This window comes from Leuciscus leuciscus (genome assembly GCF_965113295.1).
Source record: "Leuciscus leuciscus genome assembly, chromosome: 1".
Taxonomy (NCBI): domain Eukaryota; kingdom Metazoa; phylum Chordata; class Actinopteri; order Cypriniformes; family Leuciscidae; genus Leuciscus; species Leuciscus leuciscus.
Window position 1 is genome coordinate 68,144,956 of NC_138725.1, and position 54,444 is coordinate 68,199,399.

Sequence of the window (54,444 nt, forward strand, 5' to 3'; positions counted from 1 at the left end):
CACACAATCTTCATCATTAAAAGTAAAGAAACGAAATTATCTTACCAGGCTTACTGCTCTCTCTTATTGCGGTGACGTGCACTCCATTAAATCTGCCTATAGCGCGAGAATTGAAGATCGAATTTAAATCCGTTTCGCAAAAATACATTTATGTGACCAGGTGTAAATGGAATCGTTTTGATAAATCAGTTCAGTTCAAGTTTATTGTCATATGCATATTCGTACAGAGTACCACAGCAATGAAATACAATGTGCCTTAGCACTCTCTCAGCACCAATAAATAAATAAGGTAATATAACATTTAAATTAAATTTAAAACATCAGCTCAAACCTCAACCCTCCTTCCTCTTGCACTATCGTTCAGTAGCCTTACAACCTGTGGGTAAAAACTGTCCCTAAAACGTGATGTACGCGTTGGGATGCTCTGCAACCGTCTCCCTGATGGGAGTTGGGAGAAGAGACTATGTGCCGGATGACTAACATCCTGTATAATACCCAACGCCTTCCCAGTGCTCCGTTTCCAATAAATGTCCTGGAGCGATTCCAGTGGAACCCCAATAATTTTTGATGCAGTTTTAACCACCTTTGTCAGAAGATTCAATTCACTTGAAGTAGCTCTGCCAAACCACACTGTAATATTACCTGTTAATATACTCTCAATTGTACAGCGGTAAATTTTTTTTAAAATGTTAAGTGACATACCATATTTCTTGAGACACCTCAAGAAGTAAAGCCTCTGATGTGCCTTTTTAATGGCACAGGTGATATGGAAAGACCATAAAAGGGAGTCTGAAATATGGATGCCTAAAAACTTAAAAGTAATTTCAACTGCAGAGTTATTTATGTAGACAGGTGTATGTGTGGATTTATTTCTTCTAAAATCTATGATGACCTCCTTAGTTTTCCCCACATTCAGGGACAGATTATTTCTTCGGCACCACATGATCAAATTACTCACCTCATCCCTATAGGCAGTTTCATTGTTGCTGTCAATAAGTCCTACCACAGTAGTATCGTCTGCAAATTTCACAATACTATTTGTGGGATATTTTGCAATACAGTCATAGGTATACAGACTATATAATAGAGGACTAAGACAGCAACCTTGAGGTGATCCGGTATTTAACACTATAGGTGCTGAGTATGTAGTGCCTACTCTAACTGTCTGGGGACGACCTGTTAGAAAATCCTGTATCCACCTGCAGATGGAAGTACAGAGGCCCAGGTCTAACAGCTTAGATATTAAAATGGAAGGTCTGATGGTATTGAAGGCACTGCTATAATCAACAAACAGCATCCTGACATACGTATCCCTACCCTCTAGATGTTGAAGCGCAGTATGTAAAACCAAAGATACAGCATCGTCCACAGCTCTATTTGATCTATATGCAAATTGTAGTGGATCAGTGAAGACAGGAATGCAGTTGTTAATATATGATTTCACGAGCAGTTCAAAGCACTTCATAATCACAGAAGTCAAGGCTACAGGTCTAAAATCATTCATACAGGTGACAGTTGTTTTCTTAGGCACAGGAATTATGATTGACTTTTTAAAACAATTCGGAACCAAAATATAGATAGCTATGCCTCACGAATTAGTTTGCCAGCTGAACTCAGGTGTTGTGACTGAGGTGTATTTATCACGTAGTCCTGAGGGATATCAGACGACGCTGTTGACGTTGATTCCTGCGATTATCATGAGAACAGCTTTCAATATCTCACATAATTATCAGGACATAAATAAGCCTAACGTAGAGGTTGTATAGTGTAAACGAGCACAATTTGCAAACTATTATGATAAATTGCAATAATCATGTCTAATGACATCATAACGGCCAATGTTATGAAATAATGCGACGTACATTTAACTTAATTGATGTTATCTGGCATTTTGTAATGTTTACATTCCAATAAAAACAACACAAATTAAATTATACAGTAGGCCTAGACTATAGACTATTTACTTGTGATTTAGCTGCAATCATGTAAAAACGTTATAATATAGGCTAATATATTTACGACAGTGCAAGTATTCCACAGCGACTCTAGGGGGTCGCTGTTTGACAAAAATACAATTTCTACTTAGTGTGGCTTTAACAGCACACTTTTCCCTCTGATAATATCTAGAATTCCTGAGCCTTGTTCATAACTTCATGACCCCTATGTACCCAAACATTAAATGGGTACTATCAGCAGGAAAACATGGCATGCTACAAAGCTTGAGCCATCTCAAACTGACAAAAGAACCTGAGATGTGGTGGACATTAAGGAGGTGCAGCTGGCACACCTGCAGCTCCTGTGTGTTGTGGTAATAATAATATAGACTAAAGTGAAAAGTGAAGACAAAAGTGAGCCAAACATGATATGATAATAGTTTGGCTGGTGAATGTGTACATTTCATTCAGTCTTACCACTCTCATGCCTGATTGCAGCTTCTCAACGAAAGAGGCCACATCATTGTCAGGAGCAAAGAAGAGACCTTCATAGAAGGACTTATCACCAGTTCTAAAATGAAAAACAATTGTAGAAAAAAATTATAATGTTGAATACAATGAATAGAAGAACATTTAGTTTGGGTATATCTCTAACTTTATATTCCCTTTCATAGTCATACTTTTATGTATTGATTTGCAGTATGGGACTATACACACCTTTTTGATTTGTTAAGCGATAAGCCTTCCTATTTCCACCTGCTGACACAGCCACCATGTTTGGAGTGCAAGCTGGGCACTGCATTATGTCATCCTTTCTCAAATATTTGTCTAGCTCCGATATTGAATATTTATACTGACGAAAACTTAGGTGAAATGTATCTCGGCAGATTTGACCAATCTGTAAGAGATGCAAAGGGAGTAAAAAAGTTGCATTTTTGACATTACACATATCAAACCATCTGTCTAAAGACAGGCAAAATGTCATCATATATTGGCCTCAAATGCATGGTGACTGACGCCAGTGTGTATTCAAAATGAAGAAAAATGTGCATTTGTGAAGAGACACTGAACTGAGCATGATTACTCCTATAACTAATTTAGCTCCACAGTGAGTGCTCCATTAAGGCTTTATAACCTCCTCCTTCAACAGGTCGTTACTGTACAAGTAGAAAAGAAGCCCTCACTGAGAGTAGCCATTCCTAAGGAGGTCCCTGCAGTCAGCAGGTCTAACACCCTCCCTCTCCCATTAGCAAAAGTTAGTAGTTTGCAAGACTGAATGTAGTGTTGGTACTTTACCCTTCCATGACGTTTTGAGTTTGTCTCTAGCATCTTCACAAATGCATGACGAGACATACTCGGTGCATCCAACTTCATCTGTTCATACGTTTTGAAAACATTTACATGATAGACTGTCTGGAACTTAATAGTGGATGCGGGCCACAAGCCACTCCACACAAGGTCCTTGACATCAGGTGTCCAGTCACTGCCACAGCTCTGACAATTTACTTCTGGGAGCATGAGATCAAATCGTCCTATAATAAAATGGGTGATTGATATGTAGATTTCCATAAAACATCTTTGTTTGAGAAAGCAAGCTTTGAAATGGCTAGACCTTGTTACACAGACACATACCATTCATTGTGACAAGAGTGACAGGTCGTCCTGGCCTGACCTTCACAGAGGCTCTGCTGCAAGAGCACACGGCTGTCGGCAATGCAAGTGGGAGAAGCCGGGCTGTAGCGAATGGAAAGAGAACACCATGTATATCAACACAAATTGTATTGTTACAAATATATATGCTCATATAAACTATAATATATATGCTCATACCCTCTGAAATAAGACAATACGTCCCATTGCTTCTTTTCTGCACTATTACAGTTGGAGAAATGGGTTGGTGAAAACCCTCCACTAAATAGTCTCTGTTGTGCAGAACATGCTGCCGGTGCTGAGAAACATCACATTTCTCACAAAAGAGATGCCGTGGAAAACAGTCGAGGCAGCGTATCACAGCCTCCTCACTGCAGTGACCACAGGTCTTCTGGACATTGGCAGCAGACAATACAGCCTCAATCAGATTTGGCCGGGCCGTGTCCCACCTCTCATGTGTTACAGTCTGGCGGAGAGCCCACTTTCCTTCTGGATCCTCCTGGGGAGACATGGCACGCTCTGGCAGCCCAGAGAGGATATCTTGTAATGCTGCCAGGGAATCTAAAACAGTAAACAATTGTGACAAAATATTTAAATCAATGCATCAGTAAATGAAATACTGGATAGTGGAATACTGAATGGCATTTTACCTGCAACTATATTCCCAGAGTCCATTGGAACTACACCAGCTGCAACACAGAGAAATATGGAATCACTGGAAAGGATAGCAATGTCACCAAAATCACAGGATACAATCACATTACTTCAATACAATACACAATACCATTCTCAATTGAAAATGTGAATTGAAATGCCGTCTGGTGTTAGCGAGACAAGCAATCACTGGCAGTACATACATTTTACATCCACGGAGGCTCCTTAACATTAAATATAACCAACTTCATGCCAAAATAGCTAACAAACCTTCTTGATCTATGAATAGAGGTTTCCCCTTAGCATTTCGCTTGTGGCCACGCAAGCAAGGCCGTACTGCAGGTGGCTCAGTAGGGGTCTGGGTAGAGTACGAAGTAGCTGCACCTGCTGCACTTTCAATATAGATGTCCCCAAGGACCATTGCAGCTTCCAAAAGCTCTTTATTACAGTGGCCTGCCATTTATATAGACAGACCAACAGACAGAGTGACAGACAGATACAGACTGTGTGTGTGTGTGTGTGTGTGTGTGTGTGTGTGGGTGTGTCAGAGAGAGAAAGAGAGAGAAAACACGAGGGAGAGAGAGGTGACGGAGGGTAAGAGAGTGAGGACAAAATTTGGGAAAAGAGAAACTGAAGACGTTGGGAGAGGTTGAGAATGGAACAGAGTAAAAAAAAAAGAAGAGAGAAGAATGGCTCTTAAAAGAGCCGTTGGTCACGCTTTTAAAGAGGACGACTGTAGGGTTGGATGAGGTAGGTGTGATTGGGAGTTGAAGGAGATTGGAATGCTGCAAAGTAAAGGAAGGTTGAATTAGACAAAAAAATGGTCATTTTTACATTTTACATTTATTCATTTAGCTGACGCTTTTATACAAAGCGACTTACAATTGCTATATATGTCAGAGGTCGCACGCCTCTGGAGCAACTAGGGGTTAAGTGTCTTGCTCAGGGACACATTGGTGTCTCACAGTGGATTCGAACCCGGGTCTCTCACACCAAAGGCATGTGTCTTATCCATTGCGCCACCACCACCCCTGGTCACAGATACTAAATACACCTTAGCCCTTGTGTAGTAGGCTACACCTGTTCAGATGATGATATACTGGAGTGAACACTAAACATGGAAGAAAGGCAATTTCATTTAAATGATAATGGTCATAATTTGACATACTATACATGACAAGTTGATGAAGATGTTAAAAAGTGTAAAGGGGGGCATTAACAATTCACCAACTTCATCATGGCACGTTTGTATATGTAACTTATTCATTTAATATTCATTTTTAAAAACTTTAAAACATGTTGATGGCACATCAATGTAAATTACACAAACCACTTGAACACAGACCGCAAATTCACAGGATATATTGGGTTATTTTAGGCTGGGTTCAAAGTCTACATTCGACCAAAAAAAAAAAAAAAAAAAAACCTTTAAACATAAGGTGATTAACAAATATAAAACAGCAAGTGTGAATACCAGAAGGTACATAAAAATATATGTGTTTTTTATGTTGTACTGGGTTATATAGCGCAAACTTTTATCTTCGTATGAAATAACTAATGTAAAATAAAATGTAAAATTTGTAAATGCGATTTGTAAGTCCGATGATGGCAGACAGAATTGCAAAATAAGCAATCCAACAGCACATTATACAATGTAAACAAAGACACGTTTTCTTGCGGCGGCCTTTATGAAATGAGCAGTGATGAAAGTTATTATAGTCTATCATGTTATGATCGGATGAGCAGCGTAGCTAGCTAGCGTTTAATGATTAGCTAAAACAACGCAGTGGGTGCTGTATATGGGTCAAATGTGCCTAAGACTTGCAGTTTGTATATATATATCTTTGTTTTTTCTCTTTTCGGAGGTAATCTTAACACTTGTGGGTTGTAAAAGATGAAAACTCACATGCTTTGCCCTCCAGTCTCTGTGATAGTCACGTGACTGCGCTCTGAAAGCACTTCGTAGGTTTCCGCAGAGGGTCGGAAAAAAACCGAACATAAGTTTTTTTTCCAGGAGAACTTGGCGTAAATTAACACGCAATCGCGAGGTTATGCAAGTCAATGGAGGCCGATTATGCGTCTTGATAGCACGTCAAAATGGCATACGAATTGGCGTGTCATACATACGCCATGACCACCTTCTCCAGTGTTTTGCCAAGGCAATCCCAAGCTGTTGTTCATGGTACCGGTTCTCCAGGTCTCGACACAGTGCGAATGTGTGTGAGAGTTAAAGAAGCCTTACCCATAAAATAAAAGTATTTTTGATTTGCTTTGTTGGATAAAGGATATATCCCTGGCACATATTGAATGAACCCTTCAAACATGTCTGAGATGTCCCTCTTTATGTCTTTGAAGATGTCCTTTAAAAACAAAACAAAAAAAGCATATTTGTGAAACTTCCATTCGTTTAGGTGATTTGCTCCATAATTAATATTACATTAACAATATAGGTATTTTTATTCTGACCTCCAGTTGGTCCACCAGTGGCAGTTCAATACTCATGAGAGTTTCAGTGAACTGCTCAGCCTGTTCATGGCAGGAAGTGATGTGAGCTTCAAGAAGATCGGCGTCTGCGATCTGTTGCATTCCATGCTACACATTTCCAAAATGTGTTGCATTTTCCACAGAATTTAATTTGTGAGCATTTTGATGTGTTCAACTGGTTGTCTCGTTTTTGATTTGTATATTTTGCTATTCATAACAAGGATATGTCTCCATGGGGGAGGAAACTGGGGAGGAGAGCCAGTTTCTCTGCATCAGGATCCTCAGCAAACATGCTGTCGAAAAGTTGAGGTCCATTTAAGAACTCCACGAATGCGTCCTGTGAAAGAAGGAAGCAATATTTAGAAGATTTTAATACAGTGCAGCGTTTCAAACACTGTAGAGTAAATCTGACTTATTAAACCTCGAGCATTTAAGATCAGTGTTCTTGTACTTGAATGAGATGGATGGCATGGTGATGTTGGTCACCTTGTTTAGTTGAAGCTCCTCGTTCCTGATCTTATGAGCCTCAATTGCCTCCTGCTCCTGGAGTGTATATATATATATATATTAGAGGTGGGCATAGATTAATTTTTTTAATCTAGATTAATCTAGATTAATTTTGAAATTAATCTAGATTAAATGGCTCATTTGAATTCTGCCGAAGGCATTCAGAATATGTGTGCTACCCAAATAATGACTATAAAAGTAAGTCTTTGAGAACGGGTTTCTCAAGCCAGGTGGCGCATTAGACCAGGGGCTCATCTCCTGTTTCCAAAATGCATCACAAACTGCTTGAGAAAGCTGTTCTACTCATAGACTGTAAAAGGTTACTACTGTACTGTTACCATCCATAGGCAACATTAGGTAGGCCTATGTTATTATCAACTACTATAGGCTATCAATTAGGGATGGGCGATATGGCCTAAAATCTATATTGTGATATACATTGCAGCCTCTTGCGATAACGATATACAGTATATTATAATAAAACCATTTCAGAACAGATTACACAGACCCATGCTAAACAACTGCTAAATGTATTTTTTTTTAAAGGGTGTATGTAGTTTTGAGAACATATATTGTGCAAAACTGTAAGTATACAACATAATTTTGCAGATAAATAAAATTTAAGTACACTAGCTGCAGAGACTTAAGTAGGTCTAATGTTTATTATGGCTTGGAGCTTATGAAACCCCAAATTTAAAATTAGAATATTGTCTAACTGATGTCTTTTCAGTTAAAAAGAAACACAACAACGATTCTTAAAATCGAGATTATGTGCTACACCACTAAGATATATTGGAATGGGAATAATACGCGCGCGCTGGTATTCAGTGATATCATGTTTCGTTTTGAATTTGAGGTGGTAGAACGGATTATTCGTGTGTTAACTTACCGAACTGTTACCCCACACACTCTGTATATAGTTTTCTGCTGCTCGTCGGACGGCTTAAATCCGAACCAAGTCCAAATAATGTAACATGTTGCACCGATCTTTTTCACCAGCTTTCACTTTCAGCCGTGTTTACTTAAGATGACGACGAATATGCGTTGCAGCCGGGTTTACCTCGCGGCCGCGGGTAGATTGCGTCATCATAGCTTGTGTAGTATAGAGCCATCTCCCAACCCAACTTGGAGAATAGATTAACGGCGATATTTTTTTTATCGCGCGATAAGAGTCTCGCGTTAACGCAGCACGTTAACGCCGATAACGGCCCACCACTAATATATATATATATATAGCATTATTTAAGATAATTTATACAACAAACGTATCCATGAAATAAAAACATCCCCGAATATATATATATATCCTCCTAAGACCTGAGCTTTGGTTTGGCGTGCATTTTAGATTTCTTCTAGCTTTTTGGGGTTAGGAGGGACCAATACATATAATAACCAGATATTATCTTTGAATATGAAGCACTTTTTGAAAAAAATGATGTCCACATATGTGGACACTGGGTCTGTATTCACAGAAAACAATCAAGACACCATTGTGTAACAAAGTGCAAATCTCTTATTTACAGCCTGTAGCATTGGAGCAGTATACAATCAGTTTAATTAAATCTTGATCAATATACTGGTTTAAATAGTCCAGTGGGGTCAATGGTTAAATAGTCCAGGTTTGGGGTCAATGGAGCAGCCCATCAGAATACTCCTCGTCCTTGCTTGGGCTGTCCTTCAAACCTTTGACAGAGGAAAACGCTCTGGAAATGATATCATGAGGAAAATAAAACAAAAATCAATGTAAAATTATTTATCACACATGCAATGTCAATTTATACAGTTGTAAACTATTGTAATTGATGTTTTCTAACAAATTCTTCCCAGATTAAGTTTGTGCCAAATTTTTCATTTTTTCAAATCTTATTGCGGACTGCAGAACACGAAATCCAGTGATTCCCTCCCACCTTACATATACCCTAAACCAGGGATAGGCAACTCCGGTCCTGGAGGGCCACTGTCCTGCAGAGTTTAGCTCCAACCCTAATTAAACACACCTGAACAAGGCAATCAATGTTTTCAGGATTACTAGATAGATAAAGGCAGGTGAGTTTTTATCAGGGCTGAAGCTAAACTCTGCAGGACAGTGGCCCTCCAGGACTGAAGTTGCCTATCCCTGCCCTAAACCATAGGTCACTAACAGGCGGACCGCGGTCCGGGTCCGGACCCAGAAGACATCCAATACGGACCCGGACCTACAGCCAAAACCATCGAATCTGCTGTCTGCAAGTTGTCTAGTCCCACTCCAACCATCATTGCTACTGTCTACCGCCCCACCCCAAACCGAATAGTGAATTTTTAAATGATTTTGCTGCTTCTCTTACTCATTTATCCTCTCACCAAACACAATACTGCTGGGTGATTTTAATATTCACATGGACAATATCAATCTGCCTCTTACTAAAGACTTCTCCTCCTGCTTAGAGAGTTTTGAATGCCAGCAATATATCACTTTTCCCACACACTCAAAAGGACATACCCTGGACTTAATCTGCTGCTCTGGTGTCACTCCTGATTTTACAGCTGTTGAACTTCCCATAACTGACCATTTTCTCATCTCATTTACTGTGAAACTCTCTCTCCATCTCTAAAGTACCACGCCTTATTTCATTTCGGATAAAGAATATCAATCCTGCAACTCTCACTTCAAGTATCCACTCCTTCTGCCCCCCAACACTCACAATCTATCACCCCCTGATGATCTGGTTTCTCACTACAACACTGGACTCTATAATATTCTTAATTCCCTTCCCTTGCTCCGTTAAAAACCAGATCCGTTTCATTTTCCATCTCCGCCCCTTGGTTCACCCCCGATCTTCGTCTCATGAAAGCCAAAGGTCGGCAACTTGAACGTCTTTATAGGAAAACTGGTCTCACTATTCACAAAGAAATGTACAATAATCACATCTTACGTTATAAGGACTCCATTGCTAGCACCAAAACCCACTACTACTCCAGTATAATCATTGCTAATAAAGAAAACTCCAAGTCACTGTTTTCCCTACTTAACAATATCACTCAACCCCAGGACTTTCTCCCCCCCTCACTTGTATACAACCGACTTTTGCAACTCCATTATGTCATTTTTCAATGAAAAAAATCAAAATATTCACCAGAACCTTGGATTCATCCCTCACCTCAGCAACTCAGCTGACTTTCACCCATCCACACATTCATTCTCTTCCTTCCACCTCCCAACTATCTCTGAAATCACAGAACTCATAAGGAAATGCTTCCACTTGTCAACTTGACCCATTTCCCACACAACTTGTTAAAGCCTGTCCCACATTTCTGCTCATCCACTTCTCTCTCACCAATGGAACTGTCCCTACATCATTTAAAACTGCTGCCATTACTCCAATTTTTTAAAAAAAATCTGATAATCATGACATGGAGGCGCCGGCGCCTGAACTGGAGCACGTCTCATAAATGAACCGAAACTCAACATAAGGTAGCCTACTTGCCTCACAGACCTGAGAAATACATCTATAGAAAGCTTGAAATTTTAAACAGAACAATTCAAAACGAAAGAAAACAGACTGCTCTCTGCTTATGTAATCCGAAATGTGCATTTCTCTCTGGCGCGTTCACTACTGCGAAGATAGCGAGTCAGCATCGTCAACTTCATCTTTGCAGCCGACACTGACAGAAAACACTTGTTTATTTATAAACAATTAAAATGTCTGCTATATTTGACATATTCATAATCATTACTTTTGCTGGTTCTTGGTGACAGCTTTTAGTTGCTTTATTGGCAGCGCCATCCATGTTACATGAATGCGTCACCACCGCACCACATCCCACATTTATTTAGATTTGCATCTGAAAATACGCTCAAGTCCCATTACGCCCGTTTCACACATACTCCATGTGCAGTGCGTATGCGGTGCAGGAGCAGCACGCGCTATAGTGCTTTCACATATGATGCGTTTGCAGTGCGTAGGCTAACTGATCTGCGGCTGTGCCACAAACACATATTCACTATTTGTATTTCAAGTTATCAGCAAATTTTATTTAAAAAAAAAGGTTTGTCAGCATTGCGATTCTCTTTGTAGACATACACTCTTTAATAGACGCATTCACATTTAAACACAATTTAAATAAAGTATTATTCAATTAAAACTTAAAATGGAACTATACGGTTATCCGGACCACACGTGTGTCTTTTAGTCCCGTAAAGTCCTGTTAGGGGTTAACAGTTTAGGACCCATGGACCAGATGTTTGAAAGAAGACCCGGAGTCAGAATTATTAAAAAATAGAAGAAAAGTTTTACTGAAAATAGTTTGCAGTTTCATCAGCAGAAGTTCAGCTTCAAGACTCACACAGGAGTTCATAGGCCGCCCCGCTTACAGTTACAAAGATCACAGCAGTTATACCATTTCCAAGGTCTAAGCTACGTCATTGCTTACAGGTTGAATAATTCTCATTGGCTAAGAAATAGATAAACATAGTAATTTTCCACACATATACAGATAGACTGAAGCATATCTCCATAGATTATGCAGCTGACACTCAGACCCTGAAGTCAGGCACGTCGTGACCTTCCAGGTCGCAGATTTGGGTTGCTGGGTGCCATCATGTCTCGAACAACAACTCAGTCAATCTCCAACAATGCCAGTGGTTCCTTAACCTGTAAGCAAGAAGACTAACACACACACCGACACACAGCTTTTCCAAGGTTGGATTTGGCCAGGCTCTAACTATAAACAGGAGTCTCGTCTCAAAACATCAAGATAACAATGACCCCTTTATGTTTTAACACGTTGAAGACCTTTCTCAAACACAAAACATGTCCCTATTTCATTTCTGGAAGCCGGGCTAAATAAGCAAGCTACATTCAGATATCAAATACTGACATTAAAGAATACATGAAAAGAACATTTCAGTAATAACACTGGTAACTTCTATAACAAAGTAAAATCTCCAGAGAAGTCATTCAATTCATTTGATATTTAGAAGGGAAAAGATTGACTAATACCTTGATTATAATCACTCATTACATATACATTGAAGCAGCAGTGGATTCCAATCCACCCCCTTCAGTCCGTATAGTCATCCCTGATTGGTCTTAACCCCAGTGACGGGTAGGTTTAGGGGCGGGGTTAGGGGTAGGCCATCGTGTGGTCCGGATAACCGTATAGTACCCTTCAAATTGACAAAAACAGCTGACTCATACCCTTTCTTTTGCAGAATTTAAATCTTTATACAATAAATCTTGCATGTCACAAAGAACTTGTTTTTCCAGCTCCACCAGTGAAACAAGTGTTGTTCATTATGTCGCCTTGTTAAGTAAATTGTAGTTTTCCTTGATTTACCCCGGTCTTAAAGTGAAAAGATGACTAGTAGTATTTAATTAAATGCATTTATGGTGAGATTACTACATTTTATTTAATTAAATGCATTTATGATGAAATTACAAAATTTTCATGTCAATCTGGTCAATATGTGTTCATTTTGACCACAAACTTTAATTCACTTTAATTCAGCGCGTGCAGCACAGCAGAAATAGACTCGGTGCGGAAACGATCGCTGCACTGCTGTATACGCACCGCACCTGGAACGGATCGCCGGACCGCAACCACATGCAGTGTGAAAGCTCTAACCAGTTAACATGGGTACGGAGAAAAAATACGCACTGCAAACAGAGTATGTGTGAAACGGGCATTAGGACTTGTATATTAAGCCCATGAGAACCGTGGGGAGTCAACCCACAGCCGGAGCGGAGCGCTGCCCTGCTGAAAATGTGAAGCAGAAACGCTTAATGTCAGATAACGTCCATAATAATTGGACTTTGGGTTCAAGTTTAACCGTTTTCAGTGGTTACGAGGAGCAATATGAGAGAGACATTTGGTAATCATTGTTTAGGTAGGCTACATTAAACCACGTCATGTCATATTGTCAACATGAAGCAGAATAGTGGGTCACATCTGACTCCATTCAAGCCCAGGTTTAAAATCCTGGCAAGACAAGCTAGAGCTCAATTCTCACACTGAGCAAAAAAGTGGGGGAGTGGGATATAAGATGGGAAGAAAGTGATGCTCTACTGTTCAATTGTTAAGATGTGTTGAGATTTATTATCTGTAAAATTGTTTGAGACGGTTGAGTCAAGATGTGTAACAGAAAAGGGGACATTTTTCCTCCCTTTATTTAATTTTTCTGAAGTTAAGCAGTTTTTTTGAACATGCACAATTTTCACATTTAATTTATTTTCTTATTTTGAAATGCAGCCCTACTTTTGTATAGTTAATGAGAGAACATTATAGTTATCTACAGTCATTCATATATATTCAGTTCTATGTTATGTGACAATAAATATTGTCAAAAAGTTTTAGAATTTTACTAAATTCATTTGATTTGTCAGTCAGGTATTGATTACATGCAGATGTTGATACAACTACTAGGCTACTTGAATATATATCACACTAAATAGTTAGACATTATTATCTTCCGGACCTTTGCTTCAAGACATTTTCTCTAACTGGACCTCTTTAAATTTTAGTTGAATACCCCTGCCCTAAACCTTCCCATCTCCACCCCCTGATCCCTTAACCCACCCCTAAACCTACCAATCTCCACCCCTTATATCTGGATCCAACTCCGCCCCCTGGATCTCGTGTACTGCAGTGAGGTGCTACTGGATGCGCGACTGTGTGACATAGTTGCCAAGTCCGCTTATAATATGCGACTTTGGGCTTTTTTTTTTAGTAAGTCGCGTTAAAACAGCACAGGTTGCGGGTTGCGTTTTTTTAGGCTTATTAAAAAATATATGGTTGCTTGTTAGGAAAATCTGACAAGCAACTTCGTTTTCTTTACATCTATGGTGGTTGCCGTTTTCTCAATCTCCAATACATTGATTGACACTGTCTGCTCATAGATATAGCCAATCAGTGCAATCATATAAGTGCTGTGGCGTAACATTCGTCAAAACATTCCGCCGAATCCGCCCCCTTATCCCCCTCATTGGAGAAAAATCACGTTCAACGTGCAGGCGGCGCGCGCGGCGCTAAAATCCAGCTATGATCGACAGAAATACACGTATTTCAATTTCTACAAACAATGCCTCCAACGAAGTGGTCCAAGTATGGCAAAAAGTACAACAAAGACTGGGAAAAGGATAAACAACTTAAAGACTGGATAGGCCAAGTGGTTGGTGATCAGAGTAAAGCGATGTGCAGGTACTGTAAAACGGAGATTCGTGCTCACCATGGAGACCTGCTACAACATGTAAGCACAGACAAACACAAGCGGAATGCCAAACCATTTTCCTCAACGCGTCTAACAGACATCGGTTTTACAGTGTCAAAACCTTCGACTACAAATCAAATGGCTGAGCTTCAGCTAGCAAGCTATATAGCTTGCCACACAGCAGTTAGTTCAGTTGATCACTTGGGTGAATTGGTAAATTTGGCCTTTGAAAAGGACGTGAGCATCCATCGTACAAAATGTACAGCACTTATCAGCAATGTCATTATACACAACCCTGCATGTTTAAAGACTTGCTAAAAGATATTGGAGAGGCTCCGTATTCACTGGTAATCGACGAGAGCACAGATGTCGCTTCGGTAAAGCAGCTGTGTGTGGTAGTGCGTTACTTCAGTGTCTCATTAAACAAAATTGTTTCAAAATTTTGGGGTTTAGTGGATCTGCAGGGAGAGGCGGCAGAAGCAATCGCGACAACACTGACGCAGTTTCTTGACAGTATCGGTCTGGATTTCAAGAAGTGTGTAGGCATCGGAACTGATGGTTGTAGTGTCATGGTTGGACGGAAAAACTCAGTTTATACTCACCTTCTCAAAAAGAATGAGAAACTACAACTGCTTAAGTGCGTGTGTCATTCAATTCAACTTTGTGCCAGCAAAGCCGTTGAAACACTGCCTCGCAATCTCGAGTTTTTAATTTCACATTCGCACAACTGGTTTTCTCACAGTGCACTGAGGCGCAGAGAATATGCCAAAATTGACCAATTAATCAACCCCGGTGAAACGCCATTGATGCTAGTGCAGCTTTCAGGCACTAGATGGCTCTCCATATATGACTGCTGTGTCCGTGTGTTAAAGCAATGGGATGAGCTGAAGTTACATTTCCAGCTGTGTAAAGATGCAAAACGATGCTATGATGCAGAAGTACTCTACCAGATGTACTGTGATCCTGTAAATAAACTGTACCTGGAGTTTCTTATGCCCATCTTACATGAGTTTTCTAGAGTCAACAAATTGTTCCAACTCGAAAATGGAAATGCATTTAAAATGCTGGACTGCCTACAGTCATTTTTCCGTACACTTATCTCCAGAGTAATCACACCCAGCGCCATACCTCCTTCTGATTCCAAACTCCTTGATGTCAATTTGAATGACACAACCAATCATCTGCCCGTGTGTGCGGTTAATTTCGGCGTGCAGTTTACTATTACTCTTGGAGAGGCAAAGCTGGACAGCCCTGCCGAAACAAATATGAAGAACAGATGCCGGGATTTCCTTCTGGAAGCAGCAAAGCAGGTGCAGAATAGGCTCCCAGCAAATATCAATACCTGGAAATCCATGTCATCGTTCAGCCCATCTGTGATTCTATCGCAGAACAAACCTCAGTTAGCCACAGTATCTATGCTGAAAATGTACACTGGTGATCTCGGGGCCCTGGATGCACAGTATCAGGCAATCAGCTTCCATGAGTGGAAAATAAAGGATGACTGTCAAGCAGAACAGTTCTGGGCCGAAGTTCTGAACTACAAGGACAGCAGTGGGGAACAGTGTTTTAAAGATCTGGCCCTGTTTGCGCTGTCTCTTCTTGCGATGCCTTTAAGCAATGCAGATGTTGAAAGGGTTTTTTCACAAATATACCATGTAAAATCTAAATTGCGGAACAGAATGGGGCAGAAAACACTCAGTACAGTAGCATATTGTACATTCGCTACGGCCTAAGAAGACTCGGAATTTGTTGCAAGGACTTTGTCCCAAGCCAAGAAATGTTGCAGCGCTTTAGTGTTGGGATGTACAGAGGTGGAGAGGAGACCGCTGGGGATATGATGGACAGTGCAGGGGAGGAGAGGGATGACCTTCTTTTGTAAGGTAAATTTGTAATTTTTACAATGTTTTTGTAATATATTAATTATCACAGGTTTTAATAAAAAACAAGTAGGCCTAGTCCTATACAATACTAACAGAAGATACATATGGTTCAATTTTATTTTATTAAGCTAAATATATGTTACAGCTCCTCTTAATGCTCTTGTCTTTCCCTTCTTGTCTTTTTGTCCTTTTCCTTCTCTCCAATCCTATCCAGCCTCATAGGTGATCGGAGATGAGGAAAGTGCGTGCCCTCCGCTTTGTTGCAGTTCGCTGAATTTTTTTTAATCCTTTTCTAATATAGGAGTGGTTTCAGTTTAATATGTTGAAGGCTCATTTATTGGTAATAAATGATAATGCGGAAAATAAATAATCGAATAATATTGGGCTTGTTTTGGGCTTGTTTTTGAAGCTCCAGTTGCTTATTTGTCTCGCGAGAGTTGGCAACTGTGCTGTGTGAGAGAGTGTGTGAGAGAGTGTAAGTGCGAGAGTGAATTTTGTGTTTCTACCCCTGCCGTTCCCGCACAGGGTTGCAATTCTTTAATGTGATCTAACAAAGGTAAAGAGAAAACAATTTGTTGAATTAAAAACCCAAACATGCAGCGGGTTCACCAGACCCACGAACACTGGCTGAATAACAAAAATATGAACACCACACAAGGTTTAAGTAGGGTAGTTTCAGCTGGCTAACTAGCAGTAGCTAGCATCATGCGATTACATATTTGATTTGGCGTAAATATTCAATTTTAACGGTAACACTTCATCCAACTCACATAGGCTACAGCTCCACCGTATGTTGGCTGATCATTACCTCGGACCGTTTTGCAAACGTTCGGCAAAAACTTCAGGCAAAAATGAACCTGTTGATGTTTAAGACATATGTAACTAGATGTACCGCATGGCGGTACAAAATATGACCGCCGCTCAGGCCTGCACTGGCTTTCCACAAAAATAAATGACGTGGAGCAATTTGGCTGTATTGCGTGTTTATGTATATACCTAAAAAAAGTAGTAGTATGTGCATGTCTGTCTGTGTGTGTGTGTGTGTGTATGTGTGTGTGTTTGTGTATGTGTGTGTCTGTGTGTGTGTGTGTGTGTCTGTGCGTGTATGTATGCGTGCGTACATGTGTGTGCGCGTGTGTTTGTGTGTGTGTGTCTGTGCATGTGGATTTGTATGTGTGTGTATGGGTGTGTGTCTGTGCGTGTGGATGTCAGTGTGTGTGCATGCTTGCGTTTGTTTGTATTCCTGCATGTGTGTGTGTGACAGTATCATCCTAAACCAGCAACCCTTCGCTCAACACCACCATCTACAGGCCGATGAGTGTACAGTCACTAAATGTGCACATAAATGAATTTATTTTATACCCCCCCATGGATGAAATTCTACGAAACTTAGCATACCCCCAGAGGATGTCAAGTTAATCATACACATGAAATATGGTGCAGTTCTGAACATCTCAACTGAAGATAGGGGCGATTAAAGCAGAATAATATTGCATTTTCATTTTTTATGGGAGGGGCGCAAATCACAAATGAGTGATTATGGGCTAGGTTGATGTGGGCCCTTAAGACCAACATACCATAAAAATGTCTTCATCCTCGGTGCCACGGTTCAGGTAGTTATTTAGGAAAAACTGCATTTTTTGGGGTTTGGGGGGGGCCCATCGCGGGGGGGGGGGGGGGGGGGGGGGGGCTGGGGTAGTTGCCCCCGGGGACCAAACGAAATTTTTCCGTAAAAGTCTAGCGGCGGTCATAATTATAACGTTAAAGGGTCAGTAAGCAGCCAATATTGTAACCAGAGAGCTAAGAGCTCAAGTTAGAACTGCATGTAATAGAAACAAGATTATAAGTATAACTATCAAAGAACATAGGCTATCAAACAGAGCAGAGTTATAATGTACATAAACATGTCATACAGATTTACTTCTGCAGGAGTAGCCAACACACACACACACACACACACACCACTCCACACACACACACACACACACACACACACACACACACACACACATGTGCCCTAGTAATCTTCAAATTACTTATTGTCACAGTTTACACACTGACAGAGGTTTGTACATGGCAACTCATGCAGTTTGCATGTGCATCTACCCTTAACACAATTTTATTTAATTTTTTTACACGAGCAGTGCACAAGTTCCAGTATGGCCTCAGGAGCTGGACGTGTAGAGATCATGGGCGCAAGACCTCAGAGCCCGTGCTTTTACTGGAGTAGCCTCATCCTCAGCCACTAAAAAAGTGCAAAACAATAGATCTAGGTTCTGCACCCTTCCCCACATCACTGATTAAGGAAAAATGGTTTGTAACTTTCAGCAGGGGAAAACTCATGCTCCATATATTGGTTCCACCTGTTCCCTTAACATGGGTAATAGACCAGTTTCACAGCGTTCAGGTGTCTGGCCTTGTTGATGTTAATGATGCCATAATTGGAAGGGTATATTTTTGCAGGGTGTTTTTATTATATAACTGTTAATACACTGTATATTATCTATATATTATTTGTACTACTCTTATACTGTTACTGCTACTACACTGCACATGTTGTTCATACTGCATATCCATATCTATTCTGCTCTTATAAGGCTACTGCTAATACATTGCACATTTATATTTAATTTATATTACTGTCTACTGTCAAGACCACTTGGCTCAATGTAGAGTTGACATAGGGGAGACCACACTGAACTTAATCTTTAATTAGAATGCTGGTTTATTAACGAATGATTTACAAAAGTCAGTAAATGGGAAGCCAAAATGGAGAACGGGTAAGGAGCGCCGACCGAAGCCAGCCTCTCATCGTCAGGCCGGAATAGCAGAAAGAGCGACCGAACCAACCGGAAGGCAATGATTTAAAGACTCTCTCATCCGTCCACCAATTAGCATGGCACGGCCCACCGCAACAGCTCCACCTAAAAGTGACACAGAACAGCAGCAGTAGCAAAGTCCTTTTAGGCAAGTCGTGCCACTCGGCCGCCATCTTGGCAACGCCTCCGGGCAGCTATTTCGGACTAACAAGACCAGGCTCCTATTTAAATGAATGGGCAGAGAGTCAGAACTGCACTTTCACTGGTCACCGGGACATAAAAACTGTATGTATAGAAACAGCAGTAAAATATGATAAAAATCGCTGAAAAAGTTTGATGACTTTGCCCCAAAATAAGGTTTAAAACGCCTTTTTCCCCACAGGTTATACTTTACTACGCATGCGCAAGGGTTCACGACACCAACTTCATTTACGTCTCTATCCAGAATGCCGGTGTTGTGCAATAATCAATGTCAATATTGTTCTCCATTATTTAAATATAAGCAGGTTTGCACTTTATCAGTAATAACAATGTATTGTATAGATCAGTTGTTTTAACTATTCATTAACATGAATCGGTTCAAAGGAGTCATTAGTTCGCGAATTGGACGTGTCATACGGTTGTGTGATTATCCCAGCAGTTAGGACATGGACATCCCACAAGGTTAGTGTCAACACAGAAAACATTACATCACTGGATAGGTTTTTTCGTTTATTTAGAGAGTAATTTTATGTCAGCTGAATGTGCGGAACGCATTTCAGAGAAGATAAGGCAACGTATTTTAGCACAATTCACACCCAGCGGTAATTCAGGAAAAAAAAAAAATCTCCGAATGCTCCACATGAAACTTTGGTCTTCCGACCTTTTACCATAATGTCGTTTTATTTTGATTAATATGCGTGCGGGAGAGAGAGCAAGACAGCGCTTAATTTGGAGACGGTGAAGTCTTATTTACACTTTCGTCTGGCTCCGAAGAGAGAGAGAGAGAGAGAGAGAGAGAGAGAGAGAGAGAGAGAGAGAGAGAGAGAGAGAGAGAGAGAGAGAGAGAGAGAGCGACCGGGGCTCTCTCTCTCTCTCTCCGCTGTCGCAAAACCTCAACTGTGCGCATGCGTCAATGGAACCAGACGATAGACTTAAATGTTTCCCGGTTTGACTTTTAAAAGCAGATGATTGGCTTTCCAGCGGGAGGGGCGGGACATGTGCATACAACCGCCATCTTTGACGTTACGGGTTTTCCTCAGGTTTTCCTTTTATAGTTGTATTGAGGATTGAGGAAGTGGCATGTCTCTTATATAAATTGTCTCTGGCAGTAGGCAATTCAGGCTTGATTACCCACACATGGCCAAGCCAGGGAAAGACACACCCAGCACTTCATAGCCAGGCGTGACACTGCACTGTATGTCTTATACTGCACCGACTGTCTATATAATACTAACCTTCCATTGCAGTTTCTTCAACTAATACTGCCTTCTCTCCTCTCCTTTTGTGCTCGTTTTATCTTCGTGATATTTGTGAAATGGCTGTAGCACTCCCTGTGGTAGCCAGTGTTAACTGGTTTGACTAACTCGTTTGTAGGTTCATGGCTTTGTAATTTGTATGCCCGCACTGCCTCTTCTGCTATAATACTTTCTCTGCACTCAAGGTCTTTACACAGAAACACTGATTTAATTAATTTGTCCCAGCTTGTGTCTGTGAAGGGAATGGTGGGTCTACTTCCCTCAAATATATGCATGCAGCACTTCATGTTTTGCCATTTATACCCAGTAAACGTGTGCGGGGAAAAAAAGTATTGTCTGGCTCGTTTTTATGACGTTGTGTTTCCAAGCAATTCAGATCAAATGTGTGAAATCAGAACGGTGTATTTATTAAAGATTACAACTAAATGACATGACGTTGTATGACAAAAGATGCTTATATAAAATAAAAAACAGTAAGAATGGATAACGTCACCTCTACATTCACATTTTCACATCAAACTGAATATGTAGCATAAGTGGGTAAAATGAGTTAGCGGAGCGCGCCAATGTGTTGACAAACGCATCACCAACACCGACACTTTCCCCCGAACTCCATCTTGATGACAACAACAATCCTCCGATGGTGAGAGGCTGACGGACAACCAAAGAGTATAGAAGTTAGTATAGATAGATTTACGATGACGTCACATTTCTCCCGGAACTCCTTACGGCGCCATCTTGTGTGTCAAGTGGGTCAAGCGTTTGTGTTACGGAGCATGATAATATCCTGAAGCAATGGGTCACATGATACGGTTATTCTCCGTTTGGCTGGAGTTAAAGGCAGGGTAGGTAGGATTTTTCTGAAAAAATAAACATTCCAAATTTGTTTAAACTGTCTTCATATACCAATTCATAATTAAAATGTAAGCACTCTGAAAAAGAGAGTATAAAAATCGAGTGTCTGTAGACCTCTCACGACTGTTGTAAACACAGTTATTTCCATTCACTCCACCCCCTCCCTTCTGAGCTCCTTCCAAAGCCACGCCCCCAAAACGCATGAACGCGCGACGCATTTATTTACCTGAGACGAGTGGAGAGGAAGGAGTGCAGTGCATGCAGTGACATCATGTCAGAATCACATGTAATAAAATACCTAACTTTATCACTATAAATATAAACAAATAAGATGGCTTTTAGTACTCACTATCAAGCTAGCATATCGATACTGGTAAAGTTTAAAATATATTTTGTTTGATTCGGTAACAAGCTATATTTATAGGTAACGAGCTATATTTATAAGGCAAAGCTAAAAACAGGTTGCATTGATACACGTTTTTCCATTACCATCAGTTACACTGTGATGAAGGTGAATTTCGTGTAAGATTCATAACACATACCAGGGGTCGGGTTATCAATCTATCGGGCCAACTTTGGCCGGGGGCCAATATTTTTTTTAGCCAGTAGATGGCGGGCCAGCTACACAGAGTAGGCCTATGGATACAAATTAAATACTTTTATATAGGCCTATAATCGCGGAATATGATGGGTCCGTCACCGTCCGTGGATCATTTGTTCAATCGTTTTTTCAAATTAAAACCAAAAATAAAAAGATGAAAAACGACTTGTTTTTCCATTATTTATTTCCTGAACTAAAATGAAAAACGAATAACAATGGGTTTTCTGATTTTCTGATTGTGCTCAGATCAAAAATAGAAAAAATTAATTACTGGATTAGACAAATTTTCATTTTGATTTTTAATTTAACACCTTAGGCATATATCAAGGAAATCATTTTAAACAGATCAAGTACTATTGTGGTAACAGATTACAGCCATTTTAATAAAGGTGTGAATAGCAATCATACTCATTCGCTTACAGTCCGACTTTTGAACTTTATTCCTTTTTTTTGTATTATTATTTATTCGGGACACACACATACACACCTAAGGTTTAAGGAGTTCTGCAAACTCCTGCAAACTCAGGAGACTGTTTTTTTTCTGTCCCGCTCCCACAAGGTTCTATTCAGCAACCGCTTAAAAATACACTCGGTGTTCACCGGCTTTATTTCCCGACCTCACGGTTCCGCAAAATTTAGATCTCGTTTCCATAATCTCACATTCAAATGTCTCTTAACGGCAAGAATGAGATTAAGTAGCCTATAATAAATGCTATAAAAAATTGTGTTCGTGTCAATATAAATATTAGGCTATTTTAACATTGTACTGTCAGCAGAGAAAAAAAATGCCACAGAAAAAAATTATGAAATATAAATAGCCTAACATAAATTAAATAGGACAAAGCCTATCACTCAAATTTCTAAGCAACATAAACGAAAATCATATTGCCCTACTGACAAATGAAGTAGGCTATTTTCTGCCGAACTATTTCAAACATCCTTGCAAAAAAAGAATGTTGTTGACTGACAATGGTTTCAGTACCAAACAGCTCCTCAGAGATAGGTGTACAGGTGGTCAGAATTAAGTGCGGATACGCTGTCAAAAGATGTCGGGAGTGGGCTATTGTCAGTCAGACCGCCCGCTCCGTCCAAAGTAGCCTACACCAGAGTTCTGACTGCTACCGTCTTTTGACGCGCGAATTGACACAAAGTGGTCAAGCATATAACTAGACGCGGCAGGCACGAATTTGACGCGCTATTCGCGTCCGGTGTGAACGCACAGTTATACTTTAAAATGTAATCCCGCGCCGCATGATTCCCTATGGGTGTTTCACACAGTATGCGGCGGTGAAATCGCCGCGCGACTACGGCTTTTCTCAAGTAGTGGAAGAGTTTTGTGCAGCATTTAGGACTTCCAAAATAATCCGGTGGGCCAGAAAATATTGCTGGCGGGCCAGTTTTGGCCCGCGGGCCGCCAGTTGTCGTTCCCTGACATATACGGTGTTTTGCATGTAATGAAAACAGTACCGGAGACAAGTACCGATACCTAGGGTATATGCAGGAATCAGAGATGAATTTACTACCTTTTTTTACCACCTCCACAATATTTTTTACTACCAACACGACATCAAGCAGCAGCCCTTTTTTGGGGGGTGTGGGGGTGGGCGGGGGGTGTAAAGCACCACTTACTACTTACTATAACACTGTCACACCCATCATACATATTAGGTACACTAATGTTTAATTGTTATCATTAAGTATTGTCATTGTCAATTATGTTTTTTTTGTAGTGTCGAGTTGAGTTTCAGTTGTCCTTATCTTAACCCTAGCCCTTGAGTTATCCTAACCATAGCCCTTAGCCCTAATAAGGTGAATAATAACCTTGGCACTTTGTCATTGCTATCAACTCCGACTCACTCAGGGCTCGACATTAAGCCTTTTCATGTGCTTGTCCTCTGGACAAGTAAATCTGTCATTCACTTGTCCGAGTAAAAAAGTTGCTTGTCCGGAATGTTTTTGGTGTGTGTGTGTGCTGTAAATATAATTTATTCTGAAGAAATATCCTCATCTGTGTTCAATCAGCTCTGATATATTTAAATCTGCATATTGTCATATCTGCACCTTTAAAGGGATGGAAATGGAGATGGAGGTCGAAGGCTAAACACAGTGGTGTAATTTTTTCTACACCTTATGAGAGCAATGTTTTGCTGACCTTTGAAAATAGTGCGGAAAGCAAAACACTGCATAATTAGAGATAAGCGGATGAGCTCCAACGTCTCCCGAATCCGCAGCCAAAAACAAATCATCCACCCGCCACTCACCCGCAACAATAATTTTCTCTGATTCAAGTATCCGTACCCGATGGTCAAAGTTATTATTCTTATGTGTGGTTACGTGTGAGGATAAATGGATGATCATCACCTTCAACAGCGGACTCGAGGCGACACGGCTGATGCGCGCATCTAATACAATGATGAGTGAGCGCTGCTTCTAAATGAACATTTCTTTAAAACAAAATTGATTTGACAGAATTTCATTTTCTTAATGGCATAAACAGGCTTTACTCCCTTGAAACGAATGGAACATGCTCATATTTTAAAGAATGTAGTATTTTCGTTAATAATAATTTATCTGTCCAACCGCGACCCACCCGAAATTAATCAGAATGTTATTTTGATTAGCCTACTTGACCCGCCCCATCCGCGGATTATCCACAGAGCCCCCGCGGATATAACCGCGATCTGCGCATCACTATAATAATATTGTCTGTTTCTGCATCCATTGCATATAGAGCTGTTTTACTTCATTTTCCGGGCCAGAACGTCTACATTTGGTTGTTTTGGCAGTGTATAGTGTAAATGCAAATATCGGATACGGGTCACTTATAAAAGATGATGTAAGCGGGTCGTCAAAAAAATCGGATATAGTCAGCAAATCGGAATTGGGCATCAAGACCTGCAGTGTAAATGCAGCCTACGACAGCGAATTACTTTACATCTGAGGCGTTTAAAGACTCAATTTGTCCATTATTTATTTCTAAAGAAACACGAAAATGTATAAAAGGCTCCATGACCTTGTATCTTACGTTAGAAGCAGTTTTTGTAAAAATAGGCTAACGATTGCGTCATAACCACGCGACTCTCTGTCGCACAGTAGAGAGATTACCGTATGGACAGGAGGAGAAGCTCGCGCTCGACCATTAGGAAGTGAGTCCTTCTAATTGACTTCACTTGTCTCCGTTGAATCCAATGGGGTTGCTGTGTCCAGTTTATATACTGTCTATGGTGGCGGCCATAGACATAATAAATACATAGATGCCCTATTGGCCGCTTTGGAACGTTGCTGCGATACGGCAACGCGTCCGCCATTTTGCGGAGGGCAAGACTGCGCTGTAATCAAATGCAAGTAAACAGGTGAGCTGCGGTTTTTCTGGATAAAAACTAAACAAAAATTACATTTATCAACCGATTTCAGTGGTTTGTATGTGGTGTACAACAAAGTTCCATCTCTAGTTATTTAAAATCTCGATAGTTAGACTTCTAAAATATTTTTTTTTAATAAGGAATGGCCAAAGCTCAGGCTTGTCATGTATTTGGCTTTTTGGATAAGAATTGTGAACACCCCCATACGGAGATATAATTTAATTTTCACATTAAATTAAATAAAGTTTTCTTATTGTGGAAAAAGCATATTCTGTCATTGACCCGATTTTAGCAATAACAAAGATAACTGATGGATCCTTTATGGTAATACATATGATATGGTACAACTACAGTGCAATGCAAATAGTAAATATAAGATAAAGTGAGAAGTAGGCTAATAGTAAATAGTTGAGTCAATAAAATAAACAAACAGTATACAGCAAATAAAATAGTAATGAAAAGTATAATTATATAATATCATAAGTATAATATTATATAATAATAATAATAATAATATATTGATGATAGCATATAGTTTATGTATAATACTATAATAATAGCAATAGAATATGAAATATCAATTACAGAATATAGACAATAAAAAATAATAAGTTAAATAGTTACTATGAATAGTACAATAATTTAACAGCATAACTATAATAGATTGATAATCGCAAGTGGTATATTATTATAATAACAATAATAAATAATGTATATATTTTAAAATATTCTTACATAGGCTATATAAAATAAAATGATGCAACCCCGTCTCTTTTTGTTAAATTTCAGTTTTTAAAAGGTATAAGAAGCTATACAAGTCAAGAAATAAAGTAAACGATTCAGTCAAACATACAGCAGGCTACAACTTTAAAGTTAAATAGCCTAAATATATAAAGTTATGAAACTTCACTTTGCCTTCAGCCAAAACAATTTGCCAAGGAACAAATGATAGATTATTAAGACCAAAGATCGCCCGTTAGATATACACAAGATTAATTATTCTCATGTTTAACCACTAGACTAAAGACATCAGATCCAGCGGCGAACGTCAGAAGCACTAGCCGAGGTAAGGCTGTTCTCGGCGGGGTACATGAGCGCTGAGCGTCCGGTGATCGCTGGATCTCACAACTCCGAAACCCTCAGATAACATTTTTAAATAGGCGCTATCTTTATAAATAAAGATTTGAGCTTTAAACAACTACATTGTCGACTGAAAAACTCTTATAACTACATTTCGTGACACAATAACAGTAGTATTTTTAAATTTCGCGGCCTTTCTCCTCTGAAAATAAAAATAGTAAATGAAATACAACCAGAAACAAATTTTCAGTTTTGCTTGTGAAAGGTAATTCCCTGAGACCTGTTTTCAATTGTGTGGCGATTTGTACAGCCCCAAGCAAGCACACGAAATAGGCATTTTTCTCAATTCTCGTTATGAGAGGTATGGGAAAGTTGCCCTCCGCAGTATGGCGGCGCCGTTGATGTACGATCCAGCGGCCAATAGGGCGTCTATGTATTTATTATGTCTATGGTGGCGGCAGGCGACCGTCTTAATGAGCGAGTCATTGAGTCATTCATTCAAACGATTCGTTCAAACAACTGATTCATTCAAGAATGAGACATGTGCTGAGTCCCAAATCGCATACTATCCGTCCTAAATAGTATGCGAAACTAGAATTAGTACGTCCCAAATCGTAGTATGTTGAAATGAGTATTCCAAAGATTCCCGGATGGTCTACTATTTCCGGTTAGAATTCGAAGTGCAGATCAATGCACACTCTAACGGCTAATATTGCCCACAACCCATTGCGTGTGGGAGGGAGGAGCTTTGCGGTGATGGTGGTGATATAAAGGCAGTCGGATGCAGCAGCGCAGATGCGCCCTCAGTTTTTAAGTGTAAGAATTCAAATGTTTAACCCTAATTAAAGTTATATTTTATTGTCTCGTAATATTAATGGGTTTATGTTGTGCCAAAAAAAGTACTGTGTTTATCTTGTAGGGTCCGATGAAGATACTGAGCGCCTCATTGGGGTTATCAGGCTACAAAACAATAAATAAAAATGCTCTAGTACAGTGTCATGCAAGTGTCTTTTTTATGTATTTCTTTTGATGTTTCTGTCTGACTTATTTGTAGTAATACTGTGGCTGTACAAATGTTAACTTTATCAGTCCAACCAAATAAACATGGTTACTACACTTTTACTATAGTAAAAGCATGGTTCATTTTCATCTAGGTATTTTTAAGTATTATACATAAGTATAAGATTAAGTATAAAATACGTTAAACAATAGTTACACTATAAACTTTAAATATTTTAACTCAGAAAATAAGTAGCTTTCGTTACACACATTTGCACATGAACGTCAGAACCAGCAGCTCACAAACGACCTGCGTTTGGTTGATCTACGACGATGCCCTGCTTCACTCCTCAATTTGGTAAAACACATTGTAAATGTATTGCGGAAAAAAAGATGGGAATAGTAAATAAAATTATATTGGATATATAAGAATGAATGAAATGTAAAATGTAACTAGGCAACCACGTTGCATGACGTCATCGAAGTATGTCCCAGAACGTGCATACTCTTTTGCTACACACTCAAAAGTATGTACTTTTTCATCACAAAAAAAGTACATACTTTTAGGTCATAGTATAAGTAGGCGAATTGGGACTCAGCCATGTTTATGAATGGGACATTGAATCTTTGACTCAGCCAATTCGTTCAAAACGCTGAATCATTCAGTAATGAAACACGGTTAAGTGTTGCTGTGAGATGCGTTACGGTTCTGCTGTGACATTTGTTGTTCTATTTTTTGCTGCTGAAACAGAATAAAAACAGTCAATATTGTGTCTAAAATGTAAGTAACTTAATTTGAACTATTTATTGAACTGTTGTATCAAAAGCAATGCCACATTTTCAGTCGTGATGGTACTCAAGAAAACAGCACTCGTCGTGTGAGGTTGCTAAACTGTATCATATGTTAAAAATATTCAAACACATTTTGAATTTTGGCACTGGCAGTATGTTGTTAACGGAGTTTAAACTGAGTTTACATTTGTTTGGATTTCTCCTCGAGAGGCTGCGCGAGCCTCAACAGCGCAACCTTGTTACCGTCAGTAATACATCCACTATCGATCGCAACTTACAATAAATATAATACAATCAGAATCATTCTCTCATTTTAGTGATTCCCTAGTTATTTTTTTATTTTTTGTTATTGACGTTTAATCAGGCTACTTGTCCGGTCGGGCAAGTAAAATTCTCTTTTACTTGTCCCTTCAAAAAATCCACTTGTCCCGGACAAGCGTTAATGTCGAGCCCGTCAGGTCCTGTTGTTAGCATCGTATATATTTTTAAATTATGCTAGATGAAGTTAAAATATGGAGACACAAATATTAAGCAAAAAAAATGGAAACTCATATATTGAGGTGGTGATGAAAAATTTACTACCAAGTCAAATTGCGTTTGTTACCTTTTACTACCTTTCAAGGGCCTTAAAGGGGTGGTAAAACACGATTTCACTTTTCTAACTTTAGTTAGTGTGTAATGTTGCTGTTTGAGCATAAACAACATCTGCAAAGTTACAACTTTCAAAGTTTAAAGCAAAGGGAGATATTTGCTTTTAAAGAAATCAATTTCTTAGAACTACAAAAAACGGCCAGTAGGGACTACACGACATTCCTGCGGGCTTGCTGACATCACTAAGCCCAATATTTACATAAACCCCTCCTCCGATGAAGGATTCGCACAACGGCTAGTCCTGAAAGATGGAGCAGTTCCAACTTTAAAAACAGAAACTGTTTACGGGCCACAACCTGTAAGTATGATTTATTTTTCGTCGTTTTGTTTTCCTGTAATAGTTCGTATTGTTAATTGTACGTTGTAGCAAGGAAGAAAACGAAGGACAACGCTGTTTGGCTCCACAAACCAGTTTGTTAAATGCTAACGTTAATTCATACTTATCCGACAAACACATACAAACTTCTGTTTAATATCACCAGCGCAGCGAACTTGGAATGTTCGTTGTTGTTGTCGTTTATGTGATCAGTGTGAATTATTCTTTGATTATAGCTTTTATGTATTGTTTATCTACATGCTTGTTTATCTACAGGCATGCTAAACATGGTTTTGTGTTTGATTTGGCTACTGTTGTAAAGCCAATGTTTAGTGTTCATATTGGATTAATAGTTCAGGCGACATATATTTAGCTACAATCGTTCTAAATATACAAAAGTAACAGTGTCATATAGCGATCTGCAGTCTTAAAAAACATACCTTTCTGAAACGTCCTTTAAATGCAGTTCTTGAACAGGTTCTGCTCGATCCTCTCCACTAACATTCTCTGGGTCTGAATCGGGCTCAAACTGGTATGGCAATATTGACGCCGTTGTTTACTGAAGCACAAACTACCGGTAAAGAAAAGGGGGCATGATGTTTCCGAACAACGTGCACTTGGCGGTTAGCGAATCACAACACACTGGGCCAGCTAACCAATCTGAGCCCATTGCGTATTTTGAAGGGGGGGGGGGGGCTTCATAGAACGCGGAAATCATCCGACCGTTTTTACAAGGAGGGACAGAGCAGTGTAGAATAATGGTTAAATATGTGAAAAATAATGCGAATTTTTTAAAACGAAGCATGAACACATGTTACAGTGCACCCCACAAACACAATCAAGCCTTAGAAATAAGGCGTTTTACCACCCCTTTAATTTTGGTAGATTCATTTTACTACCTTTTACTACCGCGCGGACACCCTGGATACCGCATCGTCGGTTCGAGGACAGGTCCGGGGTCGAGGGCGAAGCAGAGGAGGTCGTTCAAGATTCTTTTTTTGCCTTCGCTGCCTACATATGCAGGTGCTTTGAATTTGGAATGCACTTTCTCTGCCATAATTTTACTCTTCGTAGGTTCCGCCATAGATATCATATATAAAGGCTAGATGTCTCGTGCTCGCTGCTGGCCAATGGAGGTCGACGTCCGCACGTGGCGGCCATCTTATCACAGGGCGCTCGCTCACTCGTTTAATGGTGCATGTACTTTTAAATAACCATAACTTGCTCAATTTTCTACCGATTTTCAAACGGTTTGGTTTGTTATAAACATCAGAGATGTAGTTATGACACTGCATACATACACTGCATACATATGAATAATTATAACATACATGTTCAAGCATTCGGAATTATAGCCACGTTAATAACGTTTGTAAGAAACCAAACCGTTTGTAAATCCGTCAAGATTTCAGCGAGATAAGAGGATTTGTGTGCATGCTGATCACTCACCTTAATTCACAGCTTCACTGTGAGAAGATGGCCAAACGGTGATGCCGGAAGTGACGGCGCCATAAGACTCTCCGCGCCTCTCTTGCACTCCTCAAATCAAACGGGTGCGCGCATATGGGCAGATCTTGTAGCAACAGGGGTGGTAGCCATGGTTGCGAGAGAGAGTGACAGTCGACCAAACTAATCAATTGTTTCGTCCCGGATGGAAATAATGAGCTGTGTTTATTGCAGATTAAAAGGTCTACAGTCACTCGATTTTTATACTCTCTTTTTCAGAGCACTTACATTTTAATTATGTATTGGTATATAAAGACAGTTTAAACAAATTTGAAAAAAATGTTTTTTAGAAAAATCCTAAATACCCTACCTTTAATGTTCAGTGCTGCTCTTGTGAACATTTAGAGGTTTTGTGCTCTGGAGATGTGACACTTTATCTAATCATTTCCAAGATGGGCTAGCTAAATGTGCTAGCTCTCATCGGCTGTCAAATCGCTGTACCCAGGCGGCTACTATCGACACGGCCCTTGAGGGGTGTTGGCTGGGCAGAAGCACACTCTGACGATTGTCCACCTTCATCACTTTCTCTGTGGCCACATCAGCTGGTCAAGCCAGAGGCAGAGGCTACACCTGGAGCACATCGCTCCGTGCCTCTGCTCTCCATCTCTCTCCTACACTAAATTAGTTCGGAGCGTTGTGTTGTTGTTTTTTTACCCAGATGGTGTTGTCTTGACACTGAGTCTAAATGTACCGTATAATAAGGGCTGTGCAGATATCAGCCGCCTGGCTACAGCGATGTGAACCGTCAATGCAGGGCTCCAGACTAACTTTTCCACGAGGGAGAGAGAGCAAGACAGCGCTCAGTTTGGAGACGGTGAAGTCTCGTTTACACTTTCGCCTGGCTCCGAAGAGAGAGGGAGTGCGCGCGCGCGCGACCGGTGAAGCAGTCGATTCGGTTCCCAACCGGAATTCCTGTTCCCTTTACGCAATCATACAACAAATCATGCGTAGTTGCCGAGTTACCTTACGTACCATCAGAACTGAATACTCTGATACGAGCAAGAAGCACAACTGGATGTACGGGAAGCCAAAAGGTTAAAAAAGGATTGTATTTTTTCCCGAAATTGAGTTTAAAAAAAAAAATGTATTAGAAGCGAGTTTTTCCCCATCTGTCAATTCAATCCAGATTATTTATTTTCAAATTTAAAACGTTATTACCGATTTCAATGTAATGTTTATTAAGGCTTTGATTTATTAAGGTTTATTAAGGCTTTGAGCCTTTGACGCATGCGCTGTCAGCAGACACAGCTCGTTGAGGGGGAACAGGAATTCCGCAAGGAAACAGAATCGACTGCTTCACCGGCTCTCTCTCTCTTTCTGCTCGTTCTTTCAGTTAAACATGCGCCCTGTCACGAGTGCAGCAGTTCATCTACATTACTCACCGATCAAATAAGACTTTGGCGGGCGCTAAAACAAGTTCAATGCAGGAATTTAACTGAGTAGTACATGACCATGCACTCGCACAAATGCGACCACATAACATTTTAACTCGCACATTCTCCAAAAATGGTCGCAGTCTGGAACCCTGCAATGTGACAATGTGAGCTAGCATCTTGGAAATTACGTTTCTTCTGGCTAATTTTGTTTGTTTAGAAATTGTAATTTGATTGAACGAATAACACACGGATTTAAAACACTTACAAAAAAAAAATATTACCTTTTTGATAGCTGATGGAAGTAGCCAATAGGATTTCTCCTGTGTAACTGTTTTGCTGTTTCTCAGCTTCACAGTGTTGCTTCAATGGCAAATAAAAGGGCCGAAACATGGGAACACACCTCACCCAATCCGGCCATGCATGTACAATGTCCACAAATCACGATGCCACTCTTCTCCGCTATCAACCAGGGCACCAGAAAAGGGTCTGTGGTACGTTGAGAATGGCGCACTCGGGCGGTCAAAACCATAGAGTGTAAAAAATGGTCAAAACACACCTTTCTCCGATGGCAGCATGCTTTATATATTGTACCCATCCACTTACAAAATAATTGTATGCTTCCAGAGACTTTCTTCCTCCGAATTCGTCAAAAGTGTACGCACTAACGGTGTGGATGAGATACTTGGCAATGTCCATTTCCTGAATATCGGGGTAACGTTACGCCGCAGGATTACATGACCAGTCCTCTTTCGACATTGTGTAAGGATCCTTTCCATCGATATAACTCAATTTCTCATCATATCTTGCCTTGCAAACATCGTCTAATGTGTCCCTGTAAATAACCTTCACCTTGTCGCCAGGTTTGGAGGAAGTTGTCATCGTTATCTCAACACAAAAGAGTCAAAAATACTTGGGTAAATGAAAAGGCGGTAAATACTATGGGTAAACATGAGCATGACAGCTTTGACACACAATATGGCGGCGCGCCGCAGAGGATAATGGGTAATTGGAAACCCATCTATACATTTGGTACTTCTATACTCTTTGGCTGTCCGTTATAAAAACATGAATTTATGGACATGTTTGCTTTTCGAAATTTTGTTTAGAAATAGCGGAGGCATTTTAGTACACGTGGAATATATTTCTTCTAAATTGCCAAAATTTCCTTAGATTTTCCATTTCATGAAGAATCTTACAAATTAAATACTCGGAAGAATATCACAAACGTTATATGACTGAGTATTATTACTAAAATGTATTTTAATTTCTTTAGAGCTCTCAAGAAGTTGATGACGTCATGGCGGTGGTCTGTGGTTGCTGAGCAACAGTGTTTGCGTCCATCATACCAGCACTTCAGCGATATATTTCCAGGTAAGTCTGTTGTCAAATGAACGAGCTTTTAGTAATAACATTTGAAATAGGTGACTGATACAGTGTTTTGACTGATTGATTGATTGATTGTTTTTGACTGTCTGACTGATATCAAAATCATATCCGGAGTAACGTTATCTCCAAATACTAAGCCAGAATTCTTATATTCCTCAGATCTGTCATTCAATAATATTGTCGGACTCTCTTGTGAAACTGCAGAACCTGCACACCTTCTTTATTGGAAACAAAAGCATTGATCAAATGGATAATGTAAGCCAACTATATTTTAGATGATACAATTTTAGAAAATGTGGAATCCCAGAAGGATTGGCTTCGTTTTTCAGCTGACCACTTGTGAAAGAGTGCACTGGCACACTTTTAAAAAGAGGAGCTATTATGGAAATATTTTACTTTGTAATAAAATAGTTAAGTGCAAACTGAATGTAATGTTTTCTGACACTTAATAGCAATTTAAATTTAAAATTCAAATCTATAATAAATGAAATTAGCTGAACTTTTCTGACTTATTGCCTAATTTCACAGACAAGGTTTAAGCTAGTCCCAGACTAAAATGCATGTTTGAGCTTTTTTAACTGAAAGCAACTTGCACTGATATATCTTAAAATATGTCGGTGACATTGTTTTGTCTCAAGATGCACACCAGTAATGTTTTATTTTTTATTTTTAAGGAACGTTTATAAAAGCTACTTAAATGCCCTAATGGAACTAAGGCCTAATCCTGGCTTAATCTAAACCCTGTCTGTGAAACCAGGCATAGATCTTTATGCAATTTCATAATTACTTCTATTTTCTTTTAAATATGGTTCAGGTTTACTGCCGAATAAACTGCCGAGCATTAACACTCATTAAAATAAAGTTTTGGGTTTTTGCAGCGAGAACCTGTAAGTGATCAGCTCTTAAAAATAACCATTATTTTTTCTTATAGTTTACAGAACATTTTCAAATCTCTTTTTTGCAGCCTTAAAGTCTCTAGTGATGCCTCAAGCTGTGCTTGTTGTATTTTAAGTTCACTTTCTTTCTTAGCAAACGCTATTTCCGCTTTAGCCGCTTCAGCCTCTGCTCTAGCCATTGCGGCAGCTGTGGTTACGGCCGATGAGCCTCGTGAGCGCCGTGATGAACATGATGCATTAGATGCTTGCCTCCTTGATCCAGACTTGGAGCTTGATTTAGACATCGTAGGAGGAAGATCACCTTATGGGCTAGCTTGCTCCCCGCCGTGGAGTTAGAAACTAGAAGTTGGTCACTGAAGATTTTCGTTTTACTGTTCTGCCCTTTATCTCAAACGCCTTGCTTGAGTATGCAGTCAGATAACGCCTCCCAAAGACTACAGACACATGGATTGTTTCCAAGGTTTACTGCTGTCCAAGGAATAACGTAAAACTGTAAAAAAAAAAATACAAAATACAGAATCCTAAATGTACAGAGTCGATTACATGTTTGCATAAGCACAACAAAGGATTTTACATTGCATATAGTTAGCATCAACTATAACAGAAACAGATTGTGCATTCACGAAACAAAGAAAACTAAATTTACATCTGGGATATAAGATATGACAATTAAATACGCATAGGAATTATAATGTAGCAACATCTACATACCGAAAGTGCCTTCAAAACAACTTAAATAAAGGAGCAATAGTAGCCATGACCGCATGCTCTTCTTTGCTGCTGGGCTCACATTTGTGATGTCATCATATAAAGACTTTAACAATATTATATGCAATACCCAACTTTGAACAGAAGGGGTCACTTTACTACAACTTTTATATCAAATAAATGCAGAATGTTCATATAGAACAACACATGGGTTTTTGCAGCGAGAACCTGTAAGTGATCAGCTCTTAAAATAACCATTCTTTTTTCTTATAGTTTACAGAACATTTTAAAATCTAAAGAACCTTTTTCCACTATAAAGAACCTTTTGTGGAATGGAAAGGTTGCGTGGACGTTACAGTTTAATCATGTAATGATCGATGCCAAATTTGCCAATAAAGAACCTTTATTTTTAAGTGTAAATTAAAATATACTTTAATGTAATTTCTATTGAAAAACGCATTTAAATATATTTGTAATGACAAACTTAATGATGAAGTTGCAATTTAGTACATTTAAAATATATTAACTTTAAAATGTCATATTGAATAACACACTTCAGTTTAAATTATAATCAAGTACTTTACATGAGCTTTAAAATGTTAGTCAACACATCAAAATAAGTGTACGTTATTTAAAGAATGACCAATAAAATGTTTTAAAATGTACTTTTAAGTTTTCATTTTACATTATTGCAAAGTGCACTTTTTAAAAGTTTACTTAAGAAACATTAATGAAAGTGAACTCTCATTAAGTGCATTCATGTTATATTATCTGCAAGTAGAGTTTTGTAAAATGTATGAGATTCGAATTACACATACAAGTGCACATTCAATACATTTAAACATGCTTCTTTTTCACAAGTGAGGGATTGCTAAAATTTGTCCTAATGTTCTGTTCATAATTCATATTTTTTGTGCCTACATATAAAGCTTGAAAAGGGTGCTGTATACAATGAGCTCCTGGAGCAGGAGTCAATTGAGGTTAAGAAGATCAGGAACGAGGAGCTTCAACAACACAAGGTAACCAACATCACCATGCCATCCATCTCATTCAAGTACAAGAACGCTGATCTTAAATGCTCGAGGTTTAATAAGTCAGATTTACACTACAGTTTTTGAAACGCTGCACTGTATTAAAATCTTCTTTCTACTGGACATACAAACTTAATATATCGAGGGCTTGGAACCAGAGGGGCGTAAGTGGCATTTGACAAACTTTACAGGAGAGCCAAAACAAAATTTTGACCACACTTCAATCAACTGTATTTATTAACCTTCAACCACAAATTGCAACCACATACATACTTATATGAGTAAGTTCTTAAGTGAACATATTATGGAATATTAACACGATGAACATATTCTAAAACCTTGCAAAATCTTGAAAATATGGCAAAAACATCAAATACGCCTTTTTGGCACCAAACATTTCCAATTCTTCTAAAGAAAAATAGGGCGTATCTGCTGATAATGCAGAAATGATTGGTCAAAACATTGGTTAAAAACACTCTAACTTCATAACTTTTCATTTTATTTAAAATACTGTATACATAGTCATTTAATTTCATCATTTGAAACTGTTTAACATTTCATTTCTAACCGTTTAATTTCAATTCTCATTTATGAGTTCACATTCATGTCAAACAGTTTAATTTCTCTTGTTTATTACACATTTCACTTTTTAGTTCACTTTAGTTGAACTAAAAAGTTCACTCACTGCCCACTGTCAGAGTGTTATAGAACTCTGCATAACAGTGAGGAATACTCCCATTGGTGCACAGGGTGAGTAGGTCTTTTTTCTTTAAGGCACTGATCCCTGGAGGATTTTCATACAATGAGCTGGGGTGTGTGGTTCTGGTGCCTCTTGTTGCCTGTTGTGCCACCGTCAGTTTTCGGAAGGTTGGGGCGGTGAAATCATACTTGAAGAAGATTGTTTTTGGTTCATCTTTCATGTAGCGGAACCATTTAATCTTCTGCCAATGAACTGATTGTCCCTCGTCATCTTTTGTTCTGTTTTTGAGTATGTGGTTGGAGAAAGGCCTAATCCTGGCTTAATCTAAACCCTGTCTGTGAAACCAGGCATAGATCTTTATGCAATTTCATAATTACTTCTATTTTCTTTTAAATATGGTTCAGGTTTACTGCCGAATAAACTGCCGAGCATTAACACTCATTAAAATAAAGTTTTGGGTTTTTGCAGCGAGAACCTGTAAGTGATCAGCTCTTAAAATAACCATTATTTTTTCTTATAGTTTACAGAACATTTTAAAATCTAAAGAACCTTTTTCCACTATAAAGAACCTTTTGTGGAATGGAAAGGTTGCGTGGATGTTAAAGTTTCATCATGGAATGATCGATGCCAAATTTGCCAATAAAGAGCCTTTATTTTTAAGAGTGTAAATTAAAATATACTTTAATGTAATTTCTATTGAAAAACGCATTTAAATATATTTGTAATGACAAACTTAATGATGAATTTGCACTTTAGTACATTTACATTTACATTTACATTTATTCATTTAGCTGACGCTTATATCCGAAGCGACTTACAATTGCTATATATGTCAGAGGTCGCACGCCTCTGGAGCAACTAGGGGTTAAGTGTCTTGCTCAGGGACACATTGGTGTCTCACAGTGGATTCGAACCCGGGTCTCTCACACCAAAGGCATGTGTCTTATCCATTGCGCCACAACCACCCCCGTTTAAAATATATTAACTTTAAAATGTCATATTGAATAACACACTTCAGTTTAAATTATAATCAAGTACTTTACAAGAGCTTTAAAATGTTAGTCAACACATCAAAATAAGTGTACGTTATTTAAAGAATGACCAATAAAATGTTTTAAAATGTACTTTTAAGTTTTCATTTTACATTATTGCAAAGTGCACTTTTTAAAAGTTTACTTAAGAAACATTAATGAAAGTGAACTCTCATTAAGTGCATTCATGTTATATTATCTGCAAGTAGAGTTTTGTAAAATGTATGAGATTCGAATTACACATACAAGTGCACATTCAATACATTTAAACATGCTTCTTTTTCACAAGTGAGGGATTGCTAACATTTGTCCTAATGTTCTGTTCATAATTCATATTTTTTGTGCCTACATATAAAGCGTGAAAAGGGTGCTGTATACAATGAGCTCCTGGAGCAGGAGGCAATTGAGGCTCATAAAACCAGGAACGAGGAGCTTCAACAACACAAGGTAACCAACATCACCATGCCATCCATCTCATTCAAGTACAAGAACGCTGATCTTAAATGCTCGAGGTTTAATAAGTCAGATTTACACTACAGTGTTTGAAACGCTGCACTGTATTAAAATCTTCTTTCTACTGGACATACAAACTTAATATATACTCTTCTTGACAGTAGTGAATAAATATTGCTTCCTTCTTTCACAGGACGCATTTGTGGAATACTTAAATGGACCTCAACTTTTCGACAGCATGTTTGCTGAGGATCCTGATGCAGAGAAACTGGCTCTCCTCCCCGGAATTGACACACTGCTGGAAACATATCCTTATTATGAATAGCAAAATATACAAATCAAACCACAAATGAAAGCAATACATTATAATACACTCTTAAACATAGGGTTCTTTTTTGGCATTCATGGAGCTTTTCTTTTCTTTAGATTAGATTTTTTTTTCAGATAAAAAAGGGTTCTTTTAAGAACTGTTTCCTGAAAGGTTGTTTGGGGAATGAAAAATGGTTCTTCTATGGCATCACAAAAAAAAACAAAAAAAAAACTATTATGCTTTTTTTACATTGTCAACTCCATTAGTGTGTAATATTGCTGTTTGAGCATGAAAAACGTCTGCAAAGTTACAAAGCACAAAGTCATTCCAAAGGGAGTTATTCTTGAGTTAGTCTTGAGTTTTCGCCCGGGAACAAACACGTCACAATATTTCCCGCCCAAGACATACGCAATATAAAGGGGCGAGGCCTAGTTGAGTTTGTTAGTAGTGCGTTGAAACTCATGGTTATGGTAAGGGGCGGCACATTTCCCAAACGCGCTCGAAGCAGTTGACCAATCACGACACATTGATTCAGCTGACCAATCAGAGCACATTGTGCTTTTTAGAAGTTAGGAGTTCATTGAGACAGGAACTAAACAGGGGTGCATTTCCCAAAAGCATAATTAGCAGTGTTGGGTAAGTTACTCTAAAAAAGTAATTAATTATTAGATCCTAATTACACTTATTACTCTCTCTCTAAAAAGTATGGGAATACTTATTACTAATTACTTTATAAATCCCATCAACTTTAACCAGTTGACCAATACAAGGATAGACAAGAAACTTTTCTTTTAATTATGTCAAATAAACATTATAGAATTGCATACATTATTCTTGAACTGACAAAGTGTGTAAAGAGAGAGGGTTACATAATAAAAACATACATTTTAACATAAAATTGATGTTAAATCCACTATTGTTTTATATAGAATTGTTGTACAGCCTATACAGTGTTGAATGCAATTACATCAGAAGTAATTGTAATTGAATTACAAAGAAATTAAGAGTAATCCCTTACTTTACTTTTCCAAGGGAAAAGTTATTAAAATACAGTTATTAATGAATTACGCCCAACTATGTTCGCAAGTTCCGTCGTTATCAGCATAGTTCAATGATTCTGTGTTTCCCAAAACTATAGTTCCAACAAACATTCGCTAACAGCATCGCAAACTTGTGTGGTCGGATCGACAGCTCTCGACCTGTGGTTAGAAGCAGAGTTTTTTGTTAAAATATAATGTGGACTTATCCTTATCTGGAGCAAAATAAGCAAACTGACATTCAGTACAATCTCTTATCTTTTATTTCGAATAAACACAAATGTAATTTACGTCTTTTAGTTTGTCAAAGCGTCGTTTTTGAAGAGTGAGAAGGAGCCTATGATTAAATCTGGAAATAAAGCAAAATAACTGAGAAAAAATTTTCCTCAGATGCCATGTCCGTAATTTAAATCTAGCATTGATTCAGTCTCAAACGGATTCATTAAAAGTATTTATTACTTCATGTGCGTGACATCATTAAAAACGTGGTTGAACGACAAATTTGCGACAGTACAGTTTCAGGGAAACTGTCGTGACGATCTAGTTCAGTGGTTCTCAACTCCAGTCCTCGGGACCCGCTGCTCTGCACATTTTGTATGTCTCTCTTATCTGACACACTCAAATCAGTTCATGGAGTCTCTCCTAACGAGCTGATGATCTGATTCAGGTGTGTTAAATAAGGGAGACATACAAAATGTGCAGAGCAGCGGGTCCCGAGGACTGGAGTTGAGAACCACTGATCTAGTTGATTTCTTTAACAATGCATCGTACTCTGGTAGTTAAACAGCGAGTTATGTCGTTGTTCGGGAAACACATCCCAGTGTGTTGCTGACAGACTGGGAAGAGAGGTGCTGAAACAATGTCAAATGTGTTTAAAATTTGTTTTGTTTTTTTAACATTCAAGCATGAAAACCTATTCTAGTAGAGCCCAAAAGCAACAACAAGACTGTAAAATGGCCTCTTTAAGAGTGCAGATGAGGGAACAGCTGTTAAAAAGGACTCAAAATAATCAATTTACCTTGACAATCCATTTACGTATAAGAGCAAAATGGAAGCTCTATGTGTGCAGATATTTGATGAGGGTTTTGCTCAGCTTGCTAAGAGAACGGCTGAGGTGGAAGCCTTTTCTACCGGTTCCCATGAGGCAGTGACTGACAATCGGCAGGAAGCAGTGGAAATAGCAGTTGACTTTGAAAACTTCAGGAGACAGGTTGGTTTCTTCTCCCTCAGTCACACAAGACAACCTGTTTCTGACCAGTTGAACACATCAAAACGCTCAAAAATTAAATTCTGTTCTATTGCAGAAGATTGTGGAAATGCAACAGATCGCAGATGCCGATCTTCTTGAAGCTTACATCACTTCCTGCCATGAACAGGCTGACCAGTTCTCTGACACTCTCATGAGTATTGAACTGCCACTGGTGGACCAACTGGAGGTCAGAATAAAAATACCTATATTGTTATTGTAATATTAATTACGGAGCATATCACCTAAACGAATGGATGTTTCACAAATATGCTTTTTTTTGTTTTGTTTTTAAGGACATCTTCCAAGACTTTGAGAGGAACATCTCAGACATGGTTGAAGAGTTCATTCAATATGTGCAAGGAATATATCCTTTATCCAACAAAGCAAATCAAAAATACTTTTATTTTATGGGTAAGGCTTCTTTAACTCTGACACACATTCGCACGGTGTCGAGACCTGGAGAACCAGCACCATGAACAACAGCTTGTGATTGCCTTGGCAACACTGGAGAAGGTGGTCAATAGCGAGCTAGAGGAGGAAATACCGGATGATCTGGCAACGGTCAGTGGAAAACTGTCTTCATGATCACTTAATTTGTGTACAATTATGAATAATTAAGAAGTCAAAAGCCATCGTAACTACATGCCAGACACTTATTTTTAGTATTGACTGATCCTTCGTCCTCATTTCCTATGCTGCCCTGTAGCTCTTGGTAGATAAAGACACAGTGACCGATGCAGTCAGTGCTTCTCACGACACCCACCTGCAGAAGATTGATGACAGGGAGGATGAGCTACTGGCACGGGTCAAACGCTGGAAGAGCGATCTGCTGAAATCGGTACTTATATGAACACACCTCCTGTGAACTCCTTAACAATATTATTATATTATATTATATTATATTATATTATATTATATTATATTATATTATATTATATTATATTATATTATATTACGTTGTAGCCTACCATGCAGCTGTCCAGGATCAGAACGACCTTTTGTTATTAAATACAAATATAAATCCTTTTTGTTTGTGTTAATAGATACGCAATTATCAGGTGGAGAGGAATCGCAAGCGCATCTCAGAGATCCTAAACTACATTAGTTTTGTAAAGGATGAGCTGGAGGACATGGCAACATCTAAGAACACCGCTTTTAGTAAGCGCTGCCTCGGCGTGCTCGAGACCGAGACAGGCAGCACATAGTGTGTGTCTGTCAGACACATGCAGGGGAACCCCGCATGTTTCACAGACGGGGAGCGGCATTTGAAGCTAACACCGAGCTTCTTGAAGCTCACATCACTTCAAGTACAAACTTCAAAAACGCGAACCAGTGAGAACGCCAATGACGTGCACATGCGTATTACGAGTTCAGTCTGTAGGTATGTGCATTTGAATATATGTGTAGTCCTTCCCTACAAATCAACCCTCAACATACTACTTGTCTGGCCTTAAAATTAATAATACAGAATTTGTATCGCTTCCACGTAGCCACGCAAACCAGAATTATCCTGACAACGCTTTATCTGTAGAGAGGTAAAGGGAGGGGAGGGAGGCCTTCACAGGGAAGAGCCTAGTTGACATTTCAGGACTGCGCTGTTGTCGCGTCCAGGTGCAGGTCCTTCATCAGATCTGGATACAACCTGGATACGGCAGACTGCGGTAAACCTCGGGATAAACAGAGAAACTAATATTAGCATAGACGCCATTCTTCTTATGATGTAACGAGTACATCAGGATTTATGGGAAGTGTTCCCGGTTCCGGCTGACCTAATCTATGCAGCCTAACATTGAATTATAAAGTCTATAATGTTTTATGTGTATGCTAGGTCAAAGAGATGTGTTTTTAGTCTAGCTTTGAACTGACAGAGTGTGTCTGCTTCCCCGACAATGTTAGGAAGACTGTTCCAAAGTTTTGGTGCTAAATAGGAAAAGGATCTACCGCCAGCAGTTGATTTTGATATTCTAGGTATTATCAACTGGCCGGAATTTTGAGATCGCAATAGACGTGAAGGACTATAATGCGTTAAGAGCTCGCTCAAGTACTGCGGAGCTAAACCATTTAGTGCTTTGTAAGTAATCAGCAATATTTAAAAATGTATACAATGTTTAATAGGGAGCCAGTGCATTGTTGACAAAACTGGGCTAATATGGTCATACTTCCTGGTTCTGGTAAGAACTCGAGCTGCTGCGTTTTGGACCAGCTGTAATTTGTTTATTAAGCATGCAGGGCAATCACCCATAATCTAGCCTTGATGTCATGAACGCATGAACTATTGGTTCTGCATTTGTCAATGAGAGCATATGACGTAATTTAGATATATTTTTAAGATGGACAAATGCGGTTTTATTCATTGCTATATAGACTAGACGGATTTCAGAAAAATGGCCTTCTATAAGAAGTGAGGAGCATTTATGGGTACAAGTCGGGAATCGGCCTACCTTACATATTTCAAGGGTGCTGAGTCCAAAAAAACTGGTACCCAAGCGAAATTGTCAGTTTTTGACCTTCTAATTTGCATATCAAAATGGCCGCCAAATTGCCTATCTTGCTCAGTCGTTGGACCATTTTCCCCTAGTTTTTTTGTAAGTAGGCAATCAAGATGAGGAAATTAAGTTTCTAGATCGATAGTCAAGGGTCAGAGCAAAGATATAATGGAGGCTCACTGACTTTTTTATGTATATATATATGCAAAATACCAACTTTTAAGGTGAAATTAAGCATTATTTGTGTCATTTTTTAAGGCCGACATACATATTCAATCAATATCACTCTTAACCCTTGTGCATTGTTCAAATTCACTACCCTTTCGTTATGTTCGTGGTTGAAAACAGCCACTACTTTAAACTGCTGTAAAAATGTATCAGATAAATCTTTTTTTCAATTTTTTTTGCATAAATCTATTAATCAACCTCAGTCCTTATCAAAACTACAAATTTTTTTTTTTTTAATTCAGGATTTTAACTCTTTAATTGCCAAATTCATAAATGATGTCACTGATTTGGGGAAAAAAACACACAAAATTACTTATTCTCAATATAAAATGTGAATTTGGACTGGATTTTTTTTTACCTTTTATCACAGTCTTGGACATGTCAAAGATTAGAAACAACATTGGTTTTGATGCATTGTTCGTTTTTGTGTAGCATCAGATTTTAACTTTTTCTCCCTCATTTACTGTTTGTGGCTGTTTTTGCCCCATTGACTTCCATTATAACCACATTTTTTGATTGCAAAGCCATGACACCATATAATCATGCATTTTTGATTGTTGGTGGTTTTCCCTGTTGGGAAGAGGTAAAATTAGTCATTTTTACTGTTGATAACCAGGTGGCACCATTAACCCTTTAGATAGGCCTGTGCAAAAAAAGCTTAGTTTCTGGCTTTTACATGGAGTTATATGGAGTATAATAGCATATTTGTGTGTGTGTGTGTGTGTGTGTGTGTGTGTGTGTGTGTGTGTGTGTGTGTGTGTGTGTGTGTGTGTGTGTGTGTGTGTGTGTGTGTGTGTGTGTGTGTGTGTGTGTGTGTGAGAGAGAGAGTATGAGAACTCACCTTGATGCGTCTGAGAAAATCAAAATATGCACCTCAGTTTTCAGAACTACATGGAGTAAACAAAAACAAAGTAAGTGTATTTATGCATCTGCTGCCTTTTGATGGTGAGAAATGCAGACTAAACAAAACAAGTGGATTTAAACACTTGCATGCAAGCCTGCTGGTCATTTGATGGTGAGAAGAGCAGCAAGCAACATGACAAAGGGCTTGACTTGTAGTGAAGTTTTAGAGATGATTATGCAGCCTGACCCCTCCAGCGAGCTGCAGGATGTATCGTCTTCTCCCTCTGACACAACAGACTCAGGAGAGTCAGATCCTGATTTGGATGATGGCACCCTCATCATCCTCTCTAGCTTCCACTGAAGGCGAGGAGGATTCGGAGGATCCTGGATCTGGGTGGAGTGGGAGAAACGACAAAGTGAGGTTTTCCACCAACGCGGAGACAACTCCCTTTCTTCAGCCTGCCAACTCCCGTTGACTCCAGGGCCGACGTGCTATACCATCGCAAGGGTCCAGAACATGGATTCTGTGTTCAATCTGTTTTTTACGGAGGAGATGATTGACCTCATTGTCAGCATGACCAACCTCCGTGGGCGCCGCACAATGAGAAACTGGACCGGGGTGGACTCCACAGATCTCCGTGCCTACATGGGGCTACTGATTTTGGCCGGCATCTACAGGTCCAGAGGGGAGTCCACACGTTGCCTGTGGATCATCGCCTTCCCCTCCTATTTTTACTCCGTAAAAAACAGATTGAACACAGAATCCATATTCTGGACCCTTGCGATGGCATAGCACGTCGGCCCTGGAGTCAACGGGAGTTGGCAGGCTGAAGAAAGGGAGTTGTCTCCGCGTTGGTGGAAAACCTCACTTTGTCGTTTCTCCCACTCCGCCCAGATCCAGGATCCTCCGAATCCTCCTCGCCTTCAGTGGAAGCTAGAGAGGATGATGAGGGTGCCATCATCCAAATCAAGATCTGACTCTCCTGAGTCTGTGGTGTCAGAGGGAGAAGACGATACATCCTGCAGCTCGCTGGAGGGTCAGGCTGCATAATCATCTCTAAAACTTCACTACAAGTCAAGCCCTTTGTCATGTTGCTTGCTGCTCTTCTCACCATCAAATGACCAGCAGGCTTGCATGCAAGTGTTTAAATCCACTTGTTTGGTTTAGTCTGCATTTCTCACCATCAAAAGGCAGCATATGCATAAATACACTTACTTTGTTTTTGTTTACTCCATGTAGTTCTGAAAACTGAGGTGCATATTTTGATTTTCTCAGACGCATCAAGGTGAGTTCTCATTCTCTCTCTCAGACACACACACAAACACACACACAAACACACACACACACACACACACAAATATGCTATTATACTCCATATAACTCCATGTAAAAGCCAGAAACCAAGCTTTTTTTGCACAGGCCTATCTAAAGGGTTAATGATGCCACCTGGTTATCAACAGTAAAAATGACAAATTTTACCTCTTCCCAACAGGGAAAACCACCACCAATCAAAAATGCATGATTATATGGTGTCATGGCTTTGCAATCAAAAAATGTGGTTATAATGGAAGTCAATGGGGCAAAAACAGCCACAAACAGTAAATGAGGGAGAAAAAGTTAAAATCTGATGCTACACAAAAACTAACAATGCATCAAAACCAATGTTGTTTCTAATCTTTGACATGTCCAAGACTGTGATAAAAGGTTAAAAAAAAAATCCAGTCCACATTCACATTTTATATAGAAAATAAGTAATTTTGTGTGGTTTTTTTTCCCAAATCAGTGACATCATTTATGAATTTGGCAATTAAAGAGTTAAAATCCGGAATTTTTTAAAACATTTTGTAGTTTTGATCAGGACTGAGGTTGATTAATAGATTTATGCAAAAAAAATTGAAAAAAATATTTATCTGATACATTTTTACAGCAGTTTAAAGTAGTGGCTGTTTTCAGCCACGGACATAACGAAAGGGTAGTAAATTTGCCCACAGTGTACTGTTGAGTTTTTGAAAAATTTCAAAGCATTTTCCCAAAATATGTGTCAAAATAAGATTAGTCACCAAAAATCATTCCATTTGCTGAAACACAGAGAAAGTTATGGCCAAATTAAGACTCAAAAATACCCCGTAGTGGATGAAAACATCCCCAACAGCATATAAGGGTTAAATGTTCCCAGTCAGTGTATATATGATATGTGATGTATTCCATATTACATAATAACTAAGAAAAACACCATTGCAAGTTGTCTGAGATTTCATTTTTTTAATGCAAATTAAGCATTTGTTCTCTAAATTCTAAGACGGGAAAAACCCAGGTGAATAGGGAAAAAAATACCATGAAACTTCCCTTGTACAGATCTACAGATCACATCTTGTTTCTATATATTTTCTTTCATGTTTGTAGCTTAATTGCTTTGCTTTTTTCTTTTAGATTTTTAGTTCTGTAGTTCACTCCCTCTGTAAATAGTTTTTGGTAAATTGTTTTTATACCTTTCTAGTTTGCTTGTGTGCCATTTGTCTTTGGAATTTCATTTTGATTAGTATTTATTTCTGCAGTCCTTTTCCAAGTTCTTTGGTTACCCCTTGCCTTGGTATACTTGAGGACTACAACTCCACATTTAAACAAGGGCATTGGTCATCACTCTGACATGCACACATTGCAGTGCATAACAGCCCTGATTTTTGGCATTTGCACTGGCGTGTTGTGCATTGTTTTTTACAGGTCCACAGAATCATTTCCAGGCAACTTTCAGGTATTGGATTCTGTGACATAAGAATGGGCTATAGTCCTGAATCGCCATGTTTCCATCCCATGTCCAAGGGTGAAGGAAGCTCAGGTGTGGCATAGTGAGCATTTCTCCAAACCATTGCCTGGTAGTGTACTCTCAGCAGATGGAAGTGGAGCTCATCGCTTGTCGCCGGCATTGCTTCTGGTTTACCTGTCCTGGAGAAAAGTATATGCCTTGCTGCATCAACAGAGTCTGTTTTATGCACATCATATATTCTGCAGACAAAAGCCTCTGAAGATCTTTGAGTCTCCTCCGTGAGATCACCAATTCCGAGGTTGCTGAGCAATTGATGGTGCATTTTCCAGACTTTCCACGATGTACTTTTGGTGTGACTTGCAATGTATGATGTGGTATCACAACCAGTTAGTGCATGAAATGCTACAAGGCTTGGTGCTGAATCCTTTGGCAGTTTGTTAAAAACAGCATCAATGGGTATATATTGTGGCTTCCTTGTGGTACCAGACAACAGCCAGAGTTTTTTACATGCTACGTGCGGGAAATGGGAAACCAGAATCACAAGCACATCAGTGTCTCTAGATGACACGACTACTGTGTCTGACTGGCAGTGCACTGCATGTAATACCAATCGGGTATCTGCCTCTTCGTGTGTGGCTCTCAGATGAGTCAGGTTGGTTGTTGCTTTCGATGACCTATCCTCCGTTTCTTTGTCTCTGAACCCACCAGCAACAACTATCTCTTTATCATCTGGTGCCTGAGCACATAGTTCTTCAGAGAGTAGATTGGCAAGATCAGCTTTGTTGTCAGGGAGGGACCGGAAGTTGGTCCAGTTTTTCGGAAGATGCACATCACGACCCTCAACAAGTCGTCTGATTGGTTGAGCTGCTTTTGTGCGTCGTGTCCTGGTAGCACCCTTGATGGTCTCTTCTCTGTATCTGTCAAACACAACGTCTATCCGTTTATAGGAACATCCTGCTTTCAATACTGCTCTGACAAATGTGTCAGCCAAATCTCCAAATGTTACTGCTTTGTCTGGCTTTCCTAGGGCAACCACCAGTGCCTGTCCATCTATGATGAGGCAAGATGACATGTCGGGAAGTTCAATAGCTTCAGGACAGACTATGTCTTCTGTTAACTTATTTACCAATACAGACTTGTTTCCAGTGCGAAGGGTCCCATTCATTTCAGCAAGGGATATGGGAACTGGCAGAAGCTCGTATTTTAGGACAGCTGGTAAGTCAACTGGACGACCTGCCTCATAGGCCGTAACAAGGCGTTTGAGGACGTTTCGGTCAGCCTTTACGACGGTTCTGTTGTCTTTGATTTTAGGATTTTTGGCCACTTCATACAGAGATGCAAATGTTTTAGCTTTGCTCTTATGTAGGGTTGAATGGATTGGGACCTCTGGTTTATCTTTGTCCTCAGGAACAATCATCCTTTTCTCAATGAATGAATTCACTTTTTCTTGTCCTAGGTCTTTGGCAGAAAGTAATGAGACTGAACCAAACACTTTGAAGACTAAAACCAATGCCATTTCGTCTCTGTTGTCTCTCTTTTCACGGGATTTGGTAGCTTCATTGTGGACGTAAGCTTATTACTTAAGAGCAAAGCTAAAACATTTGCATCTCTGATTTTAGGATTTTTGGCCACTTCATACAGAGATGCAAATGTTTTAGCTTTGCTCTTAAGTAATAAGCTTACGTCCACAATGAAGCTACCAAATCCCGTGAAAAGAGAGACAACAGAGACGAAATGGCATTGGTTTTAGTCTTCAAAGGATTCAAAGTGTTTGGTTCAGTCTCATTACTTTCTGCCAAAGACCTAGGACAAGAAAAAGTGAATTCATTCATTGAGAAAAGGATGATTTTTCCTGAGGACAAAGATAAACCAGAGGTCCCAATCCATTCAACCCTACATAAGAGCAAAGCTAAAACATTTGCATCTCTGTATGAAGTGGCCAAAAATCCTAAAATCAAAGACAACAGAACCGTCGTAAAGGCTGACCGAAACGTCCTCAAACGCCTTGTTACGGCCTATGAGGCAGGTCGTCCAGTTGACTTACCAGCTGTCCTAAAATACGAGCTTCTGCCAGTTCCCATATCCCTTGCTGAAATGAATGGGACCCTTCGCACTGGAAACAAGTCTGTATTGGTAAATAAGTTAACAGAAGACATAGTCTGTCCTGAGGCTATTGAACTTCCCGACATGTCATCTTGCCTCATCATAGATGGACAGGCACTGGTGGTTGCCCTAGGAAAGCCAGACAAAGCAGTAACATTTGGAGATTTGGCTGACACATTTGTCAGAGCAGTATTGAAAGCAGGATGTTCCTATAAACGGATAGACGTTGTGTTTGACAGATACAGAGAAGAGACCATCAAGGGTGCTACCAGGACACGACGCACAAAAGCAGCTCAACCAATCAGACGACTTGTTGAGGGTCGTGATGTGCATCTTCCGAAAAACTGGACCAACTTCCGGTCCCTCCCTGACAACAAAGCTGATCTTGCCAATCTACTCTCTGAAGAACTATGTGCTCAGGCACCAGATGATAAAGAGATAGTTGTTGCTGGTGGGTTCAGAGACAAAGAAACGGAGGATAGGTCATCGAAAGCAACAACCAACCTGACTCATCTGAGAGCCACACACGAAGAGGCAGATACCCGATTGGTATTACATGCAGTGCACTGCCAGTCAGACACAGTAGTCGTGTCATCTAGAGACACTGATGTGCTTGTGATTCTGGTTTCCCATTTCCCGCACGTAGCATGTAAAAAACTCTGGCTGTTGTCTGGTACCACAAGGAAGCCACAATATATACCCATTGATGCTGTTTTTAACAAACTGCCAAAGGATTCAGCACCAAGCCTTGTAGCATTTCATGCACTAACTGGTTGTGATACCACATCATACATTGCAAGTCACACCAAAAGTACATCGTGGAAAGTCTGGAAAATGCACCATCAATTGCTCAGCAACCTCGGAATTGGTGATCTCACGGAGGAGACTCAAAGATCTTCAGAGGCTTTTGTCTGCAGAATATATGATGTGCATAAAACAGACTCTGTTGATGCAGCAAGGCATATGCTTTTCTCCAGGACAGGTAAACCAGAAGCAATGCAGGCGACAAGCGATGAGCTCCACTTCCATCTGCTGAGAGTACACTACCAGGCAATGGTTTGGAGAAATGCTCACTATGCCACACCTGAGCTTCCTTCACCCTTGGACATGGGATGGAAACATGGCGGTTCAGGACTATAGCCCATTCTTATGTCACAGAATCCAATACCTGAAAGTTGCCTGGAAATGATCCTGTGTACCTGTAAAAAACAATGCACAACACGCCAGTGCAAATGCCAAAAATCAGGGCTGTTATGCACTGCAATGTGTGCATGTCAGAGTGATGACCAATGTCCTTGTTTAAATGTGGAGTTGTAGTCCTCAAGTATACCAAGGCAAGGGGTAACCAAAGAACTTGGAAAAGGACTGCAGAAAGAAATACTAATCAAAATGAAATTCCAAAGACAAATGGCACACAAGCAAACTAGAAAGGTATAAAAACAATTTACCAAAAACTATTTACAGAGGGAGTGAACTACAGAACTAAAAATCTAACAGAAAAAAGCAAAGCAATTAAGCTACAAACATGAAAGAAAATATACAGAAACAAGATGTGATCTGTAAATCTGTTCAAGGGAAGTTTCATGGTGTTTTTTTCCCTATTCACCTGGGTTTTTCCCGTCTTAGAATAATAGAGAACAAATGCTTAATTTGCATAAAAAAAATGAAATCTCAGACAACTTGCAATGGTGTTTTTCTTAGTTATTATGTAATATGGAATACATCACATATCATATATACACTGGGAACATTTAAGAGTGATTTTGATTGAATATGTAGGCTATGTCGGCCTTAAAAAATGACACAAATAATGCTTAATTTCACCTTAAAAGTTGGTATTTTGCATATATATATATATATATATATACATAAAAAAGGCAGTGATCCTCCATTATATCTTTGCTCTGACCCTTGACTATCGATCTAGAAACTTAATTTCCTCATCTTGATTGCCTACTTACAAAAAAACTAGGGGAAAATGGTCCAACGACTGAGCAAGATAGGCAATTTGGCGGCCATTTTGATATGCAAATTAGAAGGTCAAAAACTCACAATTTCGCTTGGGTACCAGTGTTTTTGGATTCAGCACCCTTGAAATATGTAAAGTAGGCCGATTCCCGACTTGTACCCATAAATGCTCCTCACTTTTTGACTTTTTGGGTACATCCCATCTAGACTAATAGAAGAGGAAGAATTCGTTAAACTCTTTAAATCATCTAAATCGACAACATGTATGTTAGAACCTATACCAACTAAGCTATTGAAAGAGATGCTTCCAGAGGTCATAGATCCTCTTCTTAATATCATTAATTCATCTTTGTCATAAGGATACGTACCAAAAACTTGTGATTAAACCGCTTGTTAAAAAAACGCAACTTGATCATACAGAATTAGTCAATTACATGCTGATCTCGAATCTACCTTCCTTTTTAGAAAGAAATGATATCTGTGAGGATTTTCAGTCAGGATTTAGACCGTACCATAGTACTGAGACTGCTCTCATTAGAGTTACAAATGATTTGCTCTTATCATCCGATCGTGGTTGTATCTCTCTATTAGTGTTACTCGATCTTAGTGCTGCATTTGATGCTATTGACCACAACATTCTTTTAAGTAGACTCGAAAATTATGTTGGCATTAGTGAAATCGCATTAGCATTGTTTAAATCATACATATCTGACCGTTATCAGTTTGTAGCAGTAAATGAAGAGATGTCTCATCGATCACAAGTTCAGTATGGCGTACCACAAGGCTCAGTACTAGGACCGTTGCTTTTCACTCTGTACATGCTACCCTTGGGAGATATCATTTGGAAGCATGGAATTAGTTTTCAGTTATGCCGATGATACTCAGCTCTATATTTCTTCACGCCCTGACGAAACTTACAAATTCACAAAATTAACTGAATGTATAGGTGATATAAAAAATTGGATGACTAGTAATTTCCTACTACCAAATTCTGAAAAAACAGAGATTCTAAGTATTGGACAAAAAACTTCCTCACGTAATAATCTAGAATACTGTCTAACACTTGATGGCTGCTCTGTTAAGTCTTCGTCGTCGGTTAGGAACCTGGGTGTGCTCTTTGATACCAATCTTTCATTTGAAAGTCACAAATCAATTTTTTCCTTAGGGACACTGCAATGCACTGCCTGATGCGATACTGTAGTAGACGGTTGCATAGTTATCATTTTCTCCCTGATATTATCAATCTTGTAAGTGAAGAAGTTCATAAAGTCATTACTGCTGTGCTGCTTGGAAACTTCTGGGCTTGAAGCTTTATTTTTTGTTAGTTTAGCTACTGTTTCAAATAAATACCTAGGGTTTTGTTTATTTTCTTCAAATAGGGTTGAAAAATAAGCAGATCTAGCAGCTTTTAAAGGTCCCATGACATGAAAATGTCACTTTATGAGTTTTTTTTAACATTAATATGAGTTCCCCTAGCCTTCCTATGGTCCCCCAGTGGCTAGACATTTTGATAGGTGTAAACAAAGCCCTGGGTATTTTTGAGAAAATGAAAGCTCAGACGGGCGAATCTAGAATCTTCCCTTTATGTCGTCATAAGGGGAAAGGTCACCTCCCCTTTCTCTTCTTTGCCCGCAAAGAAAATTTGGCCCGCCCATGAGTCATCCTCATTTTTTATATAGTGCTTTTAACCATGTAGATTGTTGCAAAGCAGCTTTACAGAGATAAATGTATAACTTATGGTAGCAGAGATTGTTTTGGCTTTATAGCGGTTCTTTAATAAAGTTATTTTTCAGCTAAAGTTATTTTTGATTGATTTGCTTCCGTCGCAACGATCATTTGTTATTAAATTAGGGGTCGCTAAGACGACACCATTCTCTCTACACAGACTTTAAACGCGAACCTGTGAGAAACGCTGATGGCGTTCACATGCACATTAAGAATTGGTTCTATAGTTATGTGCGTTTGAATATATGTGCGCAGGTTTGTAATTCCCTACAAACCAAGCCTAAACAAAGTACTGGTCTTTCCTTATAAATTTTGATACAGAATTTTATTTTATTTTGTCACTTCGGGGGTAGGTACGCGAAACAAATTTCCCGAAAACGCTTTATCTGTAGAGTGGTAAAGACTAGTTGGCACTTCATCGCTGCGTTGTCATCGGGTCCTGGCGAAGGTCCTTCGTCAGGTCTGGATATGGCCTGGACACTGCAGGCTGCGGGAAAACCTCGGGATAAACAAAGACACTAAAATTAGCGTAGATGCCATTCTTCTTATGATGTAACGAGTACATCAGGATTTATGGGAAGTGTTCCCGGTTCCGGCTGATCTAATCTATGCAGCCTAACATTGAATTATAAAAGTCTATAATGTTTTATGTGTATGCTAGGTCAAAGAGATGTGTCTTTTAATCTGGCTTTGAACTGACAGAGTGTGTCTGCTTCCCGGACAATGTTAGGAAGACTGTTCCAAAGTTTTGGTACTAAATAGGAAAAGGATCTACCGCCAGCAGTTGATTTTGATATTCTAGGTATTATCAACTGGCCGGAATTTTGAGATCGCAATAGACGTGAAGGACTATAATGCGTTAAGAGCTCGCTCAAGTACTGCGGAGCTAAACCATTGTAAGTAATCAGCAATATTAAAAAATGTATACGATGTTTAATAGGGAGCCAGTGTATTGTTGACAGAACTGGGCTAATATGGTCATACTTTCTGGTTCTGGTAAGAACTCGAGCTGCTGCGTTTTGGACCAGCTGTAATTTGTTTATTAAGCATGCAGGGCAATCACCCATAATCTAGCCTTGATGTCATGAACGCATGGACTAATTGTTCTGCATTTGTCAATGAGAGCATATGACGTAATTTAGATATATTTTTAAGATGGAAAAATGCGGTTTTACTCATTCATTGCTATAGAAGAGGAAGAATTCGTTAAACTCGTTAAATCATCTAAATCGACAACATGTATGTTAGAACCTATACCAACTAAGCTACTGAAAGAGATGCTTCCAGAGGTCATAGATCCTCTTCTTAATATCATTAATTAATCTTTGTCATAAGGATACGTACCAAAAACTTGATTAAACCGCTTGTTAAAAAAACGCAACTTGATCGTACAGAATTAGTCAATTACAGGCTGAT

General features: G+C 39.3%; 3 protein-coding genes across 3 annotated transcripts in view; 2 read left to right on the forward strand and 1 right to left on the reverse strand.

The window, feature by feature from the left end:
• LOC309511854 (uncharacterized protein) overlaps positions 1-4,000 on the reverse strand; it is a 9,432-nt gene extending 5,432 nt beyond the window's left edge. Inside the window, exons 1-5 of the mRNA XM_082187198.1 lie at positions 3,765-4,000; positions 3,567-3,668; positions 3,231-3,466; positions 2,652-2,832; positions 2,412-2,505 (exon numbers count right to left, since the gene is read on the reverse strand). The gene's annotated coding sequence lies outside the window, so the exon portion shown is untranslated. The remainder of the gene's footprint in view (positions 1-2,411; positions 2,506-2,651; positions 2,833-3,230; positions 3,467-3,566; positions 3,669-3,764) is intronic.
• Positions 4,001-33,383: 29,383 nt separating this feature from the next.
• On the forward strand, positions 33,384-40,261 carry LOC309512109 (uncharacterized protein). Its single transcript, XM_082187535.1, has 5 exons — positions 33,384-33,480; positions 33,655-33,750; positions 36,029-36,118; positions 38,219-38,308; positions 38,508-40,261. Exons 2-5 carry the CDS (start codon positions 33,742-33,744, stop codon positions 38,637-38,639), a joined length of 321 nt encoding a protein of 106 aa, XP_082043661.1. The 5' UTR covers positions 33,384-33,480; positions 33,655-33,741; the 3' UTR covers positions 38,640-40,261.
• Positions 40,262-40,709: 448 nt separating this feature from the next.
• LOC309512100 (dynein regulatory complex subunit 3-like) lies at positions 40,710-41,745 on the forward strand (the record flags this gene model as incomplete). Its single annotated transcript, XM_082187524.1, has 3 exons — positions 40,710-40,871; positions 40,966-41,097; positions 41,204-41,745. The coding sequence occupies 3 exons, from the start codon at positions 40,710-40,712 to the stop codon at positions 41,384-41,386; spliced, it is 477 nt and encodes a 158-aa protein (XP_082043650.1). The 3' UTR covers positions 41,387-41,745.
• Positions 41,746-54,444: the final 12,699 nt, after the last annotated feature.

What these genes read in the sequence shown, in the direction of transcription:
- LOC309512109 (XM_082187535.1), top strand. An exon ending in AGGAGCTTCAACAACACAAG is followed by an intron (nt 36,119 to 38,218) that starts GTAACCAACATC and finishes CTACATATAAAG; the next exon opens with CGTGAAAAGGGTGCTGTATA. An exon ending in AGGAGCTTCAACAACACAAG is followed by an intron (nt 38,309 to 38,507) that starts GTAACCAACATC and finishes CTTCTTTCACAG; the next exon opens with GACGCATTTGTGGAATACTT.